At 36.3% G+C, this 72,089-nt stretch overlaps 1 long non-coding RNA gene across 1 annotated transcript, besides 1 other annotated feature; it reads right to left on the reverse strand.

Annotated features, from left to right (window-relative positions):
* Positions 1 to 2,008: 2,008 nt before the first annotated feature.
* On the reverse strand, positions 2,009 to 31,763 carry LOC107985866 (uncharacterized). Its single transcript, XR_001739400.1, has 3 exons — positions 31,689 to 31,763; positions 4,195 to 4,329; positions 2,009 to 2,117 (listed from the first exon to the last, which is right to left on the reverse strand). It is a non-coding gene; the product is annotated as an uncharacterized LOC107985866 (long non-coding RNA).
* Positions 29,307 to 29,475: a silencer, noted in NCBI's record as "fragment chr2:35800315-35800483 (GRCh37/hg19 assembly coordinates)". NCBI's record gives its function as "represses an EF-1alpha promoter that drives an FKBP-Casp9 reporter gene in an ReSE screen in K562 erythroleukemia cells {active_cell/tissue: K562}" and the evidence as "EXISTENCE:reporter gene assay evidence [ECO:0000049][PMID:32094911]".
* Positions 31,764 to 72,089: the final 40,326 nt, after the last annotated feature.

Consider the following 72,089-nt stretch of genomic DNA (forward strand, 5'->3'; position numbering starts at 1 on the left):
CACACTGAGTTTTCAGTTTCCACTGGGGATTGTCTACTCTACATGGTCCAGACAAAACGTCCTATACCACCTTTTTCCTGAATTTCATCTTTAGTTTCTCTCTCTCATTAGTACTGATCATTCTTGTGTTCTGTTCAAATGCATTTAGGGCATTTGATTGTACTATGAGTTTCTAAGGGAAGTGTACTCTCCATTTACTTATATTAATAACATCTAGATTGAGCCATGGATGGCAATAAATACATAAGAAATATTTATCGTATATTTGAAACAATGACTGAATATTTATTTTATTATTCATACATTTTCTTTTCTTTCTTTATATGTGCATATTCTATCTTCCTGAAAAATATTTAAGCCCTTTAAGAATACAGAGAATCCATATTTTTTATTCCTCCCTTAATCAAAGTAGTTTAAAATTAAGCAAAAAACAGATATTTGAAGAGTACTCATTATGTTAAACTGAATAAATCTAGTCAGGTAATTCATTTGGAGAAAGGGCAAAGCTATGCAAGCGAGACTCGAAATAGAATTTGAAAGCAGTTTAATAGCCTCGATTTTTAAATGAGATTGCTGCAGTTTATAACAATGACAGTGACAAAATAAAGTAAAAACAGTAATGGTAAACATTCATTAAATACCTGAGCAACATTCTAAGCACCAAGAATACAGAAAAAAAATTAGACAATAACCTCTGCCTTCACTGAATTTACTATCCAGTTGGGGGAGGCAGACAATAAACCATAAAATATATAGAGTGCTAAATGATGATAGATCCCACAGAGAAAAAAAAAAGCCGGAAAAGGGAAAACAGAATATTGGGATGTGGTAATCCTCAATACTGTGATCTAGGGCAAAGGTTGCATTTGAGTTAGGCTCCACACCAGGTGAGAGAGGAACTGGAGTATCCTGAAAATAATTCTAGGAAGAGAAAACAGCAAATATAAATGTCCTGAATAGGAGGGTGCCTAGTATATGAGGAACAGCAAGGAGAGAAGTGTGCCTAGAGCTGAGTGAGCAAAAAAAAAAAAGGAGAAATAGGAGAAAACGTCAGAGAATTTACAGCAGGTAAATCCTGTTCAACCTTGATGGTCACAGCAATGCCTTTGGCTTTTTCTTTCTGTGACGTGCTGGATAATTGAAAGGAATTGAGAACAGTTATGTCATGCTTGGACTCTTTATTAGAATCTCTTTGACTTCTATTTTAAGAAAAGACTGAGGAAAGTCCAAGAAAAAAACAGCTAGACTATAAAAGGGATGTGGCAATAACCTAAATTTGGTTTGGATCAAGGTGTTATGATGGAAGTAATGAGAAGTGGTAAGATTCTAGAAACATTTTAAAGGTAGAAAAATCAGGTTTTCTGACAGTGTGAATGTAGAGATTTTGGCCTGAACAACTGTAATGATGGTGTTGTCTTTGACAGACATAGAAAATACTGTGGCATACAGGTTTGGCAGTAAATTGTTGTGAGCTTCTTGAAGGATGGGTTAGGATCTTGGTCATATACACGTAAAGATTGCAATGCTTATTAGACAATCAAGTGGCAATGTCTACCAGGCAGTTGGATATACAAGTCTGATGTTCTGGGAAGAGGCCTTACCTATAGATATAAATTTGAGAAAAATATGAGAATTGATTGAATTACATCCTTATTCATGTAAGAGGTAATAAGATCTATTAGGTAAGTGGAATTGATTACTTTTATCAGCAGCAAAGTGAATAAGTTAGAATAATTGGGAACAGATTCAAATAAGGGTTAGATGTAGTAGACAGTTTGTAGAAGTTCTCTCTAATCTTCCATTATTTTCTCAATGAAATAGAAAACAAAGTTAAGAATGACGATGAGGGTTTAGGGTTCCCAAGTATTTTTTTATATTGCAAACATGTTCTGGATCTAATACTTTTTCCCTGTGTCTTGTATTGTCTTTTCCAGGACACTCTAGATGTTCTATATTCAGTATTTTTTCCAATAAATAACAAAAAATTGGCTTTTAGAGTGATTTTTCAGTCACCCCCATTGGCAGCTTAAATCACTTGAATGGCAACACAAGTTGAAAGTCATACCTCTATAAATAAAGATCTGGAGAGTCTCTTAAGTTTCTTACTGCAGCTTTGGCTGAAAGTCAAAAGAAATAAGTAAGGATTAAAATTATTTATTTTTCATATTTAAGATATGAAAGATTGTTCTTTGGCCAAGGTTTCAAGTCGTGCATAAGTAACCATCATTAGAGATAAGATCAGATTAGTACCCGTGCTCTGAAAATCAGTCAAACACCAGCCTGATTCATGTAACTATGAATTCTGAAAGTCAGCCAATCATTAAACTTCATTTTTGAAAATAGACTAATCAGTGATAACCCTGTGCTTCTAAACATTAGTCAATCAACAAATGTTTCAGTTTATTTTCTGTGTTTCTAAGTCAGCTGGTGAACATCAGCCTTAGTACAATGACCACACCAGTAGAGTATGAAGTTCTGTAATCCCTAAACATTCCTACCTCTGAAAGTCTGCCAAGCTTTGATGAGCCAGTCTTTCTGAAACCTTATGTAATGTCATCTGTGACATTACATAAAGACAATGCCTTACAGATATTGCTATTACTTGTAAGCAAAGGAAAACTTCACCTTTTGCTCCAGATATTAGTCAATTTTATTGTTAGTTTGCAAGTTCACAGCCCTTTCAACAACTCGACCCTTGTTTATGGTTACTTATTAATTTGGACTTGTGAGTGACAAATGCAATGTAGATTCCCTGAGATTATTAAATTCAGTCTTTTCAATTCTTGTGGTGGTTTCTATTATCTATTTGTGTTTGTGTTTTTGTATATTTGAATCCTCAAATGCCAAAACACAGAAATAAACTTTGTGATAAATTTTCTGAAGAGTGACATTTACTAAATAAAGAAAATGCTCTTTTGGATCTCTGTGTGTAGTATACAATTACTCATACAATATGGAAAATGGTGGAAAATCAGATATAAGCCAGCATATTGGCATACGTGATATATAAGTTCTTAACTAGTACTATAAATGTGACAAAAAATAAAATTCTGATTAAGGGAAATTCATGTGAAGCAGTAGAAGTTGGAATGCCTTCCATACGATATACATCAGCATCAGTATTTCAGCACAAATATCTTTTGAACATACAGCTACTAAAAGTGTTTTCTGATTCTAAAATCATGAGCAAGTTTTTAAGTACCAAAATGACATCTACTGCAATAATACAAATATATAATAGGGGTATTTACTATGGCAGAGGTAATAAAATATCAGAATGATTCACCATTTTACAAAAGAGCCATGGTGAAAATAATTGCAATGCAGAAAAATATTACCTTTGCCTGTGCAATATTTTCCTCATGAAAAAGACTTCCTTAGAAGGTTATGAAGTGTAAAATCCCTTTTAGATGAAACATCAGAAACAACAGCAAATTGTTGCAGACTCTTTTTTAGTTAGGACGTAATGAGAAAAGTTGTACTGATTTTAGTAGAAGTAATAAAAATACAAATAAAAGTAAAGGTGTAAATATGGAAATGAGATTTATTTAAAGTTGAATCAAAGCATCAATGATTCTTTGTAAGGTGTTAGCTTTTGATCCATATTGTACATGACACTGCTCAAAGAACCTCATGCTATTGGCATTGAATATTTCCTATTGGCACTACAGAGATCACATGAAATTATTTTCTAATTTCAGTATGTATGCTGTCTAACCCAGTGACTAAAGGACTTTCGAGAGTTTGTTGGAATTCAGGATTGTTCAGTTCTCTCATATTCAGAAACCCATGGCTCTCTTTTAACAAATACAGCGAGAGAATATCCAGCTTATTGAAATCACACTTTAGTTCTGAACAGGCCCCTCCCAATGCTTGTTGATTTTCTAAGTAATTCATTGAATGAATTCTATTTATTCCTTGTTAATACTTTTCAACATCTCTTTAACAATAGGATTATGCAAGTTGAAGGAAAAGCAAACTGTGTCATAAAAGTGCTCCATTGCTTAAGAAACTTGTTGAACATGTTAAAGCAAAAAATGATGGAAAAATATCCCTTTCAGTGTCAAAGCTGTTTTAAAAGAGATATTACTTATGAACAAGAAAAGAAATTTCATCTTTAAATGTATCATTATTATGGCATTTGCCGTGAATATCTTTTGAATATATTTTATACTTTGAAGAATTTGATTTTACCTAATGGTTACATGGGAACAAGTGGCATCCTCATGTGTAGTGTTCAACAACAAGGGAATAAAATTTGAAGACAATATTCTTTCTCTTCAGGCCACAGCATTTGAAAAGTCATCAATCAATCCATGCTACAAAATCCTGATAATAGAAAGGAATGAATAAAGTTAGGCCGGAAAAAGGATGGCATTGTAAGTTTCAACAAATCAAGTTTGAAAAGCCAGAGACTTTGTGAACTTTATGCCAGTACATGCTAATATGCTGGCTCATAGTGCCAACATTGAATGTGTTATATCATTAACAATTTTTCAGTGAACAAATGAACAAAATTAATTGGATATGACCACTATAGAAACTGTGTCATTATGGAGTGACATATAAATGGAATACATACTGCAAGGAATTTTATAAGCAAACTCTGTGAAACAAAAAACCATTTGGGAGAGCCAAACCATCAGGGAATATGATTTTTAAAAACAGAGGTAGGTGATTTACATACTTGTTATTTATTTTAGGCAAACAATTATTGTTTAAGTATTTAACATGCCATCTTTTTCTTTTATCACAGTGTACATATACGTAAGCATTTAGATTTAATTCAAATCCTGAGCATCCTGTATTTCTTTGGCTAAATATGACAATCTTAAAAGGGTTGAGATTTTGAGAAGAGATTAAAAGGAATGAGTCACCTTATAAAGTTCCAGAATAAATGAAACAGAAAAATGTAGTGTGATTGTCAGGCAGCATTTTGGGGCCATTTGAAGTCACATATTCAAAATAAGACTAATCAGCATGGATATGTGTTATCTCCAACCCCCTTCAGCTATGTGGGTGACAGCATGAAGTGGACAGAGAGATGTATATAATTAGTGTTATTAGTGTTTATTGGTTTTACCAATTAGTGTTTCAGTTTTACCAATAATATTATTCTATTAGATATATTTCCATTTAAAATAATTATTATTTCACTCCAGTCTGCACTTTCAAACAATATACTATACTCCCTCACAATGAGAGGTAATTATTTAAGACAACTCTTTCTTCCTTACATTATAAGATCTGAAATAAACCAACAAAAGAAAATCAAACCACATTTAATAAAAAATAATTAGTAAACCAGGCATATTGAAAACGTAATCACCAATACTAAAAGATGGTAGAAATTTCTTTTAGCCTTTGTCTCTATATTTGCTCAAAGAAAGTCACATTCATTAGGATCTAACAAAGAGCAAGGAAACTTAATAATCTTTACAAAAGGCAGAAATTAGGCTAGAAGTAAGAATTTAGGAAATGTAGTTTTTAATTATTTCCATGTATTAGTCCATTTTCACACTGCTATAAAGAACCACCTGGGACAGGGTAATTTATAAACAAAAGAGGTTTAATTTCCTCATAGTTCTGAATGGCTAGGGGGACCTCAGGAAACTCATAATTGTGGTAGAGGGTGAAGGGGAAGCAAGACATGTCTTAAATGGTGGCAGGAGAAAGAGAGCAAAGGGAGAAATGTCACACTTTTAAACCATCAGATCTCGTAAGAACTCACTGACTATCAAGAGAACAGCAAAAGAGAAATCCACATCCATGATCCACTCACCTCCCACCATGCCCTTCCCCTGACACATGGGGATGATAATTTGAGATGAGATTTGGGTGAGGATACAGAGCCAAACCATATCAGTCCATTTACCAAGTCAATACCATAAGGGTATTTTGGTAATATCATCAGCGAATGTGGTGTCATTCTCAAGATAATATACAAACGCTGAAGGAAAACATGATCTTACTTGGCACATCATAAGCTTCTCTGAAGATGGAGTAAGATACCTGCAAGCAGAATCATTGATCCAAAACTGTTTCCTTCAGAATACTATCTGAGGTTAACTGTCATTTCTTATAATAATAAGGTTGAAAAAAATTTTAATTATTTAATTATTTAATTTTGGACCTTTATATAGCTGAGGTTCTATTTCCCAATGAATTTTGACTATGGGCAACATATATTTCCTATTGAAAATGTCTGCATTATATTGCAGGGACAGAAGATATTCTCTATTTTTCTACTAGTCCAGTAATACAAATGCTTTTAGACATCCAATGATCTATTTCCTTAGTAAGTCTCTTTCTATTTCAGTGTTTATGCATGAGATTGATCTAATGCCCAAAGGAGAAATATCATCATCAGCTTTTACATTTTCAGAAGGGTGCATATGCGTTTTGCTTCTCTTTTTTATGAAGCTCTTTTTACTGCTTTCTCTTAAGAAAATATTATGAAAAATCCAATTTCCCTACAGATATGTCAGACCGTGCTGTTTCTTGAGAGCTAGAACAAAACCTACTTTCAAGATGACTTATGTAATTTGGAACCAAATAGGTGGGTGTTCAGCTTAAAAAATTCCATAGAATTATCACTTGCAATATTTCCGCAATCTCGAACAGTTACTCATTTATCATTTCTCATCTGTTGTGCATCCACTAATGAGGAGTAAGGCACCACACTGAGCAGAGATTGAACAAACTCATGAATTGTTCTGCACTAAACAGCTGAGCCAAAGAGGAAATCATAAGGAGATTAAACAAATGGCGCTATAATGGAGATATGGAAGAGGTAGGAAAGGGACAGTGGTTCAGGGAGTCGTAAGAAAGTTCCAAAGAAAATGACATTATCATCTTCCTTCTCAACTCACCATTTGTTGGTGTGCGTATTTACATATTTGTTTATGTTTAATAATGTAAGGTATTACATTTTAATGTAATAGTATTTGATCCATGAAAAAGTGTAACATACCTGTATCATATACTAAAGCACAATAATAAAATGAATATCCATGAAACCTCCATCTAATTTATAAAGTAAAATTTTACAATACCATTTCATCCAAGTGTTCCTCCTTACAATTGCCTCTCCCACAAATGTGAGTGCACTATGAATGCTATCTTTATATCCTTTTTTATTTTTATTTACATACAATACTTATATATTCATTCATAAACATTCAATTGCCAGTTTATCTTCTTTTGGACCTTTGTAAAAGCAGTATCTTACTGTAAGTAGGTCTCCTGGATTGATTATATCATATTCATGCGTATTGTACCACATATCTTTATTTCATTCATTTACACATGCAAAATAGCTGAATGGGTGAATGAATCCTTCTACATGCCCATTTTTTTCTGAACATTTGAGGTCTCTCTTTCCTTATTTCTCTTTCCCTTCTTTCTTTCCTGCATCTCTCTCTTTCTCTCCCTTCTTCTTTCTTTCTCTTTATTTTCTCCCCTTCCTTCCCTCTCTTCTTCCTTTTTTCTTTTCTTTCCTTCTTTGTTTCATTCCATCCTTTCTTCCTTCCTTCTTTTTTTCCCTTTTTTTCTTTTTCTTATTACAGCAGTTTTACAATAAGCATTCTTATAGCTGTCTTGATACTTGACAGAGAGAAAGCATAGAATGCATTCCATGGGAGTGAAATTGTTGGATCACAGCTGATGCAAATATTCAGGCTCAAAGAATAATGACAGGTTATTTCTACTCATATTTATACTTCCTCCAGCAATTTGTTGACTCATCTCCTCTCTGATTGTTGGATTTGTCTGGTTTTGTAATTGTTGTGGGATTATCATCAGTGGGAATAAAATCAGGCCAATAGTTTTTAAATGCTAATTTGTATTTCCCTTAGAACTAATAAAGTTAAACATCTTTTCATGAGCTTGTTTGCAACATGTTTCCTCTTCTGTGAGATGCCTGTTTGTGTCCTTTTTTCAATTTTCTATTGAGTTTTGTCCTTTTCTAATTGATTTGTAAGAGTCTTCCTAATCCTTTGCAAATTTCATGTGCTGCAGACATTTGTTTGTGTTTTGTCTTTTCACTGTCTTTAGGTATTTTTCTGTGGGAAAGAAGTTTTTAATGAACATATAGTGAAATTTGTCCATTTTAAATGCTTAACATGTATTTTAATTTGTCTTTCCCTAGCTCAAATTTAGAAAAAAATGTTATTTCTTATTTTCTTTTAAGGTCTCAAATATTCCCCTTGAACCATTCCCCTTATCCTATCTAGAATTAACTTATTGGTATGGTGGAAAGTAAGAATCCAATTTAAGGATCCAATTTACGTGGGCAGTTAATTGTTCAGTCTCACATTTTGAATACTCTTTATTCCACGATGATCTTCAGTTGCACCTTTGAGATATATTAAGTTGTAAAACACAGTCTATTTCCCAGATCTTCATTCTGTTCCATGGGTCAATGTTTTTGTATTTCTGTGCCAATAACATATTGACTTTATCACTAGAGGTTTATAATATACATTGATAGCTGGTAGGATACATTCTTCAGTTTTGGCCATTTTTGGTCTTTTGCTCCTCCAGATAAAGTTTCAAATCAGTTTGTCAAGATTCATGAAAAACCCTGTTGGTATTTTGATCAAAATTGCATTGAATTTCAGATAAATTAAAGGACAGTTGATATGCATATGATTTTGAGCTTTCATTTTTATAGGAATAGTATAGATCTTCATTTCTTTAGGTCCTTCAGAAAAATTGGTTTGATCTGGAGGCTGATCTCCTCCACCAGTTTTATAGCTTAGCAAAATTCTGGCTCAGCTGGTATGAATTCAATAAAGCTCTAGACCAGCATCATCTTTTCCAATAGATACATTATGCAAGCCACATGTGTAATTTAAACTTTTTTAGTAGCCACAGTATTTAAAAAGTAAAAAGACACAGATGAACTTAACTTTAATGAAGTGTTTATTAAACCTACTATATCTAAAATGTTATTTTGACATTAAAGCAATATAAAAATTAATGAGATATTTTGCATTTTATTCAAATTTTGTCTTCAAACTCTAGTGTGTATGATTAAAGCACATCTCACTTTGGACTAACATCATTGGAAGTACTCAATGGCCATACATCACTAGGCACTACTGTATCAGTACAGCTGGGAAATGTCCCCCTTTCTGTTAAGGTCACTCTTCTGAACAGGAAATGTCCTTGAATACATAGTTACATAGAGGTTATTTGGCCCTTTTTTGTCAGCTATAATTATTAGAGAAATAGTCCTCTACTGGAAGCCCATTCATGAAGCAATCTATAGAGTGATATCGAAACAGTATAAAGAAGAGACTTGGTCCTGGCAGATAAGAGACAAGGCAACCAAGGTCCCATGGGTCACACATGTCTAGGGATATTTCCTCCTCTAACTACTTTTTGCCTCCCTTAACAAGCTGACACAAATTACATGCCAGAAGAGAGGCCTCTCCTAACTCAGCTGACCAGGCTGAATTCCTAACCATAAAAAGAAGAAACCAACTCTTTACCTCTTTGAGTAATGTCTTCTGAGGTTACTAAAGCCAGACTTTGGCATTTCCAGAAAGAACCAGACCAGATCCAGGCAGCATAAAGACAAGATAGACTACAGTGCTGACCTTTCAGGGAGTTTTTCCTCACTATAATCTCATTATAGTATTGAAAATCACACCCAGGGGTGGAGACTCAACATGCTAATGTCACATACAACACACTAAGAAACATGTTGTATTAGTCCATTCTCACACTGCTGTAAAGACATACTTGAGGCTGGGTAATGTATAAATGAAAAAGGTTTCTCAGCTCATGGTTCTGCAGGCTGTACAAGCTTCTGCTTCTGGGGAGGCCTTAGAAAACTTACAATCATGGCAGAAGGCCAAGGGGAAGTAGGCACGTCTTCACATGGCTGGCAGGAGAGAGAGGAAGAGAAGTGCTACGCACTTTCAAATAACCAGACCTCATGAGACCTAACTCACTATCAGGATAACAGCAAGGGGGAAATCCACCCCCTGATGAAATCACCTCCCACCAGTTCCTCCCTCAACTTTGGGGATTAAAATTCACATGAAATTTGGGTGGAGACACAGAGTTAAACCATATCACATGTTAAAGTGCAGCAGGTGCTGAAAGTTCCCTGCCTCTGGATGCCTACATGCCACTCCTTTTCTGGCCTCAACTTCTTTAAAATGACAAGAGCAAAGCCCCTTAGAGAGCTGGCACTGGGGTCCTTTTCCCATGCGTTGCTCCCTTGCTTTGCTCAACCTGCAAGCCTATTAAAGTTTGCCTGAGAAAAATTTCTGTTTGACCTGGTGTTCATTTCTATTTATACAAGAGTGAAGACTCAGGGTCAAAGCTATAGTAACAATATCTGTGCTTGAAAAGAATGTTCATTTTCCACTTGTTGGATGCTGAAATCTATATGTTTGTTTAATCAAGCTTATTGATTACATTATTCACATCACATTTATGAATAAATATTTTGTCTGTTTTATCGATTAATAATCGGGGGAAATCTGCTAAAAACTTACCCTATGATAATGGAGTTATCAACATTCCTCTTTAGTTCTATTAATTTGGGCTTCATTTATCCTGTGGCTTTTAAAAAATAGGTACATTCATATTCATAGTTGCTACATTTTGTGTGTGTGTGTGTGTGACAGAGTCTCACTCTGTCACTCAGGCTGGAGTGCAGTGGTGCGTTCTTGGCTCACTGCAACCTCCACCTCCCTTGTTCAAGCTATTCTCCTGCCTCAGCCTCCTGATTGGTTGGGATACTGGGACGCACCACCATGCTCAGCTAATTTTTGTATTTTTAGTAGAGATGGGGTTATACCATGTTGGCCAGCCTGGTCTTGAACTCCATTGTCTCAAGTAATCCACCCGCCTCAGCCTCCCAAAGTGTTGGGATTACAGGTGTGAGCCACCATGCTTGGCCTAGTCACTACATTTTTTCAGTAAATATAATATTTTAATAAATTTATGGATTAGAATTGAGAACATAGAGACTGGTGTTTATCTTCCTGGTTTGACTCTTTGCCTCTTCACTAACTAGTTGTATGGCTATGAGCTAGCCTTTCAGTGCCTTAATTTCTTCATTGGTGAAATGAGGATAATGATAGTAGATATAGAATTGTGGTGAAAATAAAATGATGTATCCAAGATTTTAGGAAAATATCAAGCACATAGTGTATGCTATATTGACATCAGCTATTTTTTAGTTATCATTATTCTTATAATGATAATCATAGGACTATCATTATAAAAACTATGAGGTTTTTCTTAAAAGATAATTATAAGGGTCATTCAGTAATGACTCATTCTATTGCCAATAATGTGTTTTATCTTTGACAGCCCACATTTTCTGATATTGATATTGCATCTTCAGCTTTATTTTATATAGTATTTATCTAGTATAACATTTCTGTCCTTCTTTACATTCACACTTTTCATGCTTCACGTTTATATGTGTCTCTTCTATATGACATATAACATATTCTTCTGCATCAGACTCTAATCTGATAATCAATGGTAACTGTGTTCATGTAAATTTATTCTTTCTACAGATATATTTGGACTTATATGTATCATCTTACATTCTTACCTGAAAGTGTATTATTTGACAGTTATTTTTCCTCAGCACTTGGAAAATATTTTTTCTTGCTTCTTATTTTCATTGTTGCTATGAGGAAGGCTTCTATTAATCACATTTTGATTATTTTGTAGGTGTTGATTATCTGCCTTTCTTTCTGTGGCTGCTTTTAAGAACTCCTTTTTGTGTTTTACTCCCTTTGAAAGTTTCAGCTAATGCAGTAGCCTGATGTTCAATACCTGCCTCTCCTTCCTGCTGGCACAACTTCATTTTAGGATTTTGGAGGCTGCTATCAGCATTTTCCTACAAAGCTACACTGCTTGTCCTTTCTGTTTCAGTTCAATGCATCTAGCATCAATTTCAGACCCTTTTTTTGTTTTTACATCTTGATATGGTTTTTCTGTGCTCCCACCCATATCTCACCTTGAATTGTAATAATCTCCATGTGTCAAGGGCAGTACCAGGTGGAAATAACTGGATCATGGGTTTGGTTTCCCCTATGCTGTTCTTGTGATAATGAGTGAGTCTCACAAGATCTGGTGGTGTTATAGGCATCTGGCATTTCCCCTGCTGACGCTCATTCTCTATCCTGCCACCCTGGGAAGAAGTGTCTTCTGTCATGATTGTAAGTTTCCTGAGGCCTCCCCAGCTATGTAGAACTGTGAGCCAATTAAACCTCTTTTCTCTATAAATTATCCAGTCTTATATATTTCTTCATAGCAGTGTGAGAACAGATAATACCGTAAATTGGTATCACAGAGAGTGGGGTGTTGCTATAAACACATCTGAAAATGTTAAAGCAAATTTGGAACTGGGTAACAGGCAAAGGCTGGAACAGTTTGAAGAACAGTTAAGAAGAAGACAGGAAAATATGAGAAATCTTGAAACTTCCTAGAGTCTTAAAGGTCTCAGAAGACATGAAGATGTGGGAAGCTTTGGAACTTCCTAGAGACTTGTTTGAATGGCTTTGACCAAAATGCTGATAGTGATATGGACAATGAAGTCCAGGCTGAGCTTATCCAGACAGACATAAGAAGCTTGCTGGGAACTTGAGTAAAGATCACTCTTGCTAGGCAAAGAGACTGGTGGCCTTTTTTCCTCTGCCCTAGAGATCTGTGGAAATCTGAACCTGAGAGAGATGATTTAGGGTATCTGGCAGAAGAAATATCTAAGCGGCAAAACCTTCAAGAGGAAGCAGAGCATAAACGTTTGAAAAATTTGCAGCCTGACAATGGGATACAAAAGAAAAACCCATTTTTTTAGAGAGAAATTCAAGCCTGCTGCTGAAATTTGCATAAGTAATGAGCAGAATGTTAGTCACCAAGACAATAGGGAAAATGTCTCCAGTGCATGTCAGAGACCTTTGTGGAAGCCCCTCCTATCAAAGGCCTGGAGGTCTAGAAGGAAAAAATTGTTTCATGGGCCTGGCCCAGAGCACCTCTGCTCTGTGCAGGCTCCGTATATGGTGCCCTTCATCTTGGCTGCTTCAGCTCGAGCTGTGGCTAAAAGGGGACAGTATACAGCTCAGGCCATTGCTTCAGAGTGTGCAAGCCCCAAGCCTTGGTGGCCTACATGTGGTGTTGGGCCAGGGTGGACAGAAGTCAGGAATTGAGGTTTGGGAACCTCCACCTAGATTTCAGAGCATGGATGGAAGTGCCTGGATGGCCAGGCAGAAGTTTGTGCAGGGGTGGACCCCTCATGGAGAACCTCTGCTAGGGCAGTGCAGAAGCAAAGTGTGGGGTTGGAGCCCCCACACAGAGTCCCCACTAAAGAACTGCATAGTGGAGTTGTGAGAAGAGGGCCACTGTCCTCCAGATCCCACAATGGTGTATCCACCGACAGCTTGCACCATACAGCCGGAAAAGCTGCAGGCACTCAATGCCAAACATGAAAGCAGCTGGGAGGGGGGCTGTAAACTGCAAAGCCACAGGGCAGAGCTGTCCAAAGCTGTGAGACCCCCCTCTTGCATCAGCGTGACATGGACGTGAGACATGGAGTCAAAGGAGATGATTTTGGATCTCCTTTAATGACTGCCCTATTGGATTTCAAACTTGCATGGGGCCTGTAGCCCTTTTGTTTAGGCCTATTTCTCCCATTTAGAATGGGTGTATTTACTCAATGACTGTACCCCCATTGTGTCTAGGAAGTAACTAATTTGCTTTTGATTTTATAGGCTCATACACAGAAGGGATTATCTTGTCTCAGATGAAACTTTGGACTTGGACTTTTGGATTAATGCTAGAAAGAACTAAGACTTTGGGGGACTATTGGAAGGGCATGATTGTGTCTTGAAATGTGAGGACATGAGATTTGGGAGGGCCCAGGAGTGGAATGATATGGTTTGGCTCTCTGTCCCCACTGAAATCTCACCTTGAATTGTGATAACCCCCATGTGTCAAGGGCAGTACCAGGTGGAAGTAATTGAATCATGTGGGTGATTTCCACCATGCTGTTCTCCTGATAATGAGTGAGTCTCATAAGATCTGATGGTTTTATAAGTGTCTGGCATTTCCCCTGCTGGCACTCCTTCTCTATCCTGCCGCCTTGGGAAGAGGTGCCTTTGCCATGATTGTAAGTTTCTTGAGGCCTCCCCAGCTATGCAGAACTGTGAGTCAATTAAACTTCTTTTCTTTATAAATTACCCAGTCTTGGGTATTTCTTCATAACAGCGTGAGAACCAACTAATACACATTTTTGGGGGGTTCTTGATATAGGAAATGGGTTAGTGTGTATTTGAAAGTTCCCACACTTCTGCAAGCCCAGTCAACACAACATTAAAAGTATGCTTTATTAAGGTTTTACTTGTTTTTCTGCAGTAGAGTCCTTCAGTATCTAGATATTCCTCTGGGAGTAAAACTTCTTCATTTGTATTTTTAAAAGCACTTTTGCTTTCTACAATTTCATTTCACCACCTAAAAATCCTGTAGGAAATTAATGACTTATCTCTTATGTTTCCATAAAAATTGGTTTCCAAGTTGTATTTCGAGTTTTTAAATGAGAGCTTTCATTTTTTAAAAAAAGTTATAAGTGTTTATATGTGAAAGCTATTTACTATAACTCTATGTCTTCTGGCTTTGTTTCCATGTTTATAAAATCTCCTTCAACACAATTCCGTATATATTTACAAATATTTTTCTATTATATTTATGTTTTTTCTATTAACATTTATATTTATTTTATCTAAAGTTTATTTTAGAGATATGACTGAGTAGGAGTTTCATTTAATTTTTACTGCAGTGATTATTCAATTTTTCTAAGTTTATTCACTGCACAAATCTTTCTTTCATGTTGATTTTAAATGCTGTGTCTATCAGAACAAATTATCTTTATTTCTTGGTTATTTTTCTGGTTCTCCTATTCCAACCATCTCTTCATTTATTATTTTCAGTGTCTTTGTGTCATAATTAATTCAGGTCTATAGTAGAGTAAAAGGATTAATGCAAATATTTCATTACGGTTTTTCTTTTTGGATTTTCTTGACTCTTGCTACACTGTAAATATCCTTCAATGGAGACAAAAAATGTGCTAAGGTTATAATTGTTAAATTTTAAAATTAATTTTGAGATAATCTCTTCATTAACATTTCCTTTTCAAGCAATTATTTGTTTCTTGATTTATGCAACTAGTTAATGCCTGCTATTAGAATTTTGTATTCTCCTTATATGGATCCCCTAAAGTTTATTCCTAAGATGAGTGTATTTTATGATTTTTGTTGTTAGGGAAAATTGCAAACATACCCAAAAGTAAAAAGAATAGTACAATGAACATTTTTTTTACATTATCTGGATTCAATAATTATCAACACATGGCTACTTTTGCTTCATCTATGTCCTTGCCTAGGTTTAAAACACCCGATTTATTTTGAAGCAAATTCTAATAACTGTTATTTTACATGTGCTAATATTTCAATAAGTATCACTAAAAAGATAAGGGCTGATTGTTTTAAATATGTTAACATTATCACAAGTCAAAAATTAAATATAATTTCACAACAAATAAACTCTATATGTTAGAGTTTTCTCATCTAAAAATGGGAGTAATTGATTTATCTCTTAGGTTTATAAGTAAAAGTTACTAAAATTGTTAATAATAAAATGATCTTTTTAATTTTTTTCTATTATACTATGGGTTTCATTGAGGTGCTTTGTGTTGAATCATTATGCATTTGGATCCTGAAGACTCTCTGATAATTATATATTGATATTATAATATATTTCTGGACTCCAGTGATGAATACCTTACTATGTACTTTTATATCTATCTTATAAGTGAGATTACTTTCTAGACCTTTAATTCATTTTTCTCAGTTGTTTAATGCCTGAATTTTACTAGCTCATTTTACTAATTTTCTTTATTTCACTGCAGTGATTTGACTATGATCAGATTTACTTGTTATTAAAATATTTGAAGCTTGTTTATGGAAACAGGAAACATATGGTATTGACAATATTCGGGAAATTAGTTGTTTTTCCATTCCTTTACCTGGCTTTATTTCTTCTCTTTCTGCCTTTATTTTTTTTTCTCTCCCATATTTTTAGTCGACACATAATACAGTTGACCCTTGAACAACGCTGGGGTTAGGGGTGCTGACTCCTTGTGCCATTGAAAATCTTTGTATAGCTTTTGACTCCCGCAAAACTGAATTACTAATAGGCTACTATTGACTTAAAGCCTTCCTATAACATAAAGAGTTGATTAATACATATTATGTATGTGTTATTTTCTGTGTTCTTAGTAGAGAACACAGAAAGTAGAGAAAAGAAAGTGTTATACACAGAAAATAGAGAAAAGAAAGTGTTATTTAAAAAATCATAAGAAAAAACATTTACAGTGCTGTGCTATATTTATGGATACCATAAGTTTACATAGTCTATTTAAAAGATGAATTACCTGTATGCAATGGTGAGTAACTGCAACTGCACACCTCAGTCTACAGTACATATCAAGCAATTCAACTTTTTCTTGTAATGTCATGACTTTTCTTCTGCTTCTTAGGAGCACTTTCATCATCTCTAGTGGCACTTTGTATGGGTCCCTTGGTGTCATTCAAGTTTTATGGTATTGCACTAAACACAATGAAAATTACGTGAGAACTGAAAGAGGCCAATTTTTTACTATAATACGCAATTTACTGGAGAGATGAACTGTTCATGCAGAGATGATTAGCATCTCACAGTATTCTAAGCAGAAACTTGCACTTGCAACACTTGAGTTCACCACAACAGCAGCAGGAGGTGGCTATGACATTATTATAGTATTACAGTAGTACTACAGTTAATTTTTTGCAGTTATGATTTAATACTGCAACTTTGTTTGTTTACATTTCTCTCTACTGCAAATGGCATCACATACAGTCCATAAGTGTTTATGTGCATAAGTTTCAATAAATATAAACTTTGTATTATAGACGTGTGTATTTTATGGTAGCAAATGATAATGTAAACTAGTACCTACATATATTTTATGCATTCATGAGATACCTAAGTTATTCTTAAGATTTTATGATATTTCTAGGCTATGCTGTTCACCTATGAGTTTTTTCTTTTTTTTTATTATTATTATACTTTAAGTTTTAGGGTACATGTGCACAACGTGCAGGTTTCTTACATGTGTATACATGTGCCATGTTGGTGTGCTGTGCCCATTAACTCGTCACTTAGCATTAGGTATATCTCCTAATGCTATCCCTCCCCCCTCGCCCCACCCCACAACAGGCCCCGGTGTGTGATGTTCCCCTTCCTGTGTCCATGTGTTCTCATTGTTCAATTCCCACCTATGAGTGAGAACATGCGGTGTTTGGTTTTTTGTCCTTGCAATAGTTTGCTGAGAATGGCGGTTTCCAGCTTCATCCATGTCCCTACAAAGGACATGAACTCATCATTTTTTATGGCTGCATAGTATTCCATGGTGCATATGTGCCACATTTTCTTAATCCAGTCTATCATTGTTGGACATTTGGGTTGGTTCCAAGTCTTTGCTATTGTGAATAGTGCCACAATAGACATACGTGTGCATGTGTCTTTATAGGAACATGATTTATAATCCTTTGGGTATATACCCAGTAATGGGATGGCTGGGTCAAATGGTATTTCTAGTTCTAGATCCCTGAGGAATTGCCACACTGACTTCCACAATGGTTGAACTAGTTTACAGTCCCACCAACAGTGTAAAAGTGTTCCTATTTCTCCACATCCTCTCCAGCACCTGTTGTTTCCTGACTTTTTAATGATCGCCATTCTAACTGGTGTGAGATGGTATCTCATTGTGGTTTTGATTTGCATTTCTCTGATGGCCAGTGATGATGAGCATTTTTTCATGTGCTTTTTGGCTGCATAAATGTCTTCTTTTAAGAAGTGTCTGTTCATATCCTTTGCCCACTTTTTGATGGGGTTGTTTGTTTTTTTCTTGTAAATTTGTTGGAGTTCATTGTAGATTCTGGATATTAGCCCTTTGTCAGATGAGTAGGTTGCAAAAATTTTCTCCCATTCTGTAGGTTGCCTGTTCACTCTGAGGGTGGTTTCTTTTGCTGTGCAGAAGCTCTTTAGTTTAACTAGATCCCATTTGTCAATTTTGGCTTTTGTTGCCATTGCTTTTGGTGTTTTAGACATGAAGTCCTTGATCATGCCTATGTCCTGAATGGTATTGCCTAGGTTTTCTTCTAGGGTTTTTATGGTTTTAGGTCTTACATGTAAGTCTTTAATCCATCTTGAATTAATTTTTGTATAAGATGTAAGTAAGGGATCCAGTTTCAGCTTTCTACATATGGCTAGCCGGTTTTCCCAGCAACATTTATTAAATAGGGAATCCTTTCCCCATTTCTTGTTTTTGTCAGGTTTGTCAAAGATCAGATAGTTGTAGATATGTGGCATTATTTCTGAGGGCTCTGTTCTGTTGCATTGATCTATATCTCTGTTTTGGTACCAGTACCATGCTGTTTTGGTTACTGTAGCCTTGTAGTATAGTTTGAAGTCAGGTAGCATGATGCCTCCAGCTTTGTTCTTTTGGCTTAGGATTGACTTGGCGATGCGGGCTATTTTTTGGTTCCATATAAAATTTAAAGTAGTTTTTTCCAATTCTGTGAAGAAAGTCATTGGTAGCTTGATGGGGATGGAATTGAATCTATAAATTACCTTTGGCATTATGGCCATTTTCACGATATTGATTCTTCCTACCCATGAGCATGAATGTTCCTCCACTTGTTTGTATCCTCTTTTATTTCACTGAGCAGTGGTTTGTAGTTCTCCTTGAAGATGTCCTTCACATCCCTTGTAAGTTGGATTCCTAGGTATTTTATTCTCTTTGAAGCAATTGTGAATGGGAGTTCACTCATGATTTGGCTCTCTGTTTGTCTGTTATTGGTGTATAAGAATGCTTGTGATTTTTGTACATTGATTTTGTATCCTGAGACTTTGCTGAAGTTGCCTATCAGCTTAAGGAGATTTTGGGCTGAGACGATGGGGTTTTCTAGATATACAATCATGTCATCTGCAAAGAGGGACAATTTGACTTCCTCTTCTCCTAATTGAATGCCCTTTATTTCCTTCTGCTGCCTGATTGCCCTGGCCAGAACTTCCAACACTATGTTGAATAAGAGTGGTGAGAGAGGGCATCCCTGTCTTGTGCCAGTTTTCAAAGGGAATGCTTCCAGTTTTTGCCCATTCAGTATGATATTGGCTGCGGGTGTCATAGATAGCTCTTATTATTTTGAGATATGTCCCATCAATACCTAATTTATTGAGAGTTTTTAGCATGAAGGGTTGTTGAATTTTGTCAAAGGCCTTTTCTGCATCTATTGAGACAATCATGTGGTTTTTGTCTTTGGTTCTGTTTATATGCTGGATTACGTTTATTGATTTTCATATGTTGAACCAGCCTTGCATCCCAGGGATGAAGCCCACTTGATCATGGTGGATAAGCTTTTTGATGTGTTGCTGGATTCGGTTTGCCAGTATTTTATTGAGGATTTTTGCATCAATGTTCATCAAGGATATTGGCCTAAAATTCTCTTTTTTTGTTGTGTCTCTGCCATGCTTTGGTATCAGGATGATGCTGGCCTCATAAAATGAGTTAGGGAGGATTCCCTCTTTTTCTATTGGTTGGAATAGTTTCAGAAGGAATGGTACCAGCTCCTCCTTGTACCTCTGGTAGAATTCGGCTGTGAATCCATCGGGTTCTGGACCTTTTTTGGTTAGTAAGCTATTAATTATTGCCTCAATTTCAGAGCCTGTTATTGGTCTATTCAGAGATTCAAGTTCTTCCTGCTTTAGTCTTGGGAGAGTGTATGTGTCGAGGAATTTACCCATTTCTTCTAGATTTTCTAGTTTATTTGCATGGGGGTGTTTATACTATTCTCTGATGGCAGTTTGTATTTCTGTGGGATCAGTGGTAATATCCCCTTTGTCATTTTTTATTGCATCTATTTGATTCTTCTCTCTTTTCTTCTTTATTAGTCTTGTTAGCAGTCTGTCAGTTTTCCTTGATCTTTTCAGAAAACCAGCTCCTGGATTCATTGATTTTTTTGAAGGGTTTTTTATGTCTCTATTTCCTTCAGTTCTGCTCTGATCTTAGTTATTTCTTGCCTTCTGCTAGCTTTTGAATGTGTTTGCTCTTGCTTCTCTAGTTCTTTTAATTGTGATGTTACGGTGTCAATTTTAGATCTTTCCTGCTTTCTCTTGTGGGCATTTAGTGCTATAAATTTCCCTCTACACACTGCTTTGAATGTGTCCCAGAGATTCTGGTATGTTGTGTCTTTGTTCTCGTAGGTTTCAAAGAACATCTTTATTTCTGCCTTCATTTCGTTACTTACCCAGTAGTCATTCAGGAGCAGGTTGTTCAGTTTCCATGTAGTTGAGCCGTTTTGAGTGAATTTCTTAATCCTGAGTTCTAGTTTGATTGCACTGTGGTCTGAGAGACAGTTTGTTATAATTTCTGTTCTTTTACATTTGCTGAGGAGTGCTTTACTTCCAACTATGTGGTCAGTGTCCGAATAGGGCTGGTGTGGTGCTGAAAAGAATGTATATTCTGTTGATTTGGGGTGGAGAGTTCTGTAGATGTCTATTAGGTCTGCTTGGTCCAGAACTGAGTTCAATTCCTGGATACCCTTGTTAACTTTCTTTCTCATTGATCTCTCTAATGTTGACAGTGGGGTGTTAAAGTCTCCCATTATTATTGTGTGGGAGTCTAAGTCTCTTTGTAGGTCACTAAGGACTTGCTTTATGAATCTGGGTGCTCCTGTATTGGGTGCATATATATTTAGGATAGTTCTTCTTGTTCAATTGATCCCTTTTTACCATTATGTAATGGCCTTCTTTGTCTCTTTTGATCTTTGTTGGTTTAAAGTCTGTTTTATCAGAGACTAGGATTGCAACCCCTGCCTTTCTTTGTTTTCCATTTGCTTGGTAGATCTTCCTCCATCTCTTTATTTTGAGCCTATGTGTGTCTCTGCACATGAGATGGGTTTCCTAAATACAGCACACTGATGGGTCTTGACTCTTTATCCCATTTGCCAGTCTGTGCCTTTTAATTGGAGCATTTAGCCCATTTACATTTAAGTTTAGTGTTGTTATGTGTGAATTTGATCCTGTCATTATGATGTTAGCTGGTTATTTTGCTCGTTAGTTGATGCAGTTTCTTCCTAGCCTCCATGGTCTTTACAATTTGGCATGTTTTTGCAGTGGCTGGTACCGGTTGTTCCTTTCCATGTTTAGTGCTTCCTTCAGGAACTCTTTAGGGCAGGGCTGGTGGTGACAAAATCTCTCAGCATTTGCTTGTCTGTAAAGGATTTTATTTCTCCTTCACTTATAAAGCTTAGTTTGGCTGCATATGAAATTCTGGGTTGAAAATTCTTTTCTTTAAGAATGTTGAATATTGGCCCCCACTCTCTTCTGGCTTGTAGAGTTTCTGCTGAGAGATCAGCTGTTAGTCTGATGGGCTTCCCTTTGTGGGTAACCCGACCTTTCTCTCTGGCTGGCCTTAACATTTTTTCCTTCATTTCAACTTTGGTGAATCTAATAATTATGTGTCTTGGAGTTGCTCTTCTCGAGGAGTATCTTTGTGGCATTCTCTGTATTTCCTGAATTTGAATGTTGGCCTGCCTTGCTAGATTGGGGAAGTTCTCCTGGATAATATCCTGCAGAGTGTTTTCCAACTTGGTTCCATCCTCCCCGTCACTTTCAGGTACACCAATCAGACGTAGATTTGGTCTTTTCACATAGTCCCATATTTCTTGGAGACTTTGTTTGTTTCTTTTTATTCTTTTTACTTTAAACTTCTCTTCATGCTTCATTTCATTCATTTCATCTTCCATCACTGATACCCTTTCGTCCAGATGATCACATCAGTTACTGAGGCTTGTGCATTGGTTCTCGTGCCTTGGTTTTCAGCTCCATCAGGTCCCTTAAGGACTTCTTGGCATTGGTTATTCTAGTTATCCATTTGTCTAATTTTTTTTCAAAATCTTTAACTTCTTTGCCATTGGTTCGAACTTCCTCCTTTAGCTTGGAGTAGTTTGATCTTCTGAAGCCTTCCTCTCTCAACTCATCAAAGTCATTCTCCATCCAGCTTTGTTCTGTTGCTGGTGAGGAGCTGCGATCCTTTGGAGTAGGAGAGGCACTCTGATTTTTAGAGTTTCCTGTTTTTCTGCTCTGTTTTTTCCCCATCTTTGTGGTTTTATCTACCTTTGGTCTTTGATGATGGTGACATACAGATGGGTTTTTGGTGTGGATGTCCTTTCTGTTTGTTAGTTTTCCTTCTATGAGTCAGGACCCTCTGTTGCAGGTCCTTTGGAGTTTACTGGAGGTGCACTCCAGACCCTGTTTGCCTGGGTATCAACAGCGGTGGCTGCGGAACAGCAGATATTGGTGAACCGCAAATGCTGCTGCCTGATAGTTCCTCTGGAAGTTTTGTCTCAGAGGAGTACCCGGCCGTGTGAGGTGTCAGTCTGCCCCTACTAGGGGGTGCCTCCCAGTTAGGCTACTCGGGGGTCAGGGACCCACTTGAGGAGGCAGTCTGCCCATTTTCAGATCTCCAGCTGCGTGCTGGGAGAACCACTACTCTCTTCAAAGCTGTCAGACAGGGACATTTAAATCTGCAGAGGTTATGGCTGTCTTTTGTTTGTCTGTGCCCTGCCCCCAGAGGTGGAGCCTACAGAGGCAGGCAGGCCTCCCTGAGCTGTGGTGGGCTCCACCCAGTTCGAGCTTCCCGGGCCGCTTTGTTTACCTACTCAAGCCTGAGCAATGGCGGACGCCCCTCCCCAAGCCTCGCTGCCGCCTTGCAGTTTGATCTCAGATTGCTGTGCTAGCAATGAGCGAGGCTCCGTGGGCATAGGGCCCTCCGAGCCATGTGCGGGATATAATCTCCTGGTGTGCTGTTTGTTAAGCCCGTTGGAAAAGCGCAGTATTAGGGTGGGAGTGACCCGATTTTCCAGGTGCTGTCTGTCACCCCTTTCTTTGACTAGGAAAGGGAATTCCCTGACCCCTTGCACTTCCCTGGGTGAGGTGATGGCTTACCCTACTTCAGCTCATGCACAGTGTGCTGCACCTACTGTCCTGCACCCACTGTCCAGCACTCCCCAGTGAGATTAACCTGGTGCCTCAGTTGGAAATACAGAAATCACCCGTCTTCTGTGTGGCTCATGCTGGGAGCTGTAGACCAGAGCTGTTCCTATTCGGCCATCTTGGCTCCACCCCCCGAGTTTTTTCAAATTGCTGCAAATCTCCAAAACATTTTCTAACATGTTTATTGAAAAAATGTTGCATATAAGTGGATCCATGCAGTTCAAACCTGTGTTGTTCAAAGTTCAAGTGTAATTGGACATATATGGGAAACAGAGTGATGTTTTGATACACGTATACAATGTGTAATGATCAAATTAGGATAATTAGCATATTAATTATCTCAAACAGCTATCGGGCTGGGTGTGGTGGCTCACATCTGTAATCCCAGAATTTTGGGAAGCCTAGGCAGGAAGATTGCTAGAGGCCAGGAGTTCAAGGCCAGCCTGGGCAAAATGAAACCCTGTCTCTACAAAAAATAAAATAAAATCATTTCTTTGTGTTGGGAACATTGAAAGTCCCCTTTTATGTTTTTGAAAATATGTATTAAATTATTTTAACTGTATTCACCATACATTGCTATAGAACACTAGAACTTTTTCTTCATGTCTACCTGTAATTGTATCTGTTAACCAACTTGTTCCTATACTCCCTTCCCTCCACCCTTCCAAGCCTCATAACCACTATTCTACTCCCTACTTCTATGACTTCAATGTTTTTAAGCTTCCACATGAGTGAAAACATGCAGTATTTATCCCTCTGTGTCTGACATTTCAGTCAATATGATGTCCTTGAGGCTCATCCATGTGGCTATGAATGACAGGGTTTCATTTATTTAGGACCAAATAGTATTCCACTGTGTATATGTACCACACTTTCTTTATCCATGTATTCATTGATAGGCATTTAAGTTGATTCGTATCTTGGCTGTTGTGAATAACATTGCAATAAAAATGGAAGTATAGATATGGCTTTGACCTACTGATTTCCTTTCCTTTGGATAAGTACCTAGTAGTGGGATGGCTGAATCATATAGTAGTCCTACTTTTAATTTTTGGAGAAGCCTTCATACAGCTTCTTATAATGACTGTACTAATTTACATTTACACCAACAGTGTCTAAGGATTTCCTTTTCTCTGCATCCTCTCCAGCCTTTGTTATTTTTTATCTTTTTGACAATAGTTATTCTAACTGGTGTGAAATGAGATAAATGTGGTTTTGATCTGCATTTTTCTGATGATTAGTGATATTGAGCATTTCCTCATGTACTTTTTGGCCTTTTGTATATCTTCTTTTAAAATATATATATTCAAAACGTTTGCCCATTTTTAAATCAGATTATTTGTTGTTGTTTTGCTGTTGAGTTTTTGCTGTTGAGTTCTCTGTGTATTCTAGATATTTGTCTCTTGGATGAAAAGCATGCCACACTTTCTCCCATTCTACAGGTTTTGACTTCATTCTATTCATTGATTTCCTTGATGTGGAGAAGATTTTTTGTTTGATATAGTCCTATTTGTCCACTTTTTTGTTGCCTGTGCATTTGAAGTCTTACCCATAAAGTATATGTGCATTCCAATGCCCTGAAGCATTCCCGTATGTTTTCTTCTAATAGTTTTATAGCTTCAGTGTTACATTTAAGTACTTAATCCATTTTGAATTGATATTTGTAAATGTGGAGATATAGGGATCTACTTTCATTCTTCTGCCTATGAATATCCAGCTTTCTCAGCAGAATTTATTGAAGAGGGTGTCCCTTCCCTAATGCATGTTGAAATTCAGTTGGCTGTAAATATGTGGATTTACCTCTGGGTACTCTATTCTGCTCCATTGGTCCATGTGTCTGTTTTTGACCAGTGTCATGCTGTTTTGGTTACTACAGCTTTGTAGTATATGTTGAAGTCAGGTAGTGTCATGCATCCAGCTTTGTTCTTTTGGCTCAGTATTTATTTGGCTATTCAGGATCTTTTGTGGTTCCATATGAATTTTAGGGTAGATGTTTCTATTTCTATGAAGAATGTCATTGGTGTTTGATAAGAATTGCACTCAATCTGTATATGACTTTGGGTAGTATGCCTACTTTAACAATCTTAATTTTTCCAATCCATAGTCATTTTTTGTTTCTTTTATCTGTGTTTTTTAGTTTTCATTGTAGAGAACTTTTACTTCCTTGATTCAATTTATTTATAGATATTTTACTTTTATAAGGGATTGCTTTCTTGGTTTCTTTTTTGGCTAGTTTGTTATTGGGGTATAGAAATGCTATTGATTTTTGTATGCTGATTTTGAACCCTGCAACTTTGCTAACTTTGTCAATTAGTTCTAACAGCTTTTTTGGTAGAGTTTTTAGGATTTTCTATATAAAATGTCATGTCATCTGCAAACAGGGACAATTCGACTTACTCTTTCCAATTTAAATGCCCTTTATTGATTTATCCTGCATAATTGCCCTAGCTAGGACGTCCCAGATGCTATATTGAAAGTGGGCATCCTTGCCTTGTTCTAGTTCTTTGGAGGAAATTCTGGAAGCTTTTCAGTATGATGTTAGCTTTGGCTTTGTCACATATGGCTTTTATTGTGTTGAAGTATGTTGCTCTTATACCTAATTTGTTGAGAGTTTTTATCAAAAGCTTTTTCTACATCAATTGAGATAATTATATTGTTTTCATTCTTCATTCTTTGATGTGATGTATCACATTTATTGATTTGTGTATGTTGAATCATTCTTGCATCCCTAGGATAAATTCCACTTAATCACAGTGTATTATATTTTTGATGTGCTGTTGATTTCACTTTGCTAGTATTTTACTGAGGTTTCTGGCATCTATCAATTCATCAGGGATATTGGCCTGGAGTTTTCTTTTTGTTGATTTTGTTTGGTTTTGGTATTAGATTAATGCTGGCCTCACAGAATGAGTTAGGAAGAATTCTATCCTCATCGTTTTTTTGGGATAGTTTGAGAAGAATTTGTGTTGAATTATCTTTAACAGTTTGTTAGAATTCAACATTAAAGCCATCTGGTCCTGTACTTTTCTTGGTGAGAGATTTCATTTAATGATTGAATTTTGATACTCATTATTGGTCTGTTCAAGTTTTCTATTCCTTCCTGGTTCAATCTTGGTAGGTTATATGTGTCTAGAAATTTGTCCATTTATTGTAGGCTTCACAATTTTTTCATATATCAATTTTTTACAGTCTAATTTCTTTGGTATCAGTTGTAATGCTTCCTCTTTCATTTCTCATTTTATTTATTTGGGTCTCAACTTTTTTCTTAGGCTAGCTAACAGTTTGTTAATTTTGTTTCAATTTTCAAAAATCTAACTTTTCATTGATCTTTTGCATTTTAGTCTCTATTTTGTTTAGAGAAATGGTTTTATTATTTCTTTCTTCTGCTGCGATATTTCTTATTTCATTACTTCTACTAATTTTGGGTTTCATTTGTTCTTGCTTTGTAGTTCCTTGAGGTACATCATTATGTTGTTTACTTAAAATCTCTCTGCTTTTTTGATGTAGGTGTTTATTGGTATAAACTTTTCTGTTAGTACAGCTATTCCAGTATCTGATAGGTTTTGATGTGTCCTGTTTTATTTTATTTTAAATTAAAACACACTATTTTAAATAAATTTATTTATTTCAAAAAATGTATTTTATTTCTTAGACACATTAGTAATCCAGAAGCAAGTTATTTAATTTCCATGTATTTGTACAATTTCCAAAGTTCCTTTTGTTATTGATTTCTAGTTTTCTTTGTCATCTCAGAAGATATCTGATATGATTTTGATTTTTTAAAATTTGTTGTGACTTGTTTTGTGATGATATAATGAAAATAAGTAATGAAATAATGGTTGATCCTGAGAATGTTCCATGTGCTCATGAGAAAAATGTATATTCTGAAGCTGTTGAATGAAATGTTCTGTAAATATCTGGTATGTCCATTTGGTCTAAGTCTATTTGATCTATCTATTGTAGTTCAAGTCCAATGTTTCTTTGTTGAATTTCTGTCTATATGATCTAATGCTGAGAGTATCTAATGCTGAAAGTGGCATTAAATTCCCCAACAATTATTGTATTGGGATATATCTTTCTCTTTAGCTGTAATAATTTTTGCTTTATATATCTGGGTGGTCTGGGATTAGTTGCATACATATTTATAGTTGTCATATCTTCTCGCTGAATCAATCCCCTTATCATTATGTAATGACCTTCTTTGTCTCCCTTGTTCTTTGAATTAAAATCTATTTTGTCTGACATAAATATTTGTACTCCTGCATGCTTTTGCTTTCTTTTTGTGTGGAATATCTTTTTATGTTTCATTTTTAGTCATGTGTCTTTAATTGTACAGTGAGTTTCTTATACACAGCATATAGTTGGTTCTTATAGTTTTATTCATTTAGCCAATCTATACTTTTCAATTAAAAATTTCAACCATTTACATTAAACATTATTATTGATAGGTGGAGACTTACTCCTGTCATTTTCTTAATTTTTTCTGATATTTTATATTTATTCTTTGTTTCTTCCTCTCTTATTGGTTATCTTTGCATTTGGTGGTTTTCTGTAGTAATGATGTTGGTTTTATTTCTCTTTCTCTTTTGTGTATCTGGTCTACCAGTGGGTTTTATAGTTTCATGTGTTTTCATGATGGTAGATATCATCCTTTTACTTCCCAATGTAGGACTGCCTTAAACATTTTTTCTGTAGGAACATTGTAGTGGTAATCATTTCTCAGGTTTTGCATAACTGTGAGAAACTTTATTTCTTGTTTGTTTCTGAAAGATAGCTTTGGAATATGTAGTATTCTTGGCTAACAATTTTATTTTTTTCAGCAGTTTGAATCTATCATCTTATTCTCTTCTGGCCTATATTTGGTGAGGATCTCCTTATATGTGGTACAACCATTTTTATCTTTTTTTTTTGCTTGTTTCTTTGTTTTAATTCTCTCTTCCTTTGATTTTTGACAGTTTGACTTCACAGTGCCTCAAACAGGACTTTTGGGTTGAATCTATTTGAGGATCTTTAAGCTTCTTGTTTCTGGATGTCTAGATCTCTCCCAAGACTTGGAACAGTTTCAGCTATTACTTCACTAAATAAGTTTTCTATGTTTTATTTTTTATCTCTTTGCCTTCTAAAATTGTCAAAATGCAAATATTTGTTTGCTTAATGTTGTCCCATGTAACACATAGGCTTTCCTCATTTTAAAAATATTTATTTGTTTTTTTTTTCTTTTTGTCTAACTGTGTTGTTTCAAAAGGCCTGTCTTCCAGTTCGGTAATTATTTCTTCTGACTGAATGACTCTATCATTTAAGCTATCAATTATATTTTTTATATTTTATTTTTTCAATTCTCCAGTTCTAAGATTTCTGTTTGGATATTTATTTGTGCAATCTATTTCTTTGTTAAATTTCTCATTCTGATCATGAATTGTTTTCCTAATTTATTTGAGGTCTATGTATGTTCTCATGTATCTCACTGAGTTTCCTTAAGATCACTGGTGTCTGTTACTGGACAATATTTTGTTCCCCTGGAGTTTTCATGTTTCCTTGCTTTTTCATGTTTCTTGGTTTCCTACATTAACGTCTGTGAATCTAGTTGAATAGTCACCTCTTTAAAGTTTATACAGCAGCTTTTGTAGGAAAAGGCTTTTTCTTGTAGATTTGTCTATAGTGTCAGTTGGGTAGGGTATTTTGGCTTTGGTTCTGGATGTGCACAGTAATGTAGTCTCTATAGAAATTCTGAGTCTATCATCAATGTCAGTTGTGTCTCTGTGTTACTCAGTGACCTAGGATGCTATTGTTTCTGGAGGCAGTGGCATGACTTGCTGCAAGAGAAATGCTAGATCCCTGAGGGTGCACATGGGTGGGCAGTGGCCCCAGTGTTGGAGGGATAAATTTGTTAGAGGTAGCAGTGGCAGGCCCAAGTGGCCTGATCTTTAGGCCCCTGGTTGGCAGGCACCAACAGTGCCCAGTCTCAAGTAAGCTGGTTTTTTGGCCCTGGGATAGCATAGTCGTGTGCCAGTGGTGGCAGCAACATGCTGGTCCTAGGCCACTTGAGGGGTGCACATGGACACCAGCTATGGTGGCAGCAGGCCCCAGGTAGGGTGGTTTCAAGCTCTTAGGAAGTGCACGTGGGTGCCAGTGGTGGTGGCAATGGGCCCTACATGGGCTGATCTTCAGGCTCCTGAACAGTGTGCATAGCCACTGATGTTGGCAAATTGGGCTACAGGCAGGCTGATCTGTAGGATATGTGCAAGCACTGCTGCTGTCAGCAGTGGGCCAGTCCTTGGGACCCTGGGTGGTGTGTGCCCACAATGGCCATGGCAGCAGCAGGACCCGAGGGTTGGTCTTCAAGCCACTGAGGAGTGCATTCAGGCACATGGTGATCCCACTGCTGGAGGCACTGGAATTGCTTTCAGCAGCTGCAGCCCCAGGTAAGCAGCTCTCAGTCTCTGGGGAGCACGTGCATTGGCTCCCTGTGTTCTGAGGGCAGCCACTTTGATATTCTCAGGTACCTGTTCCTCAGGGTGTAGGATGCTGCATGGGTTTAGATACCAGAGATGTGGCTTCAACCCCAGGTCTAGCTGATATCAGGATGCTGCAGCACTTTGGGTGGATGTGGGGGAATGTCAGCAGGGCCTCAGGGATATGGAGGTTCAAGGGCTGTTTGTCCCAGAACAGAATGTACTCTGGGGGTAGCCTTGCTCTCAACATGTCACCATGCTGCAGCCTGGGCCATAGGGTGTGGGGGTATCCAACAAAAATTCCCACTCTAGAATAGTACAGTCAGATGGACTCCAGGCAGCTCTCTTTACAAACCTAGGGCCTGTGAGGCCTCAGAGGCTTTTCTGTAGCTAGAATTGCAGGTGTCTGTGGTGGGATTGTGGACTGCTGGGGATCTCCCACTTACCTTATCCCTGAAATGGAGAGTCCCTCTAAAGGCAGGGTGACCCAGGCTAGTTGCTTCATTTCCTTCTCTATGCTGCCGTTTCGAGTTTACGTGTCTCAGAGGGTTTTTTCTTTCCTTGCTGAATTCCAGTGTTCTCCTTTTAGAAGCTCTATTTGATGTGCAGTTATCTATTTTCTGTTTTAGTTCTTTTTTTTTTTTTTAGGAGGTGAGTGCTGAATGCTTCTAGTCAGCCATATTGATGTTCTCTTTCTTACAGTCAGAGTTCTAGTTAACATGCTCCCTGATGCCCTAAAGGATATTATGTATTAATATAGTTGTGTTTTTTTTTGTTTGTTTTTGTTTTTGTTTTTGTTTTTTGAGACAGAGTCTTGCTCTCTTGCTCAGGCTAGAGGGTAGTGGCACAATCTCGGCTAACTGCAACCTCCATCTCCCAGGTTCAAGCAATTCTCCTGCCTCAGCCTTCGGAGTAGCTGGGACTGCAGGTGCATGCCACCATGCCCAGCTAATTTTTGTATATTTAGTAGGACAGGGTTTCACCATGTTGGCCAGGCTGGTCTTAAACTCCTAACCTCAGGTGATCCTCCCTCCTCAGCCTCCCAAAATGCTGGGATTACAGGTGCTAGTATTGATTTTTAAAGACATGAGCCACTGTGCTCTGCCTCGGTATTTGTTATATAATTTTTCTTTATGGTCTTTCTCTCCCATAGAGCGATAAATCATTCATGACAAAATACTTTCAATAAATGTTAACTAAATAAATGAATGAATAAGTAAATATAGATGTAAAGAATGTAATACTCTGGCTGACATAGACATCAGCTGTTTTTGTTTGTTTTTACCCACCAAGAATAAAATGAAATTTCAATCACAGATATTTAGGATAAAGATGATAATCGGCTCCAAAATCACTTTGTTCTTTTGGAGCCCTTAAAACACCAGAGTTCCCAAAATATGTGAATTGCTTGTCTTTGGTTACCTTTTTCGACAGTTATATAGATAGATACATATGTATATAAACATATAAATCTGTATCTATATATATACACACACATATATATCTGTATATATATACTGATATATATATATCTATATATCTCTATCTGTCTAGATACAGATATGTGTATCTGTAGAAAAAATATATATTTCTTGGTCTGGGTCTCCTAAGGAATCTAAATTGATAAATAATACTATGTACTGAGAATAAAAAAGAAACAAATATGTGAAAGGATAAGTGAGAAACAAACTTTCTCAAAATTACAAATTTTACTGTAATGACATCAACCTTTCTTCATGCAGATAGAAAGTACATAAGCTCAGCAAGCGATGATGTTAAAGGCTATAAATTCATTTTTCGATTTGCAGGAGACTTGTTCTCATTCCTGGGGGAAAATATTCAGTATGATTGAGACTCAGTGTCTTTATCTGTTACACACAGTAACATGCTTTACAGGGATTTAGTCCAATAACTTAATAATAATTAAAACTCTGAAAGAAAAATGAAAAACAACTAAGAACTATTAAAATAATTGCAGACATTATATAACAATGAGAATTTTAGATCATATAAAAGCTTTGTTTCTCAAATGTACTCAGCATGAAGCATGACATCGTGAAATGTCTCAGGTTTCTGTTTTAGATCTGAAAATGAATTCATACACACCAGCAGTTTTTGTCAGCTTTACGGCTCAGTATAAAAATTAATCTTGGACAGCCAGGGCTGTTTCTCAATTTCAACTGTCCTAGGAAGAAAACAAATATTTTTTCAATGAGTTATGCACATTTTGCTTCCATTCAACGTCATATGATAGTTCATGCCCTGCACATTTGAAACAAATGCTTGCTTAGATGACGTTCTGGGTATTTCTTTCATATTTTACCTGGTTTCACTATGTTTAATGTTTTTGTTGTCTTTTTACAAAATATATATTTTGAGGTTTTATACATTCCTTGATGTTGTTTCTGTTTTTATGTCTCCATTTTGAGGAAGTTGGTAGAAAGGATGTAGCCTGCTATATATACAGAAAAACTATTAAAATACTTTATGGTAAAAATTAAAGTTTCCGGAGACTCACTGAAAGCAATTTATTCTTAGTGAATATTTCTTATTCACTTTTTCAAGTTATTATCTGTCTGATACAGGAGCCCCCTCCCATACAAACAAGAACAATGAGCATAGATGAATCTACGATCACATTTTGCCCTTCAGGCCATGTTAAAGACAAACCTGGAAGCCCAGTTGCAGACACTTAGCAGCACTCATCAAATGGTAATCATCTATTGCCCATCTGTGCATGTCAGTGCAGTCAATATTCTGCAGAACAAGTAAAACAAAATCTGTCTTTTGCTCAACACACGGCTACAGAATGGTAGGACCCTTAAGTTAGCAGCCAACACTACGTCTCCAGTATGTCTCATTTTATGAATTAAACCTAAAAGTTTAATTCAGAAAGCCATTTTTCACGTTACCTAATCTATCCATTTTTAACACCTCCCATTTTATTTTTCCTTCCCAAAGCATTTGCATCTGAAGCACAAAGATGCAAAATATAACATTATATTTTTCTAGTGTTGTTTCCCTCAAATAATGCTTCACCCTCTCACAGCCCTGTGAGACATGGATATCTCTTCTTTTCAGAGATGAACATAGCTTTTCTCTTGCCAGTTTCCAGCAGTTTTCCTGACATCAAATATAAACACACAGCTGGAGGTCCATGGTTGCCTTTTAGGGAATGAGAAGTCGAAGCTAAAGCAGGTGCCACATTGGTTTGCAAACAGGATTTTTTTAAAGCCTCTATAATTAGCCTCTCTTCCACTACTGCATTACCTTCAGCAGTCCTTGTTTTGAGATTTTCTAATTTCAAGAGACACTTAATTTATAAAACTAGGTGTTAATTTACACATAGCTGCAGTGCTAGACAATATGACTTTTGACATAATTACCACCATAACGGAAAGCTTGTCTGAAGACTGGCATATAGTTATTCCTGTTTTTAAACCATATTTGACTTCACCAATAAGATTTGAGTATTATCAAAATTGCCCAAAGACCATTAACAAGATTTAATAGTTAAAGCCAAAACTATAAAGAATTAACTGTTCAAAAGTGTGTTAATCCTTAATACCAATTTTATAGGGCCACCATTAACTTCTGAAGAAAGGTCAGCATATGCAACTAAATTTCTAAAGTCCAGTGTTTTTAAATACCGGAATATAAGCTGCAAAATCACAGATATATGCTTAAGAAATATTGCCAGTATCATAGATGGAAAGGACAGAAAATGAGGCTTTGCTGAAATGATGCCACACTTTGGTTTCCCCAGGAAGCAGACTTTGAAATGGAGATTTGCCTGAAGTAAATGTACTGAGGAGAGCTTTCAGAATTAACACCTGTGGAAAGAGTGAAGGAGGCAAGATTGGGCAGAGGGAGAAGCTGAAATGCATGCAATCACAGCAAAGGCCTTAGCTGACTCTTTAAGGAGCTCTGGAACTGAGATAATCATGGAAACCAAAAGGGTGTTTTGCCAAACTTAATTGTATTGAAACTCATTAGATAATGGGTGAATGTTACAACACTCAAACAGTGTTTAGGTTTGACTAAATTGATCTGAGTCGCTTGAATATTGTTACCAAAACACCAGGGGTTCCATCTAGGACCTGATGCTTACCACACAGAAAGCCAATCACTGAGACAATGAGTATTGCTGGGGAAGAAGGTTCTAATTAGGTGCTGCAGCTGAGGAGATGGGAGATCTGTCTCAAATTCATCCCCTTGACCAACCAAAATTGGGGGTTTATCCAGTGAGGAAAGAAGGTAACTACATGTATGTGAACATAAATTAGGGAGGGGTAAGAGAGAGGAGTTGGTCTTCAGGTAGTAGATGGTCAGTTAGGCAATCTTGATGAGAGAGGAGTCTTGATGTTTCCTTATCTAGATGCGGTGATCTGGTAAATTTCAACTCCTTGATGCTATCTGAGGGGCCTGATGATTGGTTTCCTGAGAAAGGAACTAAGATTTACAAAATGCAACTTTCTTACATTTTAGGACTTCGAAGTGTCTATGTTTGTTCAAAAGAAACCATAAACATCAGTTCTACCAGACAATCGGGCTGGTTTCAATATCGTAATTTGCCCTGGATTACAATTTGGAGCTCATTTGTATTGTGGTTCTGGAAATTATGTGAAACTCGACTGCCTACTTATGATAGTAGCTTAATAAAATTTTTCTTCCTTTTATATTGAGATTGTTGTTACAAGGACTGTGTTTATTTCTCAATGTTCATACCAATATTCTGGAAACCACTGTTGACTCCTCTTTCTTCCTCATACCACCATCTAGATCTGTCCTAAGCCTTTCAAGGTAAACTACTAAGTTTCTCTTAATTTTTCCTTTTATCTATCCCTTGTTACTATTTCCTTAATTCAAGTCATTAGTTTTTCTTCCTGGGTCTGAAATAATCTTTTAACTGGTTTCTCAGATTTAACTCTTGTCTTCTTTGTTTTGTTATCTGCTCATAGTCAATGTGGTCAATTAGAATTGCAGACTTGCTTATTTCATGCTTTTTAAACTTTTTGTTTTTGTTTTTTTTTTAGCCCTTGGTGTGTAAGTCCAATACAATTAATAAGCGTACAGCTCCTCCAGGATCTGGCACCTGCCAACATGTCTTTCTTTTTTTGAGACAGTCTCACTGTGTCACCAAGGCTGGAGTACAGTGGCACAATCTCAGCTCACTGCAACCTCCACCTCCCGGGTTGAAGTGATCCTCCTGCCTCAGCCTCCCAGGTAGCTGAGATTACAAGCACGTGCCACCACACCCAGCTAATTTTTGTATTTTTAGTAGAGACAGGGTTTCACCATGTTGGCCAGGCTGGTCTCGAACTCCCGACCTCAAGTAATCCAACTGCCTCTGCCTCCCAAAGTGCTGGGATTACAGGTGTGGGCCACCACATCTGGACTCCCACTGACATGTCCATTCTCATATTAGAAAAGCTTTCCTCTCTCCCTCGCTCCTAGTTCAGTTCTTTTCATGTGTCATCCTTTCTCCCACTATGGGCCTTTACCCATGTAATTCTGCAGGCGAAAGTATGCTCCCAGAGCATTCATACTAGCTTTTTCTCTCCACACAAAATAATCCTACCCACACTTATCTTTTGGGCCTCAATGCAAATATCTATTCCACAGGGAGGGCTTTCTTTCACAACTATATTAAGTATTCTGCTGTAGTTCTACCCCATGCTGTTTTTATGTATTATAAAAGCTCATCACACTTTGAGCTATTTCAGTTCTCTGGTAGATTGGATGATTCTTTAGGATATAAACCTCATCTGAATTTTTCACCTAGAAAAGGTTTTAAATACTAGGAGACCTTGATTTTTTTTTTTTTTTTTTACTAAAAAATAACATTTTTTCTCATTATAAAATGAGAAAATAATACACATCCACTGGGGAAAAAATGCACTACAGATCTTATAATGCATTATAAAATCATGCACATCCTGTGGGGAACAATAGAAAAAAAGACAGATTCAAAATTTAAAACGATCTATCATCCCACAGTCAAATGATAAGCACTGTTACTCTCTGAGTGATATCATTCCAGTCTTTTTTCTAAGAATGTGAAATCTGTATGAGCATATATTTTTGTGTATACACAAAAGGAGGGGGGTGTGCACATGTCGGGTAGGGAAGACAAACTGTGTGGTACAGAGATTTGACTTTCTGGATTTTTAAAATGTAATGTAGAAGTATTCCTCTATGCCATTGAATATTCTCTTTAACTATGACTTTTAAGGATTCTGTACATATGAACCTACCATCATATAGTTTATCAGTTATCTGTTTTGGGGTATTTAATTTGTTTCCAATTGTTTCCTTGTGTACATAATGCTTAATAAGCCTACTGACATAATTTCAAAAGGGCAACTATGATTACTTAATTTAAATCAATCTTTCTTAGGCTGTTTGGGTAGATAAGTTCCAAAGAAACATATTAATTTTTAAAAAATAGATACTTGTTTTTTAATGGTAAATATTGATGTTGTTGTTTTGTTTATTTTATTTTTCTATTGCCCAAATTGAGGGAAGGAAATAGGTGATGTAGCAATTGGTCCTTATTATACATGCTTCTTACAGTTGTTAGGTGGGAAAGAAGATGATCATATGTAAATATAATACAAATATAATATTACATATATAATTGTAATAATATAAAATTATAACACATATATCTTTCAATAAGAGACAAATTATATAATACACATATGTATAATAAAATAATGTCTATTATTACAAGAAAATTTTTAATAAAACAATAAAATATTCTGATACCAGGTTCACTGTTGTACCAACTGCCATTATGAATCAGAAACAAGTCAAAAACACAAGGAACCTGAGGCTTATGCCATTCCAGGGAATGTAGAGTCATTAAATATAACAGCATTGACAAGTCACTTTAAAAACTTACAACAGTTTTACATTAAATGATTTCAACTTAGTCAAGGTAGCCTCTGTGAATGTATTAGAAAAAGCCAGGCAAAAAGAGCCCCAAATAGAACAACAGACTAAAAATCCATAGTTGGTTGTAGGGGCTTCTCTGGCATGTGCTGACCTAGTTCTCGTCACTACTCTGTTTTTATTTCTCTCATCATGTTCCAGCTGCAATGTGTTTCCTGATGTTGAATATCTGCCATTTCAAAGAAAATCTCCTTTTGTTTCACAGAATATTCGTAATTTTTTCACTCAGAGACCAAATTGTTGTTTAATTCTCTAGACAGTTTAATAATAAAACTATTTTTCAGGTACCCTGACCTAGATTAAAATACACTCTCAGGAAAATGGTTTATTAGAAGATATCTGAAAGTGCTGATTTATCATATATTCTCTATCACTGATAATGATGAGAATCATAATACACTTATACCGTTCATTATATACACACTCTGCTAAGCAGTTTTCATGCTTAGCAATTTTGAATAATCCTCAGTAATCAAAACCCTGTGATGTTGAAATACGATTATGTCCAATTACTGATAAGGAACATGAAGTACAGAAAATAACTTAAGCGGGATCACGTAGCTGGAAAGTAGTAAAGGCAAAATTTGAACCCAGGAAGCTTGAGCTTTAGAGCAAGTGCTTTGAATTTTTACATTCTGCTGCCTCTCATCAAGAGAACTGCTATCTTCCTAGATCACTGGGCACAAAATATTGGATTATAGTAATTTAGGCCAAAACTTGAACCCTAAACCAAAGCTTAAGTCAAATACTAATCCCAATTCTTGATTATAAATGTTTTATTTTCTAACAATTTACCAGCAAATCTTAGCATTGCTCCTTCTAAATCACCAGGAACTCTCCACTCCTGCCTTTGTCAGTTCTCCCGAGGGCACTGGTTCTCCAAATGCACAGTTTAACATCTTCACAAATGAATGCCTGCCACAATGCCCATTTTGGCCTCCAGTCTATTTGATGCCCATCTCTTATCACCATTACTAATTCAAACATCTCTTGCATAACTCGAACTGCATAGCTAACTTCATCTAAACCACAAAGCAGAAAAAAATTATGCAGATGTGCACAGCCAACATGGAAGTCCATTGATTTCTTGGGGCCAAATGTAATGAATTCTCATCACAAATTTTATGTTCATGAATGGGGAGAGAGACTAATAGTAATGAACACTGTCAAAGACCACATTTGACAAAATAGCATACAAGAGATTATAATATAATAATGTCATAATGCTGCAAATAAAGGAAAAACTAAGTTTAGTATCTGGCTCCCTCTGTGATATATGCAAAACTTTGAACAAGTTGCAGAAACACTATGCCTCAGTAGTCACAGAAGTATATTACCTATGTATTTATATAATCTAATATATTTTATAATATAAGGAATGTGTTTAATGCTATGACAAGGCATTAAGAATCTTTAAACCAGTGTGAATGAGTCAAGTCCTGCCTCCTGTTTCCTACCTCATTCCCCTCTCAGAGATTAGATACTCCTTCTAATCTTTTTTTTTTTTTTTTTGAGACAGAGGTCTCACTCTGTCACCTAGGTTGAAGTGCAATGGCACAGTCTCCGCTTACTGCAACCTCCATCTCCCAGGATCAAGCGATGGTCCCACCTCAGCCTCCTGAGTAGCTGGGACCATAGGCATGTGTGACCATGCCTGGTCAATTTTTTGTATTTTTGGTAGAGATGGGGTCTTGCCATGTTGTCCAGACTGGTCTCGAATTTCTGAGCTCAGGCAATCCACCCACCTCAGCATCCCAAAGTGCTGGGATTACAGGTGTGACCCACCATGCCTGGCCTACTTCTACTCTTAATGGTGCTGCAGAAGGGCAGAAGTATGTCTTTTGTAACTGCTCTTGCTGAGCTTATGGACATAGGCCCTGCCTAGTACCAGAAGAGTAAAAATCTCTGGTTACTTGATCTAAGGTGCCAAGAGGCAGGATGCTTTTATTCTCCAGGTCAGTAGATGGGATAGGTTAGAAGCATTGTGCCAGCATTATTTTTACCTGGAACTGTTGTAATTTAGAAGACGCAAACTTTATTAGGAGCTTAAACAAGCAAGGGCCAAAGATTAGTAACAATAAGATAGTTGTCAAAAGTGCTGAGAGAGTTAAAAACCAGGTGAGACTTGCAAAGGCATCTTTGATAGTTGGCCAGAGATAGTTGGGGGTCAGTGCCCTGGTTACATCTATGTAATCAGGTAGGTTACTCATAGCTATTTTGAATTTTTTTTTCTTTTATTTTTTGAGACAGAGTCTTGCTCTATCACCCAGGCTGGAGTGCAATGGCGCGATTTCGGCTTACTGCAAACTCTACCTCCCAGGTTCAAGTGATTATCCTGCCTCAGCCTCCTAAGTAGCTGGGATTACAGGTGCCTGCTCCCACACCCAGCTATTTTTTGTATTTTTTTTTTTTTTTTTTTTTTTTTTTTTTAGTAGAGACAGGGTTTCACCAGGTTGGTCAGGCTGGTCTCAAACTCCTGACCTCAGGTGATCCACCCACCTCAGGCTCCCAAAGTGCAAAGATTACAGTTATGAGCCACCATGCCCGGCCAGGTTTTTTAATGTTAATTTCAACTTGCTCAGAGTTGTTAATATATGTGCGGCAAGTTTTATTAACTGCACAGACTCCACCTTGTTCAACTAGTAAATAATCCAATGCTAGTTTGTGATTGAGGACTACATTTTCCAAAGAGTCTAAGGACTCTTAAATTCCCTTTAATGCCTGACCTGTGTTGGTGGCAAAGGTTTCCAGGGTTTGAGTCAATTTTCTTAGGGCTGACTCACGGAAGACAAAGCTACCCCAGGGTGCTGTTTGTCCTATCATGGTCCCAATTCCTGCCAGAATTAATCCTATTCCTTGCTTACTTCTGGTATAATTGAGTCTTATTAGGTTAGAGACCATGACCCCAGGAGGGGCAAGGGTGGCCAATATACATTCACCTCTGTTTCAGGTTTTTGATATATATGAGGAAGCTGGTCCTAAGACAAAAGGTGACTGGAATGGTTACAGGGTATGACTTCTTCCTATTCATTGCCACAAACAAAAATAAGCCCAGGTGTGGCACAAAAAGAAACCCTACAGGGCGTAATGTTTACCCTTTGCTGCCAAGTTGGGTCTGTAGAGATATTTTTCCCCTGTACCAATGGGGGTTCTCAGATAGTTTTTGTTTTCCAGGCGGGGGAAGTACTCCCACTTTCCCAGACTAGGCCATAGCCCCCAACAGACTGAATGAGTACCACACTCCTAGCTGAAAGGAATGAAGTTTGGCAGGCCCCAACCAGCCTCCAAACCCTTCTAAGCAATATAAGAGTGAAAAACCAAAAGCTAAAATTAAAGTTACACATAAAGAAAAACCAAGAGTAAACCATAGAATTAAGCTATATTGAAGGAAAACACTGCTCCCACAGACCTCTAAGACAAAACAGTGTAGCATTAGGCCACAATAGCAGTTACGATCAAGGAAGAAAAGACAGGAGCTGACAAAAATTGCTAAAAACAGAGAGTTAAATGAATCTGAGAAACTTGAAAAATATCAGAGGATTGGATTGAAAAGCAAAATTTCTGGTAATGTAGCAAATTAATACCTTGAGAAAATTTGATTCCGATATGGAGACCAGTTTTTAGAGTCGACTACAAACGATTTTCTTTAATCTTAGCAAGTTTAATTATACACAAAATTCCTTTCATAGATTCCCCTTATGAACCTCATCGTGACTTACACAGACCATCTACAACATGCTTGAACTTTCTGACTTGGCCTATACTACCTCTTTCTTAAATAAGCAGTCATTTTACTCTATGACAAAACTTTACTATATAATATCCCTCTTCATATAAGGTTACTCTTTCTTTATATCCTTCCTCGCAAAAAAAAATCAAAACAAACAAAAAAAACCCCTGCATTTTCTATCCATAACATTCTTTACATCTCTCTTTCTAACTCACTGGTTCTCTTATATTTTGAACTTCCCCTTTAATAACTTCTGAATTAGACAATTTTTCTCAATAAAGAATACATTTCTTTGGCACATTTTATATAAATCTAGGAAGCAAGAAATCCTGAACTGCCCACCAGATATTGTCATTCTATAGATGAAAAGTATTGCACAGTTAAGACTTTAAACCACACAGTAAACTCAATATTTAAGCATCTATTCCATTCGCATGTATTTAACTCTTTCGCTTTCAACAGTTTTATCTAGACTACCTCTAAGAACCAATATATCACACAAAGCTAGTCACCATTGAAAGCCATTTTAACCATTTTAAAGCCTATGAATATCAGTGATTTACCTAAGTAAAAATCTTAATGTTAAATTTAAGACATAACATTCTCTTCAAACCAATAAGCTCTGACTAGTTTTGTTTAATTTATGAGCACTTTTTTTTATCCATAAGCCAATTTGATAGTATGATAGACACGACACATATCACAATACCTGTATATACACCTAAACAAACACATGAAATAAAACTACCCATACAAGACAACTGGATTCAAGTTACTTACAAAATTGGGACTTATCTACCTGGCCAAATTGTGTTTGCCCCAATATGTATGGAAAAGAGGAGGAGGCAAAGAAGGGAATCCCATAGCATCAAATAACAAAGGTAGGGGGCAAATTGCATTGCTCAAGGTGAGAACCCAGAGTCCCCAAGCCACCAGAGAGCTCACTCAGCAGTGGGGAAACCAAAGAAAAATGTTCAGGCAGCTGCTTGTCTGCCACTGCAGTAAGCTGCTTGGGTCAAGGGTCCAAGACTCCCAGTAAAAATAAACAAGGCAGCTTATTGGAACTAGTGGAAGAAGGTTAGCACTAGTATTGATGGGGAGACTTTTTTTTTTTTTTTGCATCTCTTACTGGGGACAGTTAGGACTTTCTCATTGTCAATGGCCCTCTTGCTCATTGTAGGCACACTGATTCTGGCCCAGGGCTGGTGAGTTCAGGGCTCTTTTCTGGGCATCCCAGACACAGATTTTGTGACATTTTCTCAAGACAGGTAACCCCCAGAGGGAAGGGATTAAAGCAACTGTTAACAATTGCTCTTTTTGGGTATTTCTTTGGTTTCATTTTTTGTTTGTTTTCACCTTTTTTGCTTTTCGTCTATTGCAAACTTTAAAGGCTCTATTTAGGAGTTGGCTCATAGGGCTTTGAAGTCCCATTGCTGATTTTTGTGGCTTCCTCCTACTATCAGGGTCAGGTCGAGTAATAAAATGTACATTCAGGAGAACTTGCCCTTCTGGGGAGTCTGGGTCTGCATTAGCATATTACCTCAATGCCTCACCAAACATCCCTGAAACAAAGGGAGGTTTTCTTCTTTGCCCTTAGTTATTTCTCTAAACTTGTCATAATTCACTGGCTTAACCATACACTTTTTCCTCTACTTTTTTTCCCACAGCACAGCAAGTGGATGAAAATATTTGTAAGTCATGAGATATTAAATCAAAGAACATGGGCAACTTCACAAACTCCTCTATAAACTTTTCTGGATTCTCTGAACACTGTCCAGATTTTTCCTGGTATAAAGCCAAATTATACAAAGAAAATGGCATATGTAATCTAAGTGTTCCCTCACTTCCATTAGCTACCTCCCACCACGGATTTAGGTTTGACTTCAGGGGCTAATATGAGGCCATTCATGGTGGTACTTCTTGGGCTTAATTTCTTGGGCAGTGTGGGGCCTAGGCTGGGGATAGTTGGATAAGGGGGAGAGGTACCTAATGACCTTGGACTGGAATTCTTCTTCATTAGAGAACTGACGGGACCACTCCCTGATAATTGAAGGACTGAAGAGACCCTGGAGAGGGCACAGGCCTTCTATGGGGAGTAGCTTGGAGGGGATCCTTTAGGCATGGCTTTCTGAAAGTAACATGAGACGGTAAAGGGCCATCAAAACCTGTACATAAGGGACCTTCTCCCATTTGCCTTCTGTTTTACAAAGTAAGTCTAATAGTAAAATATCATTATAACATATAGAACTATTTTCAGGCCAAATCTGTTGGCTTTCTAATTTGTATTGAACCCAAATGGTGTTGCAATAGAAAATGAGTTTCTCCTCTATGCTGAATTTGAAATGGCTCCAATCACATAAAAGACACTCTATTGGTGAGAGGGTAATGGTATCAAAAAAGGATTCATGAGGAGTTTTAACTTTGTATGTAGTATTTTATGTTTTATGCTAGGGGTAAATACATTGATATTCAGCCAGTGATTCTTTTGTATGTCTCTAAAATTATTTTTACCGTATTTTTTTAATTGGAGAAAAGTTTTGGGGAGGTATATGGGCATACCAATGTTAGCTAGTGGGGATGTTTTAGAAGACCATAATGTAAGAACATTTTGTTATTCTTTCTTCTTTATAAATCACAGGTCTTGATAATAAGTCCTTGGAGATCACTCACTTAAGGGGGAGACAGGAATTTTTTTAGAGCTTGAGGAGCTAAGTAATTTTTGTTTCATACTGGAGGAAACATTGAGATATTATAAGTAAAAGAAGGAAAGGCAATAATAAAAAGGGGATGTAGATCACAATGCCCAGTGAACCAAGGAGACTAGAAGTTAGCCACTCACTTTTTTATGGGTTCGTTTGATATTAACATCCAAACTTAACATCTGAATACTGTAGCTGAAGAAGTTTACTATACAAGCAAATTTCATTACAATGAACGGAATCCGCTGAAGAATTCTACATAGCTACTATAGCCTCTAGTTATGAATAGAGATGGTGGCAACTGTGAACTCTTCCAAAAATGTTTCATCAATTAATGTACATACAAACAGATGGGTGAATGATTTGGTGGGTGAATAGAAATGCAACATTAGATGAGACATAGCTCAATATGTGGAGGTGTAGAAAAATAATGTTATATTTAATTAATTTTATTATATTTTATTTGTAAAAAAGAAAGCACAAAATTCAGAGAACATACTCTGTCTAAAAAGGTTATTTCTTAAGTTACTCTTTGCTTTAAAAGCTTCGTGAAGGTCTCCTACTTGTAAAAGATACCATGCTGGCAGATATGTTTTACTAATCTGTTCTAACTATGTGATTACAAAATACCATTCAGCCCAGTAAATTTGCATTTGCCTTATTAATATGGCCAATGCCAGACTTTGTTCATGGGCATCTCACACTCCCTTTGCTGTTTCCTAAGGACCAGACTTAGAATACGGGGATCTATTTTAAAAGATATAATTGAAAACTACTTTCTGATATTAATTTCTATAAAATTTAATGCTACACATGAAAGCAGTATAAGAAAAATATATTCTTTCTTTTGTGTTGTTTCTGTTTTACAATTAACTATTATACACACACATACATACACAATCTAATTTCCTTAAGTCTTTTTTTTTCCTACTCCCAGCTAAAGTTAAATTTTGAATACATCCTTAACAATGAATTACACACATAAAATCACGAAGTAAAATTAAGAGTAAACAAGAAAAACTTAATTACATATTAGGTAGAATCAGAGCAAAATAAAAATAATTATTCTCTGTTCTGAAGTTCAGGCTAATGTGACATTTGTAGAGCAGAAAGGGAATGAATTCCAGTGATAATTATTCTCCTTTTAAGTCATTAAATTCAAGTTCTAAGGATAAAATACAGTAATTTTTATCTTAGTGTTTTTAAATGAAGAAAGAAAATCTTGAGCTAATTTCCTAAGTGTACAAACAGGGAGAAAGTCACAAAGGAAGCTCAGAGTACTATATTCACTTAGAAATAGAGACAGGGCCACCCAAGGACCTCAACCTTCACCCCCACCACCCCATCCCCCTGGACTTGATGATCGGGTAGTTAAGCAAGGTGAAGAGAAGAAATTTTGCACACAGTGAGTGGCAGATTTAAATAGGGGAAGTGTTAGATACGATTTGGCAAAATATCATTAATTTGTCACACACCTTACATGTAATATTGCCATATTACAGTTGAACAAATTGAATTCTGAATATTACCTACTAATTCAATGTTCATTAGGCAGCAAAAGTTTGTCTTATTTATTTATGTAATCACTTTTGAAGGCACATATACATTAACTCAACATTTAAGGAGAAATCTGCTTTTACTAGTTGTCTCTAATAATATACGGAGGTTTGGGAACAGACCAGGAACAGCCCTGCTGTAATTGAAAGAAGTATGTCAGTGAAGATAACATAAACTTTGACAGTAAGAATTGTGGTCAAAACACTTTGGCCAAATTTTCTTCTTATGGGCCCTTGCCCTACCTCTCCTAATTGTCCTGAGTTTTTTAACCATCACTGACTCCCTCGAATTCTCCCACCAATAAAAAAATAGAAGTTGCATGAAAAACATGAGATATTGAGCTAAGAATCAAAGTTTTGAAAAAGTTTTAGTAATCACTAAACCATTCACCTTGTTGAAGCAGTAGATAAAAGATACAGTCCAAGGAGATAAGAGTATTTGAGTGATTCAGAAACCAATAAAGAAGGAATAACAAAATCCTGAAATAAAAATAGTACAGTCAGTGAGAGGGAAGAAATACCCGGATAAATAACCCATTTATGGGATTGTTCGCCAACCTAATCAATTATCAATGAAATTCATACATGAGAACCTTCAAAACTAGCTCTGTTTCTGCGCAGTTTCTGTGAGCAATGCTAAGTAAATTGTTATATTTTATTTCCTTAATAAATTGGAAATGATACCATTGGTGTTCAGATATTATAAAAATGTGTAATATATGTTCTCCTACTCTCATTTTAAAAATATTTCATGTTTGAAGAATTTTATAAAACCTTCTGTTAGAATATAAGAAATTCACATTTGTGCTTCAGATTCTGTTATGGTTTGGAATAAAGGATAACCACTTTCAAATCTTCCAAGCTTAAATTAAATTACCCTAAAATTATCCAGGATTGTGGTGTTCATAGCATAGAAATATGTTGACTAATAAAATAGCCACCAGCCATATGTAGCTGGTAAGCACTTTAACAGTGTCTGGTTTAAATTGAAACGTGCTATAAGTGTAAAACACACACCAGATCTCAAAAACTTAATATAAAAAAGAAGAATAAAAATGTATTTATTGGCCGGGCGCGGTGGCTCACGCCTGTAATCCCAGCACTTTGGGAGGCCGAGGCGGGCGGATCACGAGGTCAGGAGATCGAGACCATCCCGGCTAAAACGGTGAAACCCCGTCTCTACTAAAAATACAAAAAATTAGCCGGGCGTAGTGGCAGGCGCCTGTAGTCCCAGCTACTTGGGAGGCTGAGGCAGGAGAATGGCGTGAACCCGGGAGGCGGAGCTTGCAGTGAGCCGAGATCCCGCCACTGCACTCCAGCCTGGGCGACAGAGCGAGACTCCTGTCTCAAAAAAAAAAAAAAAAAAAAATGTATTTATTAACTACCTCTGTTATTACAGAAGTAATGTTTTGGATATATTGGACTAAATAGAAATATTACAGTTAATTTCACCTTTTTTTTAAACATGGCTACTAGAAAATACAAAATTGCATATTTGGCTCATATTTGTGGCCAACATTGTAATTCTGATGAGCAGCACTGTATAGAGAATATTCAAGTGTCATAAGATAAGCACTGTCACTGGTTTGTTTACTGCTGTATCCCATGGAAACGTAACTTTGCATGGAACATAAAATTCATTAAATAGTTGTTAAATGAATAACAAGAGTCAAGATGTTTTGGGCCTGCCTGCCATATGATCCTGAAAAGTTCTTAAAAGCATTATAGAGAGGATTAATAAAAAAAAATTAAGTGAATCAAATGACTATTACTCCAGAAAATGCTTCACAATGAAAAGGCACTCATGTTGTTACTGTTTTACTTTAAACATTTGGTATACAAACCTTCTTAAGATCAAAATACTATGGTAAAAAACTGTGTGATCAAAAAGTACAGTCAGAATATTCTGGATTTCAACAGTGTGATAATTTTTAACAAATAATATTTTGTTCCACTGTTAAATTGTGCTTAATTTCACAAAAATATATTTTAATTTGAGATTTTATTGCAAATACATTATAAACAACACACTAGAACTGATAAAAATAGATGTGAAAATACAATTTCTGATGGCAAAATATAATAAGTAGATGATAATAAATACAGTCTGAAATGAAATTCGGTGGTATCAAAGGGAACATCTATTATCATACAATAGTTTATGCTTAAATCATGCATACTTCAAAATTCTCTTCAAATGATGCATTATAAAGATTATTGTGATGGGAGTTTAACCAAGTATTAGACAATGGCAAATTTCTTTGCTATATAAGGTAATGTAACTAAGGTTTCCTTCTATTAAATTCACACTTTTTAAAAATATAGCAGGCAAAGACTGTCAGGTTCAAGCATTAAGTATTTATTTACTTATAAAATGCACACACTGTGAGGTCTAATGAAAAAATAACATAACCCAGCATTCAAATGCTCATAGTAGGCATCAGAGGAAGGTAAATATTAATTCAGCTTAAGTACTTCTTTGTGCATTGCTCTTTATTGACATAGAAAACACAGATAATCTAAAATTATCTTCTATATAGAGATATAAAAATTGAGAGACTATATAAAGTGCCCTCTCTTTTCAAAAGTGGACCTTAAACACACAACAGTGAAAGTACTGTATGCCAAATGAACACAGGAGCCAACTGTGAAAGAGCTCCCAATGCCCAAAGCTGGAATAATTTGAGCCAAAAAATAAATCATGGCTAGTATGGGAATATAAGCCAAAATATGAAATAAATATCCATGAGTTCATACTAATATAAATAGACAATTGAATAAGTAAATAAATAAATAAATAGCAGATAATAGACAAATCTTCCATGAAGAGTTCCAAAATTAAAAGTATGTGTATACTCCTAGTTCAAGAAGATGGCATATAGCCCCAACTTCTTGACTACAGGATGCCACAGTGACTTCATTTCAAAGAGGAGAATAGAGAAAGGCCAAAAAGAGTACCTTTAGAGGGGAGAAAACTGACAAATAATTCCACAGCCAGACAATCATGGCCCACATAACCAGTGATAAATCATATTTATAGTACATATGTTTGATAATGATATGATAAGAATGTCACTTTATGGCATTCCTTCCAAAAATCCATCATGCCAGTCTAATCATGAGAAAAACACCAGGCAAAATCCATAAGACGTTCTACATTCTTCAAAATACCTGACCATGCTCTTCTAAATTGTCAAGTTCATTTAAAAAAAAAGAAAAAAAGAAAGGCTGGGAAACAGTCACAGTTTCAAGGAGCCTAAGGAGGCATGCAGACTACATGAAGTATGGAATCCTGAATGGGATCCTTCGATAGGAAAGAGACTTTAGGCGAAAATTAAGGAAATTCGAATCAAATATGAACTGTAGTTCATAATAATGCATCAATATTGGTCCATTATATGTGACAGTTGTGCCATACTAATGTGAGATGTTAACAGTAAGGAAAACTGTATATGAAATATATGTGACCTTTCTCACCACGTTTCCGTGAATCTGAAACCATTTCAAAATAAAAAGGTTATTTTTATTTTATGTTATTTTATTTTGGGACAGGATCTCACTCTGTTGCCCAGGCTTAAATGCAGTGGTGCATCTGTGGCTCACCACAGCCTCAGTCTCCTAGGCTCAAGCAATCCTCCCACCTCAGCCTCCAGAGTAGCTGTGACTACAGGCATGTAGCAATGTAGCACTCAGATAATGTTCTAAATTTTTTTTTTTTTTTTTTTTTTTTTTTTTTTTTTTTTTTTTTTTTTGTAGAGAAGAGGTCTTACTATGTTGGCCAGGCTGGTCTTGAACTCTCGGGCTCAAACAATCCTGTCTCGGCATCCCAAAGTGCTGGTATTACAGGCGTGAAAGCAGTAGCACTCAGCCTGAAAAGATTATTTTTGAAAAGATGAAATGGCTATCTATTCTTCACCATCACTTGGCATGTAGTAAAGGCAAGAAGCAAAGAAAACAACCTGAGGTGTTAAGGAGTCCATGTATACAACAATTATTTCTCATGTACATTTGTAAAATGGGGGTAATAATGTTACTGTCCTCAGACGCTTGGAAAACTGAGTTGTATTAGCATGGGCAAAACCCTTATAATTGTACATAACTTATATAGAATGGACTCAAAATTATTTTTATCAATATGATTATTGGTAGTAGCAATATTATTACTCTTCCACTATTTCCCAAAAAGCTGGCATTTGCTATAAATATTTGAGGCAATTTTCTCAATAAGAACACAATGTTAGAGTTATCACTCATTAACTGATTTTGTCAGAAGGAAGGTCTTATGAGCAAAGTTAGAAGGCTGTCAAAAGTCTGAGGTGGATATAGTTATTATAATATACATGATTATCTTATTAATGATCATTTGAAACCTAAAAATAAGGTGACAGTAGAGAAAAGGGCAAGTAAATTTGTAAATTTGGGGTTCTGGCAAAGTTCACTTCCATGTGATCATTATTTTTTAATGTTCTTGAGCTCCCAATATGAAGTGCTAGATTCTGAAGAGGACATAATGATGAGTATAAAGATGTAGTCATTCCACAAGGAGAACTTTATTATTGGTGCACTAAGCAGTGGTCCACAAAATCACAACTTTCCAGCACTAAAAATTCAAAACATATATGCTATCCAATATCTCTGGTCAATAATGTACATTTGGAATACTTAGGAATTGGAAAATGCCCTTTCCAGGATTTTTCATAGCTTGAGTGCTTTATATTTAATATCTATGCAATGGACCTCTGTCCACGAGGTTGTGGTAAGGTTATACATATCTTAATCTGTTTGCTTAGGAGCTATTTTTTATCCTTCCTTCTTCCCTTCTTCTTCATGTATCTGAAGATCCAGCTGTGGACCTGTATCAGCTGATATCAGCTCCTTCTTCCCTTTTCTTACCTTTGCAGGCTTGACTTCCTCAATGCATTTGTTCTATTGTTACCAAAACACCAGGGGTTACTCAATAGAAAGCCAATCACTGAGACAACAAGTATTGCCAGGGAAGAAGGTTGTATTCAGGTGCTGCAGCTGAGCAGATGGGAGATCAGTCTCAAATACATGTCAGCTGGTTAAAATTTTGGGTTTATATAGCAATCAGGTATGGGAAAAAAGGAATTAGGTAAGGGCAAGGTAGAGGAGTTGGTCTATAGGAAGCAGCTCGTCAGTTAAGCAACCATGATGCCTAAGGGGTCTGCGTCTCATTTTCCAGATGCAATAATCTGGTAAGTTTCAATTCCTTGATACTATCTGGAAGGCCTTATGGTTGGTTTCCTGAGAAGAGAACTCACATAAGACAAGTGTAACTTTCATAAATTTTAAGATTGGAAATTTTCTATGTTTATTCAAAAGAAATCATAAACGTGGTTTTATGGGACAATTAGGCCAGTTTTACTATCACTATACTCAGTTTCAAAACCCTAAAAAGAATGTGGGAGTTTATATGTATGTGATGGAATTTAGAGCCAATTACTTACCAGTAATTAACAGCAGACTGCCAACTACCATCAGTTCATCCTTGCTTACAGTTCATTGTAAAGTTTACACTATAAAATTCTCCTGCCTCTACTTCTCCATAATGACAGCTGTGGGAGAGGTTCATAAGACATTTGAGAAAATCCCCTAGAAATGAATATTTTCCATTTCCATCAGGTCTGACAATGCTGCTTGGCAATACTTCTAAACAAATTGTTATTCCCTGCCAACCTGCCTATTCCAACTCTTTCCCACTTATTGCATAAACCCCTCATTCTCTATAGAGGGTATTTCACCCACTTCTCTACACAAAAATCTTTAGCTTTTTTCTCTCTGAATTCTTTCTAGCTTCCTTCTCATCTCAAAGGATGCAGTTTCCCTCCTTCTTGTGCGTTTTTCCTCTTCTGCTTTTGATTTCATGCTCCCTGCCTAGTTCATCAGCTATCCTTTTTGTTTTGGCATTCTCATATGCCTCTACTAAATTACACACATTTAAATACAAAATACACACCGAAATATATACCTGACTACAGCATACATTCCTATGTAAACACTATGTAACAGAGCCACTGACTTCATTATCAGCAGGATGTGGCATTGTAGAATTATTAATCTAGTATACAAAACAATTCCTAATTTAAATTTTTTTAACTGAAAATTTATGGCAAAGTCACCAAAAGAGGAGCATCTTTACAAGACATAGTGCTGCTTCTCTAAAAGTCTCTTCATCCAATTTCATTCTCAATGCTTCACAAACTACAGCTGAGTTTTCACTCTCAATGCCTCACAAACTACAGCTGTCTCCAATCAATCCCATACAATTCCTAGTTTCTAAAAACACTCTCAAAAATCCACTTGAGTAGGCTTTTATCTTTTTCAACTGTCACTCTTGCTCAGGTCTTTATTTAATATATTTTATCCTTTTTATATCTTACAATATCTCTATTTCCCCATTATGTAGGTTCTATAGAAGTCAGAGAAGTTAGTAAGTTAAAGGAAAAGCAAGAATCCTCTCATTCTGGAAAGGTAGGGTTCTGGGAAAAAGATAACAAAATTTATAACATAGTGAGATTTTTATTTTACATCGTAACTTTTTTTTATTTTATATATATATATATTTTTTATTATACTTTAAGTTCTAGGGTACCTGTGCACAACGTGGTTTGTTACATATGTATACATGTGACATGTTAGTGTGCTGCACCCATTAGCTCGTCATTTACATTAGGTTTATCTCCTAATGCTATCCCTCCCCCCTCCCCCCACCCCACAACAGGCCCTGGTATGTGATGTCCCCCTTCCTGTGTCCAAGTGTTCTCACTGTTCAATTCCCACCTATGAGTGAGAACATGCAGTGTTTGGTTTTTTGTCCTTGTGATAGTTTGCTGAGAATGAGACACATGCACACGTATGTTTATTGCAGTACATCGTAACTTTTAAATGCCCTGTCTTTGAATCAGTAAGTTCCTAAACATTTAATCCAATTTTTTTCTCACTAATTAGAAATATGCTTATATATTTGCCTTATAATAAATGAATTGTTTATGCATTACCAACTCATCACTTAATTCAGTGCACTTAGTCCCTCAACTCTGTTAAGATGCTGCTTTTGAAATTCACTAATGACCTCTTAGGAATCAAACCAACAACTTCCTTTCAGATCATAATCCACTTGATCTATATTCATTTTTTGATCTTGATAGCAGATTTATCTATAAAATTCTTATCTTCCATTGACTTTTGATCTACAATTGTCCTCTGACCTGGCTCCCCTCCATTCTCTCACCTTCTGAACAAGGGCACTCTCCATTGTCTTGTCAGCTATCCTTTTCTTTTGCCATCTTTCTGAGCACCCTCCCCAGTTGGCATACTTTCATTATAACCTCCACATGCATTTCTCAATACTCAGCCTTTGCTGATGTTCAGCCGGACTGCCTGGCTTTCTTGGAGCATACACTAAGCCTTTAAATGTTATTCCCACACACTTCCCTTCTATTTTACAAGCCTAACTTTGATCTCACTCTCTCCTCTACCCATGAGACTTTTTTTTATTATACAAACAAGATGAAATGTCTATCTCCTCTGACACCACATGGTACTTTATCTATACTTCTGTCTCATACTAATATAAATACCTGTGCACTATAACAACCATGATATTTTGCACATTATAGGCACTCAACTTGGTGACAGTAAAATAAAAATAGGGATGAGCAGAGGATAATACAAATAAGTGGTACAGAAGAGGACAGAAGTCAAAGGAAAAGGGCTGACACATAATATTGGTAATACTAAAAGCTAAAAGAAGTATCAGACATGTGGAAAGTGCTCTGCATTTTACCAAAATGTGAAAAGAGTAAGAGGAAGGCTGTCCTCTACTTGAGAGAATTGTTTTTGGGAAATAGTTTCAGGAGAAAATGAGAAGTTATAATTTATTGAGGGTAGTAGTGATGGCAGGGTCAGCCTATGTGGAGCCACCACTGCCATGATGCTGGCTGCAGTGGGGGAGGTGCACTGCATGGGAGTGGGGCAGCATGCTCCATAAGGCCAGTGGGAGCCAGGAGCAGGCAGGAGCCCTGCCCTCCAGGTCACAGCTGCATTTGCCCAAGCCCTAACTGCAGACCCAGGTATCCCTGTGCTCTTGGGGGCCAGGAGCTAGCAGGAGCCCCACCCTCCCAGGCAGAGCTGCAGACACCCAAGCTTCCCAAACCACTGCTGTGGACCTGGGCATCCCTGTGCTCTTGGGTTCGGGAGCCAGCAGGAATCCTGCCCTCCCAGGCACAGCTGTAGCTGCCCAAGCCTCAGCTGCAGACCCAGGTATCTATACATTGTAAGGGACCCAGGAAGGCCCCCCTCTTCCCCTGCAAGCTCGGAAATGCCTGCTCCCACTGTCTGGCCTGTCCCCACTTGTGGTACCTGCTCTGATCTCTGAGCAAATTTGAGGCCGAGCCCAGGTGCTGTAGCAACCCAGATGGGTGTGTGCATGCTTGGGGAAGTGTTGACTCTGGACTTTGGGCACTGACAAGCATGGGAGGTGGGGGTGGGGGTGCTGAGGGCAGCTCCATGCTGGCCTGCTGTCACCCCTCAGCCTGAACAGCCTGGTTACTATGAAGAGAGGCAGGAGGCAGACAGACTCTGCTGCAAAAAGGGATGGGTCCTCGATGAAGACCCGCCTTCAAGCCAGGAAAGAACTGAAGCCTGGGGACCGGGCTGTAAGTCCCATGAACAGGAGTGAGAAATTATGGTACTTACTCTGGGGCTGCCCATGGCTGCTGATGGACCAATCAGCACACACTTCCTTCCTTCTGAAGCCCATAAAAACCCTGGACTCAGCCAGACTGGAGGAGATGACAAGACAATCATCTGCAAAAAGGAGCTACCCACTCCAGGGTCTCCTCTCTGCTGAGAGCTGAGCAGAGACAGGATGACCAGCTGCAGAGAGGAGCTACCCACTCCATGGTCTACTCTCTGCTGAAAGCTGAGCAGATGTTGGGACTACCAGTTGTAGAGAAGAGCTACCTACTCCAGGGTCTCATCTCTGCTGAGAGCTAAACACTTATTAAGACACCCTACCTGCAGAAAGGAGCTAATTAATTTGGGTCTCCCCTGAACTGTTCTTTTGCTCAATAAATTTCTTCACCTTGCTCACCCCCAACTTGTCTGTGTACCTCATTCTTCCTAGATGCAGGACCAGGACTCAGGACCTGCTGAATGGTGGGGCTAAAAGAGCTGTAACACAAATAGAGCTGAAACATGCCCTTTGTTTGCCACGTTGTGGGCAAGAAGAAGGAGAGAGAAAAGGAGAGAAGAGCTGTGGCCCTTCAGGGAGCCCAGACCTAGAAGCTCCCCAAGCCAAGACTATGACACTCTCTTTGGTGTTCTGCAGTTTCTGGCATCTCCAAGCTTCTGGGCATCACTGCATTTCCTGGTACCAGCCATGAAAGCTGCTTGCAGTATGCCTGGTCCAGATGCAACTCACAGGGAGCTGGTGCCCAGGCCAGTGCCTAAAGCTGCCTGCCTTCTGCCACCAGCATGCGTAGCTGTGCACAGGGGCTGGACCCCATGCTCACTAGCTCACACACCACTTGCCACTCCACTTGGCCTAGGTGGGCATGGGATCTAGGCCAGTAGCATGAGCTGAGTGCAGCTGAGTGGGCAGAATGAGCCCAGTGCACCTGAGCAAAACTTGGGCAAAGGCGCCTCTGCCCACAGAGGTTTCCAGCTGGAAAGGAATCACTCCAAGGATCCTGTGACAGTAGTAGTGGGAAGACAAGGAAGAAATAAAGCAATATGACTTTGGAAATGGCATAAATTGCTAGAATGGAAGAAGATTTTACATTGGGGAAACCACGAAATAAAATTATGTGGATGAGAGAAAGCAAAAAATAAAATTGTAAATAAAGATGGGGGAGGGGTGCTAAACAGAAAGAGAATCTTGAGAAGAAATTCATAAAGGTGTACTCAACTCTCAGAAGAAACAGGAGGAGGAGTGAAGGGGGCTGGCTAAAGAGGATGGTATTTCAGTGCTCAGAGAAGTTGAACCAGTTTTTCCCCTTTCTTTTCAGGTGTTGGTTTCACCTGTTGTTTTCAACTGTGCTACGGATCCTCAGGGGAAGTTTCCAGATAAATTTCTCCTGATGGGCTGCCAGTGGGTCAGGTTTACATCCTGCTTTATCTGTAGCAGAACAGATAATGAATTTTGAAAAGTGGAAAATATTTTCTTCTTGTTAAGGAAGCTGTACCTATCCCAGTTGGAAACATAGCTATGGGCAAGAGCCAGAGAATTCTCAGGTGCACACAGATCTTGCCCTCCTTTCCATACCTCAGAAGTTCAATTACCAGCATCCTTTCAGCTGCAACCAGAATTTAACTCAATGGTTATCTGGAATGAGATAGAACAAATGATACCTTAAGAGATACAAGTGTTTTATACAATGAGTAAAAAAGTCTATGATAAGCACATTAAAACATGTTTATTATGCAGCAGAACAAATAAGCAAATATCTCTTAGAGTACAGTTTTTCAAAATCAAAGGTATACCAGAATCATTACATTGTCCTGGTATAGCTCTGGCAGGATATGGGGTATGTTTGCACACAGTGTATGGATGTAGGACTGTGTGATGTTTGTGGGGAATATTTGTAATTTGAAAGTAGGTTTCCCCAAAGAGTCTACTGTTTACAAACCTTGCTTTAACAATCACTCTCCTAGAGGAAGGGAATATTTTCAGAGAACAAGTGGAACTGGGCACACAAGGGCAGCATTTGTCTTTGACACATGCACAAAGTGCCCATATTGTATTCATGAAATTGGTATTTTATCAAATATTTTTAGAAGGGTTGCATATTACAAATTCTGCAAAGTATCTTTCAGAAAAATCCTTTTCAAGTATCTTTTCTGGAGCACCAGCTCAACTCCTCTTCTCTTTTTCGAATTGTAACTGTGAGTCATCAAGACTTTCACTCTCTATAAGAAATTCATCAACCCAATCTTGCTATCCCCTTTCTATTCAGAGCTATTTAGTTGTCTCACTGCTTCTTCATCTTGGCTCAGGTCTTTTCTAATGAGAAGTCAAGTAAATGAAATATATGTATATGCCCATGTCAGATTCTGCCTTGTCCCTTTGTGCCTCCTTCTGTCTCTAATAAGGCATACTCTCTGTAGTTTCATGACTGGCCACCCTCTGAGATTACTTCTGACCTTGGACTCAAAACCCTACGATTATTATTAACTGCATGTTTAGCTGCTGAAATACAACTATTCTGGTTACGCAGACCACTTGAGAACCAGTGTCTAGTCACTCAAGATCTTGCAAATTTTTCTCACAACTCCTGCTCTGTCCTCTCTGATTTCCCTGGCCTTAGAGTTTCCTATCCACCAGATCCTGTATGCACTGACCTGCCTGGGTTGCCAGGTTTTGAATTGACCCTCTCTCACATGCATTGTTATTGGTAACAAGCATGTTCATCTTGTCTAATTGCCTCCTAATGCTAACAATTTTTGCTTGCCTTCTCCTGTTGTTGCCACTGTTAGCTATCACACAGTCATTCATGGAATCATCCCTCAGTATCCAGTGGGGATTATTTCCAGGACCTGTCTCATACCAAAATCTGTAGATCCTCAAATCCCTTATTAAATGGCATGGTATTTACATAAACTTATGCACATCCTCCTGCATACTCTAAATCATTTATAGATTACTGTTGACACCTAATACAATGCAAATTATATGCAAATAGTAGATATACTCTATTAGATTTTTTTGTAATTCCTATTCATTTTTGTCATATTGTTATTTTTTATTATTTTTAAAACTATTTTCAATTCATGGTTTGTTGAGTCTGTGGATACAGAACATGCAGATACAAAGGGCTGGTGGGATGACTGTCTACTTGACACTGAACTCTCAGGAATTCAGTCATTGACCAATCTTTTTAATTGTAGTGTGACTTTAACTTCAAATTTTGACTTTTAAAATTAAAGAGGCTTAAAGATTTTGCAGCCCTTCCATCTTTTTGTCCAAGAGATTAGAACACTCAGGTATAACAAATATTTGGCATAGCTGGAAATACAATTAGAGATTTCTAACATCCAACACAGTGCTTTTTGTTTTTGTTTTTGTTTTTGTTTTGTCTCACTCTTGTTTGCCCAGGCTGGAGTGCAATGGCATGATCTCAGCTCACTGCAACCTCCGCCTCCTGGGTTCAAGCAATTCTCCTGCTTCAGCCCAAGCCAGTGCTCATGCCACTGAATCATGCTTCTCTTTGTCAAGTATCTTGAAAAAGTCACTTAACCTCTTGTGGCTTTATTTTTTTCATCTTTATAATATAAATAGCTTCCAAGGTCTCTCTTGAATTACGTTTTATAATTCAGTACTGTATCAATAGCACAAATCTTTTACATTTCTACATATATATAGAGATTGGTTTGATGAACAAGTGAAATATTTGTTTTATTTTAAAAAATTTATGGAGAGGCCGGCAACAATGGATCACACCTGTAATCCTAGCACTTTGGGAGGCCGAGGCAGGAGGATCACCTGAAGTCAGGAGTTCGAGACCAGCCTGGCTAATATGGCAAAACCCCATCTCTACCAAAAATACAAAAATTAGCTGGGCATGTTGGCACACACCTGTAATCCCAGCTACTCAGTAGGTTGAAGCAGGAGAATCACTTGAACTCTGGAGGTGGAGGTTGCAGTGAGCCAAGTTTGAGCCAGTGCACTCCAGCCTGGGCAATAGAGTGATAATCCATCTCAAAAACGAAAAAGACAACAAAAAAAAATTATGGAGAGTTAACAGCATATTTATTTCAAAATATTTCTGCAAAAAAACTTAAGGTGAAAATAAATTTAATCAATGTCTTTTGGTGATTATTGAAAGGTTTAGATAGAATTTCAACATCTCTTTTTATTAATATTTTAGGAAAATTAACATTCACCAATGAATATTAGCATCTAATGAAGTAAATAAATTTATTTTTATGGCAAGGCCTTTTTAGTGATAAATTGGCACTATTGCACCAAAATTTCAAATTATTATTATTTTTGTTTTGAGACAGAGTCTCACTCTGTCACCCAGGCTGGAGTGTAGTGGCGCTATCTCGGCTCACTGCAAGCTCTGCCTCCTGGGTTCACGCCATTCTCCTGCCTCAGCCTCCTGAATAGCTGGGACTACAGGTGCCCGCCACCACGCCCAGCTAATTTTTTTTGTATTTTTAGTAGAGACGAGGTTTCACCGTGTTAGCCAGAATGGTCTCGATCTCCTGACCTCGTGATCTGCCCACCTCGGCCTCCCAAAGTGCTGAGATTACAGGCAATTTCAAATAATTTTAATGTAAACAACAAAACCGGGAACATCAAACCATCATGAGCTTATGGATGCGACTTTGCAAGGCTATCTAGAGTAACCGGGGTGGGCTTCTTGCCCTTTGTGAGCTTAAAATTTAAAGTGGTCATATAAATGCGACATGATTATAAGTAAATGGCATAAAGAAAACAGAACCTAATTAGGACAAGTTCCATTACACTAAATAACATTACCATGAATGATTTATATGCCACAAATACTAGCTTATTTATTTCAACTATTACTTAATAATAAAGTTTACCTTGCTTGGGAAGAGAAGGATCATATACTAGCTAGAGATAATTGCTTAAGTTTCTAATGCTCTTTCCTGGTTGGCAGAATTTGGAAATGGCAGGGAAGGAGAAAGCAGAGAGATTTCAGAATCTCTTCAGACACCACTGCACAAAAAGAGTGTGGTAGTGTGAAACTATTTGCAGTGGGTTATAGAGGAAATTCTCAGAGATAACTAAAAAGAAAAAAGACATAGAAAGAATGAAGACCAGGAATAAGACAGTAGTGTCCTCTGAATTATATTGGTCTACATGTATGATGAGAACACTAATATTATATGGTGCAAGTTAAGCTGGTTTTTCAGAATATTAATAAAACACTAAAGACTTGAGGAATGGTTCTGTTTCAGTTGCATCCCAACCTACTTGCCCCCATCAAGTGTCCAGATTTCAAACATTATCATCTCAGGACATGGTCACAGAATAAGAGTTATTAAATTCATCATTTCAGAAGTGTGGTAATTCTAGATGACAATAGCATTCAGGAAGTGTTCGTGGGACAGGATGGTTCAGAATGAATTGGCCTGCAGATCACTGCAGGTAAGAACATATTCTTTGCTAGACATGTATGAAACAGCTCAATGTCATTACATGAAACTAAGAAAGAATAAAGGCAAAAAATAACCCTGGGGCATATCAATCTAAAAAGGCAGAAAACGTTGGCATGACTCCAGAATCTGATGTTTCTCTCTCTGGGGCTTTCTCTTAAGACTCTGTTGCCCATCAGAACACCTACTCTTTTACCACTGTTTCTTACATGTCTGATTTTCTGCTAGATTATAAGCTATTTAGAGGTGGAGATATTGTCTTTTCATATTCTTATTGACAGTGAAGTTTCCAATAGACAGGAGTCTATCAATGACCATGTTGGCTTCTACGTCCCAGTGCCTCTCAAATCCATCTTTAGTGTAGATGCTTTGGTGATGTGCTTTGGAGCCACATCATCTTGGGCCCAAAGTATAATACCCTCCACACTCATCCCTCTCAAATCCATTTTCTCTTCTCCTAGAAGGGTAATTTTTTTAAGAACAAATATTATCACTTTGCTCCTCTCCTTAAAACCCTAGAGAGCTCCCCTCTTCCTACAAGAAAAATTCCAAGTTCCTTGGGATAAAATTGACACGTTTTCAAGTCAACTCTCATAGCTTTAAACACTGCCTCTTTCCTCATTTATGTATTCTTCCCATGCAGAATTGCCGTATTCACTTACCATATGCATAATTATGCTCCAAGATAATTCTCTACACTGTCCTTTAAAATGATACTTCCTTCTAGCTTTTATAATATTTACAAACCTCTATTTGTACCATTTTGGCATTTTATTTGTAACTAGTAAGTGACAAATATTGTTAGTGAACAGGAATCCTCTCTTTCTGGGCTTATGGTACAATGTACTTCCCCATATCTTTGATGTAGGTATGAACCTTGTGACTTGAAACGCACAGTGAACCCTTGGAGGAAGTGACCTAGGCAGAGGCATTAAATTGCCCGTGCCCAACTCTCCATTTTCTCTCTTTTCTTTGTTGAGGTAATAGTGGAATCACAGTTTGATAAAGAATTGCAATCCTGAGCCACCTCATGGAGGACAGATGCCCTAGAGAGTAAGCCCAGGCCTTTGGCAGAGTGCATCTCAACCGCTTAAATTTGGAAATTGGTTTTTTACTAGAACCTCTTGAATGGAACCGTTAGTTTACATTTCTTTTCTCTACACTGCAGTGTCAAATTATTGAGAGCAACTACTGTGCTCACAATGTTTTGTACAAAGGAAAAAAAAAATAGGGAAATCAACTGAATGATATAATTGCCTAAGTGTGGCTAACGGGCATTTATCCTCTGTTTTTCTTCATTGGCTGCAAAACTCCCGCAGTTTTCGTCTCCTCTGTCCCCACTTGTTCCTGATGTGAAGGCAGCCTGACCAAAACCAAGGCAAAATCCACAGTTCTTCATTTCCTGAGTTGCTACTTTAGGGTATTATGTGTTATAAAATGAGGTATATGAGGAACCAATTCCACAAGAATGACTGTAGCAATATATATGCATCTTGAAAAGAAAAAAAGGTAAAATTGAATTCATTTTCCATGAAAATTTCATGGACAACTACTGAGAAAAAAAGCAATTTCTGGCAGAACCATTTTAAAGGCAAAAAGCTGTAGGTGCAAATAATCCAAATAGCAAATGGATTTGCTCTCTCATCTTGAAGGTAAATTTCATGTTTTCAGCACTAAAAATTTATTAGTACAATTTTTTCCCCTCTTCCTTAGCTCAAGTGGACACCAGTAAACCTTTGCATAAAGTTTTGGACTACTGCCAATGCACATACATCTTTGCTTCCCTCTCTCCTGATTCTGTTCAGCTCGGGATTCTTTGCATAGGGAGTTTGGGATTCCTCTCTCAAGCCACTTTCAAGGGTGGAATTTATTTACCTAGTGATGGTAATTGGGCCTTGGTGGTCTTGTTTATAACCCTTAAATTCCAGTCATCAATCTACACCTCATTTAGAAGCCTTGTCTACTGTATTTTGGCAATTTGCCAATGACTAAAATGCACAGTAAAAATTTCTACATGTGAAAATGAGAAAAAGCAGTCTTGAATTAAGTTGTCAATCCTAAAGCACATTCTAATTTGCTCTGAAACCTTAATTTAAAAATCACAGAGTTGACTTTTCTTCACCTATAAAGTAAAACTTTATCTGACGAATATTTTTCCTAATGGGATAGAGATATCAAAACTTAAAAACAATCAGCAATTATTTCTTAGATGTAAGGAAAATCAGATAACCTATTACAATCTAATGAGCTTCCTGTTAAAAATAATATTAAGTCAAAAATAAATGTTGAGATACCCTTATATGACTTATAACATCAAACACTATGTACAGTGACTATATTTTTCATTTGCAATCCATATATTTCAATAGTGATATAAGTGAAAAAAATTAAATTTCACTATACATTGCACTCGTGTGTACACCAGAACTTGAAATTCTACAACTTATAATAGTTCTGCTGGGCACGGTGACTCATGTCTGTAATCCCAGCATCTACCCCATCTCTACTAAAAATACAAACATTAGCTGGGAGTGGTGGCGTGCTATTCGGGATGCTGATGCAGGAGAATAGCTTGAACCCCGAAGGCGGAGGTTGCAGTGAGCCAAGATTGTGCCACCATTGCACACCAGCCTGGGCGACAGAGCGAGACTCTGTCTCAAAAAAAAAAAAGAAAAAAAAATCTGTTTATTTGGGTTTATGATGAAATTATCTTAAGTATGTTTTAAATCTTTATTTTAATTTCATTATTCAATATTTGCAATCTAGGGAATGTGATGCTGCTTCTTTAACTATAGCAGTTTATAGGAGAAGATAACTTGAACTGTCTTATAAGACAAGTCCTTAGATGTTTACAACTTCAGCTTAATTCTAGGGGTTGTACTTGGATTTCAAAAGACACCTTATCATCTTTCAGAAGAGAGTAGATTTCTCTTCTGTAAAGGCAGAATGAAAAGCATACTTTTCAAATTTGAAAAATATAGTCAGGTTGATTTAAGTGACATTTTCTTGCTTTAAATTATATTAAATAGGCATACTCTTTTTACGTTTCATCTGTAGTAAAGTGAGAGTTAGAAAGAATGGCAAAGTTCTACTCTTCAAAAGACCAAAGCACCAACTAAGCCTATGCATTTTTTTTTCCCTAGAATTCTACGTATGGAAAAGAGCTATTTGTAGCTGCATAAAGAAAAGCTGCCACGCTAGGAAAGACTTTGACCCATCCAGCCTGTGTTGCCTGTCCTGTAAAGTATTTGATTTCAAGGTAAGGATATGGGGTAAGTTACGAAGCTCCCTCAGTGAGATCAAAGGATTAAACCAAGCATAAATAAGTTAGATGTAGGAGAAAAAGATAATTTAGAAATGAAAATTATAAAGGATTCCAAATTTGACCTGTGTATTTAATTATTTTATATGGTGCTCCATAGGACTATTTTTATTAGATTCACACTTAATAGTCTTCCTAAATGCATCTGCATTGAAAAAAAAAGGATTTTATTTGAATCTCTTTGTGTAAGTGATTTGAAAAACATACTGAATTATTTTTAGTTATCTTTAGCTATCTATGGTTTCTGTCTGGCATGGCTAAATAAGTGACCAAAAGAATGCCAGCAACAGATGTCAGCCTATGATTATAGCCTTACTTTTTACTAGGTTATTTAAACCCTTCAAAATAAATGTACATGGTGCCAAAATGCATGTACAGAATTGAACCTTAAACTGTTTTTATACTGCAGGGTTTTACTCTGGCCTAGGGGAACGCAATCTGATTCAGCAAATGTGATCTAATAATGGGACAGAAATTAATGATTAAATAAACCCTTCATAAAATTTGACTCTTCTCTCTTTGAAAGATTGGTTCATATGTGTGTGTGTAAGTGTGTTTAGTTAACACACACAAAGAACCCTTAAATTCAAAATTTAAACCAACGTCATTAAATTGATTGTGAACAGAACTAAGGTGTGATAGATAAGTAGATAGATATAGATAGATAGATATACACATATAGATATATGTGTACATATGTGTGTGTGTATATATATGTATATAACAATTAGATAATAAGGATTCTATCTATAATACTTAAGAATTCAGAGGGAGGTGTTATATTGAAGAAACCAATGCTGCAATATTTTGCAGCTATTCTCAGGGGATGAGTCTGTTTCTCAAGCCTTTGAATCTGGTCTTAGTTAAGTGACTTGTTTTGCCCAATGAGATATTAGCAAATACAAAGCAAGCAGGAGTTTAAAAATGTTTCACATTTGGTCTTGCCCTCTCTTCCTTCTTGTTGGAACCCTGAGACCACTATCTAAGAAAGGATCACCTAGGGGAGGATGAGACCTACCTGTAGCAGAGGCTAACTGCCCCAGCCAATGACCCTGACAATTGTCAGACATGTTAGGGAGGCCTTTCTAGAACGTTTTGGCCCACTTGAGTCATCAACTGATTCACAAGTCAGCCCAGAGCAGAAGTATTGTAGATCAGAAGCAAGGCACAGCTGACCAACAGAATCATAAGCAAATAACATGATTGCTGTTTTATGCTACAAAATGTAGAGTGGTTTGTTACGCAGAAAAAGGGAAAATCATGGTAATTTACCAGAAATATTATCTATAAACAATGAGATTATATCAGAATTGAAAAAAATTAAATTTGATCTCTTCTTAATGTGAAGTCTCAGAACTATTTTGGAAAATCCTGTTTCCCCAGAATGCACATCAGTTTTGTAAGGAGGGAATAATGAATATGTGGTATGGCACAACTCTACTCAGAAGTGACGAGTAAGTTCTATATTACATATCAATGTGGGTAAATTAAAATGTACTTCGAGTACAGTGTGTAAAAGGATTCTGGAACCAACAGGAAAGAGCACCATTACTATTTAATTAATTGCTATTTGAAGACCATCCCAGGGCCTGGTGCAGTGGCTCACGCCTACAATCCCAGCATTTTGGGAGGCCGAGGTGTGTGGATCACCTGAGGTCAGGAGTTCGAGACCAGCCTGGCCAACATGGCAAAATCCCATCTCTACTAAAAATACTAAATGAGCTGGACATGGTGGCAGTTGCCTGTAATCCCAGCTACTCGGAAGGCTGAGGCAGGAGAATCGCTTGAACCCAGAAGGTGGAGGTTGCAGTGAGCTGAGAATGCGCCACTGCACTCCAGCCTGGGCAGCAGAGTGATACTCTGTCTCAAAAAAGACCATTTCAGGTAGGTCAGGAAGGATTGGATATTGAAACATCAAACGGTAGGGAAAGACCAAGGCGCATGTGTTATCTTCATGCAGTAGTTATTCCAAATAGAACAGAATAACACTGTTGAAAGCAGATGTTTTGCAAATCCCCGTGTAGTATCCTAAATTAAATTCAGAGATAGTGTAATCTCCCCACATGTATAATTTAAAAGCTATCAGTAGATTATAATATAAATGAAAAATAGAATGTAATTTGTGATAAAAACAATCTATTAGATACCTTAATATTGGCCAGTGCTACACCACTATCCATAATGCAAATTATTTATTATAAAGAAGACAGTTACAAATATAGAGTGATCTAGGTATGCTGTATCAGCTAGGTGAATACCACAAAGAATATTGTCATCTCTGGAATTACACAGAAGTTTCATTCCTGGAAAATGCAGTGTATATTAAAACCAACTATTGGTGATTATATGTAAAACAGAGTTAAGTTCAAGGCTCAAATGATTGCAAATGGATTTTTCTTTTACCTATAGAAACGTTTAGCAGGTTATTTAAATGCAGGATATTTGAGGTATTCCTTACTGGGTGGTGATGTATCCTTCAATGCAGAAAGTATAACAAGATAGTTTGAACAAGAAAGTTTTCTTAAAATAATGTTGAATGTCTAATAACCTATCATAGGAAGAAACAGCTCATCAGTAAGTAAAATTGTACCATATTTAATCTCTATTCACAATTCATATGGCATTAATTCATTTTTTATCTTCATGATTTATTTGTATTTGACAACGTACTAAATGCAGATACTCCGAATTTCTAAATACTGCTTTTGTATTGCTATCTGGTGTTTACCATTCAACATTACAAAATGACTACCTAACATGGTAGGTGATGATCCAATTTCACTTACTTCCACTATCGTATTTGCTTCTGGTGAAATCTATAATCAATGTTTCCAGCGTTACATCTCTGTAAATATTGTTCACTGCTGAATGTCTTGTAGAATATCTTTTGATCTGCAGTTAATTTTTCTTCCTGGAGTTAAAATAGTTTTATTTTGTTTTTGCGTCTGTTTAGTTTTCTTTGCATATGTAAATTAATTTTCCAGCTCGCTATAATAGTTTCATAAAAACCTGTCAATAATTAGCAATTCTAATAATCTCCTTTCTTTTGAAGTTATCTGTTTAGGCATCCTCCAACTCTCCCTCTACAGTTGGATTGATTACCCTCCTGGCTTTCAGCACAGGTATCACCATGGGCTTTCCATTTCCCATCATACAGGGAATTTTCCTCACCTTTCCTCTGGTTTGATCATGTTTTACCTTCTTTTTCTGGTTTACCGCCTCGTTTTAGTAAAGCACAACTTACATTTATTCCCTGAAAAATAGTAAAAGATGGGGGCAAATGTTTTAGCGACTTAGTACTTGAACCATTGTTTGAAATTCAAATCACTCAGTATTTTGACATGGCTTTCAATTTTGCTATTAAAAACTTCTGGGTGCATGAGGCTTGTGTATAAACCATTGAGCTTCCTTGTAGTGATGGGAATGTAGCAAGGCTTTTCACCTCCAGTCATCCACATAGCACCATTTAGGGATTTTTTTTTCTGAGTACTCCATTTACTAGAAAAGAATTTTGAGTCTCCTCTTTGGAGATGTAGGTAGAAATGTTGGGAAAATGTAAGTCTCTGTTATTGCACAGGGATTTGGGCTGAAAAACAAACTGGAACCTCCCGTTCTTCAGCATAAATATTTTCATAATCACACTCTTTCCCACCTTTTTGGCCAGATGTCTTGGAATCAGAAATCTCTCTGCTTCAATTTATCCTGAGAATACACTGCTCATCTTCTGCAGTGGTTAAGGATGGATAGCCATTTGATTATCCAAGGAGGAGGTGGAGACCCGGGGTTCTAACTGCTCCATATGTGTACTTCTAAATGTCCTTTTTGTTTCCAATCCTCTTTCTTTCATGAAACATGCTGACCTGATTTCTGAGAAAATTTAGATTCTGCTATTGAAACAGACATTCTTCTGGCTATGATGCAGCCCGGTAGAGTTGCTCTTCCTCTTCTCTTACTACATCATTTACCATGCTTCTATCCACTTTCCATCTTCATGTATTCTCATACAGGAAATAATATGTCTCCTATTTAATAAAATATTCAGTTTTATGGGTACTTTATAAAGTACAGTAATTTTTCATTTAGAAAGTATCATCTTTCAGGCATGAATGATTCTAGACACTAAGATATGAGCATAGAAGTTCAGAAGTAATCATCTGCAACCATGTGTGTCCTATAATGGGGAATAAAACAGATGAGAATAAAAAAATAAAAATAAACCATAAAATCCCTAAAAAAAAAGTCCAGGTGCAGTGGCTCAGGCCTGTAATCCTAGCACTTTGGGAGGCTAAAGGGGGCGGCTCACTTGAGGCCAGAAGTTGGAGACCACCCTGACCAACATGGTGAAACCCTGTCTTTACTAAAATTACAAAAATTAGCCGGGCATAATGGCATGTGCCTGTATTACCAGCTTCTCAGGAGGTTGGGATATGAGAATTGCTTGAACCTGGGAAGTGGGAGGTTGCAGTGAGACAAGATCAGGCCACTGCACTCCAGCCGGGGCAACAGAGGGAGACTTTGTCTCAAACAGACAAACAACAATAACAACAAAACCCTAAAAAAAAAAAACAGATGAGTAAACTGAGAATTTATACTTACAATGGCTTAATAGGTAAGTATTCATTTTTTTCTAAGCGTATATTAATTATGTATTAAATGCAAAAGAGAAAAAAACAAAAAAAGAAATTAACTTTATTGAAAACTACTTGAAAAACATGAACAAGAGCTTTTTTCCTTCATAGATATTTATGGCATTCATCCTTCAGTAATAGAAGCAAGAAAAATCTGACAGCAAAACATTGGAGTTTCTTGACAAAAAAAATTATTGGAGTTTTTTGACAAAGCAGTGCTTAACATTGCATGTTTTTGGACAAAAAATTATTAGAGTTTTCTGACAAAGCAATGTTTTATCAAAACAGACAAAAAATTTTTGGAGTTTCTTGACAAAGCAATGTTTTCTACAAAATGAGATTCATTAGATTACTAGTTTGTTTTTTAATGTGTTCAGATAGTAAAATGACTGGATATCATGATGTCCTTTAAGAAATGATATGGAACATTAATTTAATAAATTTCATCCTATGAAATGGTATGTTTTATTTTTAAATCACGAAGTTTCTTTTTCTTCCTAGTTTTCTAAGAGTTTAAAATGAATAAATGTTGTTGAATTTTTGAAAGTTTTTTATGCAGCTATTAAAATAATCGTATGAGTTTTCTTCTTTGGTTTGTTAATCTGGTGGAATTTATTAATAAATTGTTTTAAGTTAAAACATCCTTTTATTTCTATAATGAACCTTCCAACTTGGTCATGGTATGACCCTTTATATATGTTGCCTAGACTTTGATTTGCAAATATTTTGTTTTACATCAATGTTCTTGAATAAAATTAACCTGTAATTTTCCTTTTCTGTACAAAATGTGTCTGTATTCCTATCAATTTAATTGGAGCAATCTATCCACACCCTCCCCTTTTTTGTTTCCTATAATATTTTGTGTACACCAGAGTTAGGTTTCTGAAGTTATTACCTCTCACTAGTGAAGCCATCTGAACTTAAATTAGTGAAAATATTTTTGATGATTGATTAAATATCTTCAATATTATTCATTTCAATTTCTACTTGAATTCATTTTGATGTTATATATTCTGAATAATTAACCTTCCTTATGTGTACTTCTAGATTTATTGGCATAAAATAATTTTTAAGTTCTTTTATTGCCTTTTAAATCTGTAACATTTGTTTTTATATTTTGTTTTAATCCTAAAGTTGTTCATTTGGGATTTATATCTTCTTTCATGATTAGGATCACTGAAAGTCAATCATTATTGTTCTTCTTTTCAAATGATTAATCTTTCCTTTAAGTGATTATTTGATTTATATTTTATTAATATGTACCTGTATCCTGTATCTTTTTTATTGCCTTCAGTATATTTTCTTTGGGTTTATCACGTGTGTGTATGCAATATACAAAGTGAAAATTATAAGTAAATTTCATCAAATATATAGTTTTTCTTTAATAGATGTTTACTAGTTAATTTTATGCATTTTTACTTTTCCTAACATAGTCACTTAAAGCGATGTATTTTTCTTAAGGTTTATTTTAACTTCATCCAAAACTTGAATTATGGTGTTTTTGTTATAATTCAGTTCAAAATTTTAATTTCTATTATGAATTCATTTTTGACTTACCTGTTTTGAAAAATGCGTTCCATCATTTCTTAGCATACAGTGTTTTTCCAATTATCTCCTAAGTATAGATTTCTAGCCTAATTGAAGTATTAGGCTATGATCAAAAAGTAATCTGCATTATTACCTTCCTTTGAAAACTTCTAAGACTTTGTATCCAGCATATGCTCATTTTTTGGAAACATTTTATGTGTTCTGGAATAATATATTCTCTACTTTTATATAAAGTCTGGTTTGTTAAGATATTACTCAAAACTTCTATATAATTATCTTTTATAAAAGTCTTTATTATATTCAAATGTTCTTTTTTAAAAATATATACAGTTTAATTTTTCTGTTTCAGGATCCCATTCATCATACCACATTATGTCTAGTTATCATGCCTCCTTAGGTTCCTTATGGCTATGACAACTTTTCAGGCTTTGTTTTTAATAATCTTGATGAGTTTTGGTTAATACTGGTCAGATATTTTATAGAATGCTGCTCAGTTGAGACTTGCTGCATAATATTCCTAGGATTAGAATGGGTTTAGGTGCTAATGGTGTCTTTTAATGGACACAGGTCTTAATTTTAGTGAAGTCCGGTTTATCAAGCTTTGCTTTTACTAGTGATCCCTTACGTGTCCTCTATGAATAATTATAGTTTACTCTTTGGGAACAAGGATAGTCTCCTATGCTTACTGCAAAAGTTCTACTATTTACCTTTTGTAATTAGATCTGTCCATCTGGGATTGACTTTTGTGTATTGTGTGAAGTGAAGCCAAGGTTTGTTTCCTCCCAAATAGATACCCAGTCAGTATAACAACCTTCATTGTGGAAGTCATGCTTTCACTATGGTAGAACTTGTGTCACCTTTGTCATAAATCAGTTGGCTATAAAACTTCTGGCTTGTTTCTGAACTCTTTATTCTGTTTTCTTGGTCTATTTGTTTATGTTTGTGTTAATAAAAATTTTAATTACTGGATTCATATAATAAATCTTAATGTATAGTATTATGACCCTACCAACCTGTTATTTCCTCTTTAATAGTTGTCCATTTTCAGTATTGTCTTGGCTATGCTTGGCTCTTTACATTTGTATGAACATTTTAGACATAACTTGAATCAACTTGGCAGTTTATATAACAAAATATGTTCTGATTTTAATTGGAATTGCATTTGTATATTGTAATCTGAAGACATATGTTGGTGAAATTAATAGATGTGCTATACTGAGTCTTCCAATCTATGAGTATATGCTATCCTTCTATTGATTTTTCAAACAATATTTTATAGTTTTCTGATTGTTTAAAATGTACGGAAATACAACTGAATTTATTGTATTGACTTATCCAGTGACTTTTTAAAATTCACCTACCGAATTTAACAGGTTACCCATGAACACGTCTAGATTTTTCATTTATAAAATCAGTATTCTGCAAATAATTTTTAAGTTTTTATTCTAATGCTTAAAACTTTTTTCCCCTTGCCTTATTGCATAGGTTGAGACATTCAATAAAGTGTTGTACAGAAGTGATCATTGTAGGCATCTTTATATTCTCCAAATTTTTACTTAAATATTCAATATTTTACCATCAAGTAGATGCTTAATGCAGTTTATTATTGATAACTTATCAGATTAATAAATTTTTTTAGCTTCTTACTTTGCTAAGAGTTATACCATGAATGAGTGATGAATTTTGAATTTTATTAAAATGCCTTTTCTGAATCTACGTTTTTCCTCCTTTATTCTGTGTAGTGACTAACTTTAAATGATTTTTAAATTTTATTCCAAATTATCTTTTCTGCATAATTATACTTGCTCATGATATATTAACCTTTTTAAATATTGCTAGAATTGATTTCCTAATATTGGGGATATAATTTTTCCATTTTCATATCTAATTTTTATATTGATTTAATTTTTTTTCTATTTTGCAGAAAAAATGTTACTGAAATTTTCATAGGGATTGCTTGGAATCTAGATCATTTAGGATAATAGAGGTATTTTTTAACATTAATTATTTCAATCCACAAACATGGCATATCTTTCCATTTATTTGTGTCTTCCTCAATTTCTTTCATAAATGTTTTACAGTTTAACGTACAGGTATTCACTTCCTTGGTTAATTTATTCCTAAGTGTTTTGTTTTATTTGCAATTGCAAATGGGATATTTTTTCTTGAAACTTTTTCAGATAGTTTGTTGTTAGTATTTAGAAATGCTATGTTTTTTTTTATTATACTTTAAGTTTTAGGGTACATGTGCACAAGCTATGAATTTTTGTACGTTGATTTTGTATCATTCAACTTTGCTAAATTTGTTAGTTCTAACAGATTTTGGTAGATTTTTTAAGATTTTCTCTCTATAAGATTATATCATCTGCAAACAGGCAAAATTTAACTTTTTCCTCTCCAATTTGAAAGCCTATTATTTCTTTCTCTTGCCTGATTGTTCTAACTAGCTCTTCCAGTATAATGTTGAATATAAGTGGTACGAGTGGGCATCTAAGTCTTGTTTCTGATCTTAGAAAAAATGCCCTCAACCCTTCCTCATTGAGTATGATGTTAGCTGTGAATTCGTCATACCTGGTGTTTACTTTGTTGAGGTACATTTCTTCTTTTTCTATACCTATTTTCTTGAGAGTTTTTAAAAATGAAAGGATATTGAATTTTGTCAAATAACTTTCCTGCATCTATTTAAATGATCTTTTTTTTCTTTATTTTGTTAATTTGGAATATGACATTTATAGATCTGCAGATGTTGTACCATTCTTCTGTCACTGGGATAAACCCCACCTGATCATGTTGAATAATATTTTTAATGTCATATTGAATTTAGTTTGTTAGTACTTTGTTGAGGATTCTTGCATCTATGTATAAGTGGGATATTGACCTGTAATATTCTTTTCTTGTAGTGTCCTTGTCTGGGTTTTGTGTCAGGATAATGCTAGCCTCATAGAATGAGTATGAAAGTATTCTTTCTTTATTTTATTGGAAGAAATTGAGAAGGACTGGTGTTTGTTTTTCTTTAAATGTTTGGTAAATTCAGCAGAGACACCATCAGATCCTGGGCCTTTCTTTGATGAGAGACTTCTAATTCAATCTCCTTACTTGTTATTGATCTGTTTGGATATTCCTATTTCTTCATGATTCAGTCTTGACAGGTTGTATGTGTCTAAGAATTTCTCCTTACTTGTTATTGGTTTGAGTTTTCTATTTCTTTATGATTTAGTCTTGACAGATTTATGTGCCTAAACATTTATCCATTTCTTCTGGGTTATTCAATTTGTTGGCATATAATTGCTTATAGTAGTTTTATATGATCCTTTATATTTCTGTGGTGTCATCATTATATCTCCTTTTTCATTTCTAACTTTATTTATTCAAGCTTTCTTTCCTTTTTTGTGTGTTAGTCTAGCCGAAGTTTTGTCAATTTGTTGATCCTTACAAATACAACTTAGTTTCAGTGATTTTTCTATTGTTTTTCTAGTTTCTATTTTACTTATTTCTGCTTTTTGTTACTTCTTCCTTTTACTAACTTGGGGCTCAGTTTGTTCTTTTTCTAGTTCCTTCAGTTATAACATTAAGTTGCTTATCCGAAATGTTTCTTATTTTTTGATGTAGGAATTTATTGCTATAAACTTCCCTCTTGGAACTGCTTTTGATGCAACATGTATTGTTATGAGAGGAATTGGCTACATATTTTTTTCTTTCTTACAATATTCTTGTGATAATTTGCCAAAAGGTTATGATAGCCCTTTAAAATGATTTGTAAACATTACCTATTTTCTTTGCTGATGTAAGTTTTGCATAAAATTATTGTTATGTCTATTTTAAATATTTTGAAAAATTCAATAAAAATATATGGATTGATATTAATTTAACATAACACTGGAAGATTAATTTTTAAATATTTTTTGCTTCCGTTTTG

The sequence above is a fragment of the Homo sapiens genome, chromosome 2 (genome assembly GCF_000001405.40).
Source record: "Homo sapiens chromosome 2, GRCh38.p14 Primary Assembly".
Taxonomy (NCBI): domain Eukaryota; kingdom Metazoa; phylum Chordata; class Mammalia; order Primates; family Hominidae; genus Homo; species Homo sapiens.